Source organism: Giraffa tippelskirchi, chromosome 1 (genome assembly GCF_054371585.1).
Source record: "Giraffa tippelskirchi isolate mGirTip1 chromosome 1, T2T-mGirTip1v1.2.pri, whole genome shotgun sequence".
Classification (NCBI taxonomy): Eukaryota; Metazoa; Chordata; class Mammalia; order Artiodactyla; family Giraffidae; genus Giraffa; species Giraffa tippelskirchi.
Window position 1 is genome coordinate 11,604,106 of NC_137275.1, and position 70,003 is coordinate 11,674,108.

Sequence of the window (70,003 nt, forward strand, 5' to 3'; positions counted from 1 at the left end):
GTACCTCAGGGTAAGACCTTATTTGAAAACAGGACCATCGCAGGGGTAGTCAAGACAAGTTCACACTAGAACTAAGTGAGCCTTGATCTAGTGACTCTAGTATCCTTAGGAGGGGGAAGGAGGTACGGACACTCAGGGAAATTGCCATGTGACCGTAAAGACAGAGGTTGGGCAATGCTTCCACAAGGCAGCAATTAATTGCCAGCAGGCCCCAGAAGGGAGACAGGCACACAAGATTCTTCCTCATGCCCTTCAGGAGGAACCAACTCTGTCAATGCCTTGATCTCAGACATCTAGCCTCAAGATTGGACAAATGTTTAAGCCACTTATGTTGAGACATCTTGCAAAGCCCAAGTCTCTGAAATCAGGCAGGGTCATCATCTGGACCTTAGAAGGATCAGATAATGCAGGCTGCTGTCCATGAAGTGATGACAGAAAAATATGAGGATAGGTCAGTGACAAGTGAAGAGGATGTAATCTTCCCTGAGCTATGTTTATTAGATCTAGAAACTTATGCAGTGATAAAGTTCTTAAGAGGTACATCCATCGGGCGTAACCTGAAAAGGGAAGTCTTTTAGTATGCAAAGTTCCACAGTATGCAGGAACAGCAAACCCCTACAGCATTAGTTGAGCTTCCCCGGTGACTCAGCAGTAAAGAATCTGCATGCAATGCAGAAACTTTTCAGGAGACTTGAGTTTCGATCCCAGGGTTGGGAAGATCCCCTGGAGGAGTGTATGGGAACCCTCACCAGTATTCTTCCCTGGAGAATTCCATGGACAGAGGAGCCTGGCAGACTACAGTCCATACGGTTGCAAAGAGTTGGACACAACTGAAGCCACTCTAGCACACACGCACAGCACTAGTTAAGAGTTATGATTCACCCGGCTGCAGAGCCCAGCGCTCTGACACAGCCTGGGAAACATGTGTCTTCATCTGAGCAGCGCGGGGAGGGACCCAATAACAAGCTTGCACTCGGGTCAGGTTAAGGACTCACTTCTTGTTCTTGCCTTGGAAGAACTTATATTCCAGAGATTAATAATCATATAAGGTTTATATAGGTAGGTCAGGGTTTTGAGTTATTAAGCCTCTTTGACAAAGGCCTGGGGACAAAAAGCAGAGATCTTGCTGTGATGGCCCTGCCCTCCTCAAGTTCTCCCTACTAGGAGAGCAGCCCAAGGGTACAGCCCCAGTTTTCCAGGAAAAGAAGGGATAACCTGTAGCTAAGTTTGCCCTGTGTGACTTTAGCATCCCCCCTTCCCATTCATAGTTAAAATTTATTGTAGCCTTAATGCACAGAATATAATGACTTCAAGCAACTTCTGTTAATCAGTAGCTAGAGAATAGGTAACTGACCATTCTGGTGAATGTAGGGTTAACCCCATCCCGGCAAAAATCCACCTCGTGAGAAATCCAGTAAAAAGAACCGGCAGCTAGAGGAAATACCCCACAGGACTAAAAATACCGCCAGAAAATAGTCTTCTCTTCCAAGGGAATGCAGTGACCATGGTGTATTTGTAATAGATGGTCTGTTCCTCAGCACAGAGGTGCCTGTGATCCTGCCTACCACACTAATGAAGTATTAGAATGTTTTAGTAAGATGTGCAAAGTTTCAAATACATAAAGGGCAAAAATGTTGCTGATATTTACGCAAACACTGGTGTTTCAACATTTACTGACATCAATTGTTCACAGGCACTGGTTTCTACAAACACCACCCCCCCACCCACCCCCCACCCCCCGGCAGTGTAATTGGACTATAGATGGATGGGAGACTGAGAACAAGATCCATTAAAATGCTAACTTTCTTGTCCAAGTTGTAACTTGCCTTTATTGATTAAGCTTCCTGTAATTGTTCTTGCAAATTGCATCCCCTCCAGGGGTCACTGGAGTCTAGACTTATCACAAGATTCCTTTAACCACCCCCTATAGGTAACACCTGACATGGGTCAGTGAAGAGTTGCCCAAGTTGTTTTTTTCAGGAACTTGTCCATATCACTTGAGACCACTGACTATTCAACTGGACCTGCCTGAGTGTGTGACCTTTTGGCATCACAAGAACGCTCTCAGATCACGTAAATGTTGCCAATTTCTGAACATGCGTCCCATGAACCTTGTCAGCTTGGATACAGATTTTCTTTTCTACCTCCGCTTACCTTTCTCCTGCACCTCCTACCACCATCTACTCTTCACCGGGAAGTATCCCAAGCCCCTCATCCTTCAGGGAGCCAGATTTGAAGTTTGTTCACACCCTTCACTTAGGGGCCTCCTGAATAAAGCCTTGTCTCTTCTGCAAAGCTCAGCATCTGGCTTGCTGCATTCACCAGGAGAATGAAACTCGTTGGAAAACAGAGGCAGACTTGACCCAGCCTAAACTCGATTATCTGGCGATTTGGAAGTGAGGGTCTGCTCGTGGAGCAGATTAACAGGTGATGGCAGTAAAACTGGCTTAAGGTAGGAGACAGGTGCTTCTTGAGTGTGGCTTACCTGAGCTTGTTTACAGGCTACAAAGGACCCAGGAAACTAAGACTCCTAAGAGGGCAGGGCTAGTCATGGGGCAGGGGGCAGTTACTCTACTGCATGGGACATTCCAACCTCTCCTTCCAAGAGGTGGGCTAGTCCAAACCTGAGCTCTTGGAGGGGGTTAAGTGCCCACCCTGCCCCCTGTTCTTCATTTCTGCACCTTCACAGAGCCCTGTTGCAGGTGCCCAGGGTAGAATAGGAAGCCGATCCCCTCCTTTGGAGCCTGGACATGAGAACACTAGGGTTGAAAGTGGGCAAGCAGGAGTTTGGAACGCCCGTCCAATTGCTGTCTCTCCCCCAAAGCTGAAAACAGCCTCCCATCTCCTGTACAGATCCCTGATTTAAGGAAGAGGTAACAAGGGCTAGGGGCTTCCCAGGTGGCTCAGTGGTAAGGAATCTGCCTGCCAATGCAGGAGATGCAAGAGATGTGGGTTCTATCCCTCGGTTGGGAAGAACACCTGGAAGAGGAAATTGTAACCCACTCCAGTATTCTTGCCTGGGAAACCTCACAAGAGCCTGGGGGGGGGCTATGGTCCATGCGGCTGCAAATACCGACATGACTCAAGCACACACGCACGTAGAATTTAACAATTCAATTGAGTGCGTGTACTACCCTATCTCTGCCTTGTCAGATGCCGTGGAGTTGGGCTAGCGAGAGGGAGGAAGTGGCCACAGCCTTTCAGGTTATTTTTTTTTAATCAGGGCTCTTCTAGACCTGACTACCACTTGCACGCCCATGTGCAACAAGGGCTGAGGCCAAGCATGCTCAGGGTGAGGTGGAACCTTGTAGGGCTGTTGGGGCCACTATGAAGAAAAGCAGAAGCGACTCCATCTTGAAGCCTGTCATCCATCTTAAGGACAGGATGTGAACTGGGCCTGAACTCTGCCCAACAATGAGGAAACCGTTGCTAACGAAAACTAGGTCTCCTGGAGACTTCCCCTCCCTACAGATTGCAAATGGAGATTGTAGTTGAGGTCAGGCTGCCCTGAGATTTAACCATGGAGACATCCCCCCGTGATGTATAATCATTGCTCCCCTCTTTTACCTTAATTGTTCTCTTAGCACCTGCTTGTTGTAAAACTCAGTCATATACATCAGAGAGGTTGCTAACATGTAACCAACAGTCACAAAGCAAGGGGTATAAAGCTATGTCTCAGAAACATCAGGGTCCTTGTTGAGAACTGATTCCCCTCGGACCAGCTGGCGAAATAAACGGTACTCCAATGTTGAGTGTCCTCCAAGGTGTTTCACGACTCTGGATTCCACAAACAGGGCCACAGGTTCTGAGCCCCCCCTTTTTTTGCTACAAAGTAGCTGGCAGAACTGAAGGGGAGAGGTAAGGCCTCCTCATACACACACCTGGAGCCAAATGAACGGTTTCCCTCCAAGTTACCCAACTCAGGTAACTGCAACCAGTTTCCCCCAAAGCCAGGCTAGGGGTTTTCCTGGAGAAAAGTTTGAAGGAGTTGCCCCCAAAGGGTGTGTTTTATAAGAGATGCTATTTTACACACTTGGGAATTCAATGCGGATTCAGGTGAGGCTCTGGTGACTCTCCCGAGTGCAGATCAGCAGCTTCATTTAGCTTATCTGGTGGGCTCTTTGTTAAGTATTGCGAAAATGTGGTCCCTGATGTGATGTTTACAATGTCGGCAGAGCAGGCAAACTGGATCTACCTAGCAGGCACAGCAACTTGTTAAGTGCTGCTTACGTATAGAGTTCGGGCTTCCCAGGTGGTTCAGTGGTTAAGAGTCAGCTTGCTAATGCAGGAGGCACAGGTCGGGAAGATCCCCTGGAGGGGGAAATGGCAACCTCTTGCCTGGAGAATCCCATGGACAGAGGAGCCTGGCGGGGCTACAGTCCAGGGGGTCACGAAGAGTTGGACACCGTATCTCCATTAGAGGCGCAGAGCTGGGCTGGCGAGAGAGAGTGAGGGGCCATAGTCTGGCAGGTTGCCCAGTCTGAACAAGGCTCTTCAGAGCTGACTGCCGCTTGCTAAGGAAGGGGTTGTCTCCCCAGGCAGAGGTGTGGGTGTTCCTAAGAAAGCACTTCTGACTACTGTCCCCATATCACAGGGCTTTGCTCCCAAGTGGTAAAAATTCAGTTGAATGAACTCTGGCCTTAAAATTGTGAGGTTATCAGGAAAGGCCTGGAAACAGGTGCAGAAGCCCCAAGGCAGGCTCTGAGCCAGCAGCCAGAGCTGGGAGAACCTGGGTGAGAGCAGTTTGAGAGCCAGGCTGGGTCTGGGTGCCCTAGGGCCGGGAGGGGCTGTTGCTCTCTACGGAGAGAAAAAGACCGAAGGGGGAGGTGGCAGGATATTAACCAGCGATTCGGGCGGGCACCCAAAGAGTCCAGGTGAGGGATTGAATGTGGCGGCTGTGGGTGGGTAGATGAGTTTTCTGGCCAGTACAGCCAGAGATGGGGTCTCTGATCACTGCAGGAAGGGACAGCCCGGAGGAGCCGTCTCGTGCAGTGGGAGAAGGCGAGATTGTCTGGTCTCAGCTGGCATTAGGTTTAGTCCTAGTAGGTATCTCCAGCACACTCCCGAAGTGCCAGGGAAGTGGTTTCAGAAATGAGGGGCTCACGTGGCTGGGCGACACAGCAGTTAGACTGGGGTACAGTCATTTCAGGGTCCCCACAGGAGACAGTGCATTGACTTGTATTAAGAGGAGTGGGTGAGGAGTGGGTGAACCCAGCTAGTCACAGCTGATACCAACTCAAGGATCGCTGAGCCCTTACAGCAGAGATGAACCAAACTGGGATCACCCCAAGGAATAGAGCACCCCGTGTCCCTCTTCCTTCCAACCCCTGCAACTCCCCTGCCAAGTCATGATTTCTGTGACACGATTTTTATAGCAAAGGCCAGCACCCCTAACCCCCATCCAAATTCAACCTCCAGACCAACCTAACTTCCTCCTAAGCTATAGAAGCCTAGCCCCCTGCCAGGGGTTTGGAACTTAGCTCTAAGTTTGCTGTATAGTCTCATTTATCAAGTCTAAGAAGGTTTTACCCCCATGCATAAGGGTTATCTGCTTTCAAGGGCTTGAGGTTAATGCTTTAGTTTTAGAGTCAGTCCTTCCGTTACATAGATGCCTGAGGGGTGAAAAGTTAGCACACCTGATCTTAATCTCAGTCCCAATTCTCAGATGACTACAGCCCCCACCCTGTAGACCACTTGTTTTCCCTTTGTTCTGGCAACATTTCCAGGGTGGTTCAGTTCACAAGAGTCCCTTCACAGCCACTGTTTCTCAATTGAGGACTGCACAGGGGGTCTGGGGTCAGCATCTACCCTGTGCCAGGGACACACCCCAGATAACAGGGACCAGAGTATCAAGAAGGTTATTTGTAGGGTTGGAAGGTTTCGATTCAAAGTCAGGTGGTCAGGGTAGGGGGTTTTCCCTGAATAAAGGACACATGCAGTTAAGTACTTTTGAGTAATTCCAGGTAGTTAACAGAGGTTACAGAAGCCCTGGAGGCAAGAGCAAGGCTGGGGCATTCGTGCAACACCCAGGAAGCCTGGGTGCTGCAGAAAACAAAGAGGGAGCAGAGCTGAAAGTGGAGAGTAAGATAGTCTCATGGAAACCAGAGACCTAGCACATAGGGCTCAGGAGGCCATTTTCATGACTTTAGCTTGAACTTTCAGAGACCAAGCGCCTACAGGTTTGAGAGTGAGGAGCAGATTTCACTTTCAGTTTTAAAACAGGCTGCAGCCTGAAGAGCAGACAGAGGTGAAGGTGGGGCAGGGTAGGAGCAAATGCCTAGAGACCCGATAGGACACACCTGTGTTCACGCAGGTGCGCCTTCAGAGCTCTGCAGGACTATTCAGGGAAGACACAAAGAATGAACCTGGATGCAATTCAAAAATAGAGCCAACCCAGGTACAATGTCCCCTGCAACTCCGGAAGATTCCCCAAGAGAGCCAGAGGTAAGGATAGCATGGCCCCCGGGAGGTCACACAGGCCTGGCGGAGAAAGACACACTGACCACCTCGCCCAGGAAGCTTCCAACGCGAGCAATTCCTTAAAATCAGTACATCGCTTCTTATGTCTGACGCTATGATCTTTAATGTTTTTTCTATTTTTATATGTTGAAAACTTTTAAAAGCTTCAAATGAATAAAGGTTAAGCATAAAAATTTTTTTCCCAGTGGGTTCGAGAAAAGTCAAGGATCACCTTGAGGTTCTTGAGTTTACGTTTACCCTCCTCTCCCCTGCCGCCCCCCCCTCCGTCCCCACAAATCCCGAGAGAGACAGTACCCGGCACTGCAACGTAAGTTTCCAATATAACATTTCAACTTGCTTTTCCCCTGGCAACGAGCCGCTGCTTCAGCCTTACAGGTGGAAGTTCCCCCTTTTCTTCTGCTTTCGTTAGGAAATAAGCACTAGTTTTTTTTTTTTTTTTTAGAGCCTACATTCCCCACCCCCGCCTTCTGCTCTTGGGTTCATAGTTTTCTAACAAGTTTTTAAGAGACCTCGGGCCCCGCAAAGCACATCCCTAAAACTCCTCCTGCAGCTGCTTTTATGCGAGGAAGGGCGACTGCCAGTTAGGCATGCTTTAAAGGAGAAAGCAAGAAAAAGTACTCCTCTGTGTTTGCAAAACCCAAGCAGGACGCCCACGGCGGAAAGGCTGGCAGCTCGGTAAACGCCCGCTACGCAAACACAAGCCTTATCCCGGCGCTCTGGTGACTTCAGCGCCCGCAAAACTCCAGCAAAAAAAAAAAAAAAATCAACTTCCTTAGCCCACCCTTTCTCCTGCCCACACGAACCACCCAACCTTCTCCCGCCAGCTCCCAGGAACGCTCTGACGGGCGGCGCTGACCACGCCGCCTTTTCACGCGGTCGCGGTTATACGTCACTTCCGGAGGCGGGGCGCGTTGGGCGGGGCCGCGTGGAGGGGGAGGGGCCCGCGCGGAGGAGGAGGGGCGCGGCGGCTGCCAGGTCCGCGCAGGCTCGCCGGAGCCGCAGCCGCCGAGCTGAGCGCTTGACTATATATGGTCAAAGCTGGGGGGCGAGCCGCGCGCGCGGGGCCGCGCTTCCGGGTTCGGCGCGTCCGCAGCGGCAGCGCGCAGGGCAGGGCGCGAGCCGGCCTCGGAGACCGGGCCTCGGACCGCCCCCCCGTCCCACTCCGCGCCCTGCACACCGGGCGCCGCCTTTCGGCCCCTGTCCTCGGGCTCGGCCTTGGTCAGGTCTGATTCGCGGCGCGCGCGGCTCCTGGAGGCTCTCTGGCGAGCGCGGCGCGGTAACAAGTGGGCAAGGATGCCGTACGAGATCAGTAAGTGCCGCGGCCCGGTGCGCCCCCCGCCCCGGGGGTGGGCGCCCGCCCTGCCTGCCTGCCTGCCTGGCCCGGGCGCGGGCGGTCCGGCGAGGTCTGCGAGACGCGGGGGAGGGGTGTGGGAGCCTGCTGGTGAGCGCCCCGCCGCCCCCCGGGGGCGCCGGGCGGCAATCTCTGGCCGGGGGAGAAGGCGAGGAGGGCGCCCCAAAGTTGGCGATGCCGTCGGGGCCCCGCGGAAACCCCCGCATCTCCTTGCAGGGCCTGTTTAAGGGCTCGCGCCGACCAGGAAGTCGCGGCCGTCCCCTGCGCTCTTTCAAAGTGGCGGCCGCCCCTCCGGGTTGGAGGCAACAGGTGACCGGCCGAGACCGGTCCAGGGCCGCCGCCCCCCCCCTTCTCCTTTTTTCTCTCCCCTTTTCCCTCCCCTCCGCCCTCCGCCCGGCGCGGGGCTGGCCCTCAGGTGCCCGGCTGCGTTTGTGTCTCTGCAGAGAAGGTGTTCGCCAGCCTCCCCCAGGTGGAAAGGGGTGTCTCCAAAATCGTCGGCGGCGACCCCAAGGGCAACAATTTTCTTTACACCAATGGCAAGTGCGTCATCCTAAGGAACATAGACGTGAGTACCTCGCCTCCCCGCCTCCACCGGCCGCCGCCCGGATGCCGGTTCTTTCCCTGACCACCCGCCCAGCTCTGGGGTGTATCTTTCCCCTTGCACCCCCTCCCCTCCGCCCCAGCGGCCTGGGGCGAGGACGCCACGCCCCCCTCAGCCTCGGGAACCGCACCTCGGAAGCCCGGGGAGATAGCTGCAGATTTATCCAGACCCAATTCTCTTTCTTCGTGGGGGAAGCCGAGGCTCAGATTTAGTTCCCTTCAAGAGAAGGGCTCTGGGTTTGAGGGGTCGGACCTTGACCCTTGGGGTGCTTGGTGACTCGGCCTCTCTGAACCTCGGTTTACTCATCTGTAAATGGAGATGAGTTGAGGCTCCCCGACTTGCCCTGCTGGCCTGGGCCCCCCTGAGGGAGACCCTGCATGCCCTGCGGACACCCAGTACTCACGGCACACCCAGTGTGGCAGAGGCGGGGCTCACACCCCGGTCTCTACCCTTCAGCCTGGTCTTCCCCTTCAGGGTCTGAGCCCCACTGCAAAATAAGGAACCAGTTTATTCCCATGAATCATCTGCACAGGCCTCCTGTACCCAGGCTGAGAAGGCTTCCACAGCCCATTCCTTGGGAAATCCTCGAAAAGATTCCGTTACTTCTCTGTAATTATCGAAATGACCCGGCGTGCTTGTCAGTCTCCCCACTGCTGAGATTACACACTGAAATCTTTCCTGCCTGCCCGGACTGAATGGGGGGTGGGGGATGGAAGCCAGGTGTAGCAACATGACCATTCCCTAGTGTCTGTGTGTGGGAGGAGGGTTCTCCCAAGCTTCCTGGGTGGGGCTTGTACACAGTCTGTAGGTGGGTGACTTTGATTGGCGATGCCCCTCCAAGGTGTGTCAGCTTAAATTCAGGGTATGTGGGTGGTTACCCCTGGGGCGCTGGAACTGTCCCTTTGGAGACAGCCTTGCTCTCTGAACCTCAGAGCTGGCTGAAGCAGTGCAGGGGCTCTGTGGCTCTTGGCCTTGTCTGTGTGAGGTCTGAGATGCTGCTGGCTCTGCCTCCACACCCTGCTCCCCTCAAAGCAGTCTGCTGGGAGACAAAGCTCCATTTGGCAGTTTCTGCCCTGCCCAGGATGGCTTGGCCCTTCACTTGAAGGGGTGGGTGGGTGTGAATGTGCTTTGAAGGTGCTAACAGTTCCTCTGCTAGACACAGATTCCTCGAAAGCTGATCCCAACTCACTCAGAACTGGGGAAAACATGGCCAAGGACTTAGATCGTAAAAATCCGGAGGCCTCCAGAGAGCTTCTGAGATACTGAGAAAAGAAAAGTTGAGATGGCCCTAAGTAGATAGATACTGTAGTTTGTCAAGTAAAATGAGTGAAGGCATTCTCAGGGATACGGCGCGGCGGAATGAATGCTTGGGTTTGCCCCTAACAAGGCCTACACGCGTCATGGTGGGCTATACTACTCACTTCCAGATGGGAGCCCACCCATGAAGACCTACTGTGTGTCTGGTGCCATGAAAGGTTCTTAACCTGCAGCTTCTCCTTTAAACCTCATCTTCCCCCACTCCAACCTGCCCAGGGGACCCACTGCTCAGAACAGGGGTCCAGCTCAGTGAGATGAAGGCAGCCAGTAAATGGAGCTGCTTCCAATGGAGACACTGTTTACAGTCACGGACAAGCATCCTCTTTGCAGGAGGCATTCCCTAACTTACGGAACCTATTCTGTTTTCTGCTTGCTTGTTCTTCTGAGCTTTTTTTTTTTAAAAGAATATGTATTTATTTTTGGCTGCGACACGTCTTAGTTGCAGCACGCGGGCTTCTCTCTAGTTGAGGCATCTGGCTTAGTCGTTGCACCTTGAGGGCTTAGTTGTCCCGTGGCTGGTGGGAATCCCAGCTCCCCAACCAGGGGTCGAACCCGCATCCCCCACGCTGCAAGATGGATTCCCAACGACTAGACCACCAGGGAAGTCCCTCTTCTGAGCTTTTCGGTCTTAGCGGTACCCTCTTGAGTTTACCTTTCTCTTTGGAGTGTGCATCTGCTTACCTTTCCCATCTGTTTGTAAGTGTCTGCAGGGCCAGGACAGCACTGGGGTGCAGATGTGTTCTACCACCCTATTCTGGAAGTCCCATCAGGCGTTTAGGCTTTTGTTTGATGGGAGTGGACCATTGCTGCTCAAGTCAAGGTGGGAACAATTTTTGTTAGGGTGGAGTATTCCTGGGGAAAACAAGACATGACTGTCATGAATATTGAGGAAATAGAGAGGAATGTGGTCTGGTTGGAATACAGGCTCAGAGTCCAGAAGAGACACAAAAGGGAGGAAGGGACCAGATCGGGGGATGTCCAACAGAACGTCCAATGGGCAGCTCATACTTAACACGCCCTCACCATAGTTGGGTTTCCCACGTGTCCATCCCCAGAATGACGACCGCCACTTTACCAGCTGTTCTGGCCCCAGCCTTGGACTTCCCCTTTCCACACCATATTTAGTTCTCCAGTGAGTCCTGTTGCCTCTACATTTAAAGACTTCTGAATCTGACAGATTTTTCACTGCTTCCACCCTCCTCATGCTATCTCGCCTGGACTGCAAAAACAAAAGGCCAAACTGGCCTTTCTCCCTGGCCCTCCTCCAGCCTGCACCGAGCACTGCTGCTGGACCGGTTATCAAAATACAGGGCCTCCTCCAGCCTGCACCGAGCACTGCTGCTGGACCGGTTATCAAAATACGGGGTCGAGCTGTTCCTTTGCTCTCCCATCTGAGACCGATGGTGCCCTGTCGTCCAGCCTTGCATCCCTGACCTCTCCTCACTGCCGCCTTCTCCCTCTGGGGCTCCAGGCCCCCGGCTTCCACACCCTCCCTAGAGCTTGCTGCATGTGGGTCTCCAGGCTTGGGCCTTGCTGTGTCCCTTGTCTGTGCATTCTTTCCTCAAATAGCAGCATGACTCGCTGCCCATTTGCTGTGGCAGCTTCACCTCCTAAGTGGCCCTCCCATCCTGGCCTTCCAGCGAGCAGCCACTCTCACTTGCCGTGTCCCAGCCTAGCACAGTGCCCAGCACGTAGTTGGTGCTCAGGAAGTCTCTTGTTGATTGAAAGGCGGGCTCTGTGGCGGAGATGATAGGCAGCCATGGAAGGTTTTATGTGTGGACGTAAGAAAGGCTCTCCTGATGGCTCAAATGGTAAAGAATCTGCCTGCCATGCAGGAGACACAGGTTCGATCCCTGGGTCGGGAAGATCCCCTGGAGAAGGAAATGGCAAACCACTCCGGTACTCTTGCCAGAACTCCATGGACAGAGGAGCCCTGAGGGCTACAGAGAGTTGGACACGACTGAGTGGCAGATACCGCCTTTATTCCCACCAAGCAGGCATCAGGCCCTTGCTAACCTTCCACTTGGAGCCAGAGCTGTCATTCACTTTGCTGCCTTCAAAGTTGCTTTGTGAACCCAGCATCACGGCACTTCTCAGGCTGGCGGCAAAGAGCGTTTCTCACCTGTTTTCTCTCAACACGTTTGATTGCTACACCTCGGAAAGGAAATTCTCTGCCAGGTTAAAAGCAGGCGGTGAGGTGGACATCCAGAAAGGAACATTCCAGAAGGAGGGAGCCTGATACACTCCTCCCTCAAGGCCCTGTTGCCCCCCAACCTGCAGTGTAGTTGGAAGGTTTCCCCCACCTCACTGGCTGTGGAGGAGCCTCTTCACATTCTAAACCGCCTGGGATCACTTCCCTGTAAACTGGCTCTGGCAAGTGAGTGCCCGCTGCCAGTAGCAGCCAGCAGATCTGCTACACAGGCAGGTTTGGGGCTTGCTTTTAAAGCTCTGCAGTCCCTACATTCCAGATCTAGAATGTACTATATGTGAGTGTGGTAGTCGCTCAGTCGTGTCCGACTCTGCAGCCCCATGGACTGTAGCCCGCCAGGCTCCTCTGTCCATGGGGATTCTCCAGGCAAGAATACTGAAGTGGGTTGCCATTTCCTTCTCTAGGGGATCTTCCCACTATATATATACACACATGCACATATGTGGGAAAAAATGACTTATGTGAAGTTAAATTCCAGGGGGTGTAGTGTTCGTACCAGTTTGGTGTTTCTGTGCTTCCAAGCACAGGATCTGTGGACTCAGCTTGAACAGGGCAGAGGCCAGCGTGCATGCATGCTGTGTGCTCAGTCGTGTCCAACTCCTTTGTGACCCCATGGATTGTAGCTCACCAGGCTCCTCTGTCCATGGGGATTCTCCGGGCAAGAAGCCTGGAGTGGGTTGCTGTGCCCTCCTCCAGGGGATCTTCCCGACCCAGGGATCAAACCTGCATCTCCAGGTCTCCTGCATCGACAGGAGGATTCTTTACCACTTGGGCCACCTGGGAAGCCCTGGAGGCCAGCTTAGGGGATGTTGAACTCGAGCACTGAGTTTCCCACGGGGTGACCTATTGCCAGTCAGCATGCAGAAGGACCACCTGGGCATCCCTTTCAGATGGGGGTGGGGTGTGTATGCGAAGGGACAGATGGCCAGAGCAGGACCGACCTCGTCCCTTCTGTCCCTTGACTCCCTGCCCAGGACGACGGAGTGCTCTGTAGGCAGCGTGGAGACAGTGCCCCTGCCTGTGTGGAGCTCCCTGCCTCAGGTGGGACTGAAACAGGCCGCCCGATGACAAAAGGAGGTGGTTTGATCGCCACCTTGACAGAAGGCCGGCAGGCAGCACAGGCATGGGGTCGGGCCAGGAGAGCTCTGGGGTCCTGTGGTCTGACCTTTTAACAAACAGAAATGCTGGGCTCAGAGAAGGCTCCAGAGCTGTTGGGGGTCCCTAGGGGTGGGGACGTGCTCCACTGGCTTTCTGGAGGTTTCTTCAGGTGCCTGGACTGTGATGTCAGTGTCCACCTATTGCCAGTCATCTTGGGAACCCCCCCCCAAGTGTTAGCTGGCTCGGGGTCACTTCCACTTCTCTCCCACCCTCCTTGCCCCCTCCACTTCCTGTGCTTGGGCCCAACTTGATCCTGTCACAAGTATATGTAAGCAGCTGCTTTGTAGTGGAGCCCAGGCCTGGCTCTGGACACTCCCCGGCAAAGGCCTGTCCTCACGGAGCTCACGGTCTCCGGGGAAACCAACACTCAGGACTGATCCCAAGAGGAAGAAACATGCCAGGCGGTGTCATCCCAGGGGATCTTGAGCAGCTGGGGGCTGGGAACGGACCAGTCAGGTGGAGTGGGGTTGGCGAGAGAGCCCCGCGCAGGTTGTGGACCCTTGTGGCCAGAGCCCTGCGGTGGGGGGAGTTACAGGCAGGCAGGAGAGGGTGCTGGACTCTGGTGCTGGGGGTCAGGCCGCCCCACCAAAGCCCAGTCCCGAGGTTCAACAGCTGAGCCGTGTAGTCAAGTCCGTGGAGAGATTGTTCTGTAGCTAAGATGTGAGGCAGATGCGTGCATGCTTGGGGTGTCTGACTCTTTGTGACCCCACCGACTGTAACTCCGCAGGCTCCCCTGTGCATGACATTTTCCAGGCAGGAATACTGGAGCAGGTTGCCATGCTGCTTCCCCGGTGGGATCTTCCCCACCCACGAATTGGACCCGCGTCTCCCTCATCTCCTGCATTGGCAGGCAGATTCTTTACCACTTCACCACCTGGGAAATCCATGTGAGGCAGGAGGGGGGCCGATTAGGAAGCTGCTCAAAGACGAAGGCATCGTCAGCAGCTGCATCCAGTCCTCAGTCCTGACGTTTCCCACACACATTCCCCGTCTTGCCAAGCCCTGCCCGTAGCCATGGTGCCCAAGGTTAAATCAGTGGATCTCAGTGAGAGCCAGTTTTGCCCCCACCCCCACCCTGTTGAAGGGTATTTGGCAATATCTGAAGACATTTTTGTGCTACTGGTATCTAGTGGGCAGAGGCCAGGGGTGTTGCCAAACATCCCACAATGCACAGGACTGTCTTGCAACAAAGAGTTCCCCAGCCCAAAATGTCAGCAGGGGCGAGCAAAGAACCCCAGTAGGTAACATTCTAACTCACCAGGTTAGCACTTGAAAAGAAGTGTGTCCTCAGTGCTTTGGGAACAAGAGGGAAGGGCCAGCTGTGTCACAGAGCCTCAGGGAAGGTTTCTGGAACAGGGGCACTTTTGAGTTGGGTTTTGGAGGGTGACTAAGAGCTTTCCAGGAAGGGCAGTTGAGACAGCAGAGATGGGGGGAGTCTGGACAGGGAATGCAAGTACATGGAGGTTGGAAGAAGTTGAGCTTGTGTCCTCTCAACACTGTTACGGACTCACTGGGGCCTTGGGTATCTTTCTTATCCTCTGTTGTCGTTTACTTGCTCAGTCGTCTCTGACTCTTTGCAACCCCATGGACTGGAGCCCACCAGGCTCCTCTCTCCATGGGTTGCCATTCCCTTCTCCAGGGAATCTTCCCGATCCTGGGATCAAACCCATGTGTCCTGCATTGGCAGGCGGGTTCTTTACCATCTGAGCTACCATTTCTTACCCTTGGCGGGGAGGCAAAGAAAAGGTTGCACCAGCGCGGTGGCCCTGTCCCTGGTTACACTGTGGAGGCTGACCCTAACCCCCCAAGTCTCCCCTCCTGACTCCTCTGAAGGCCCTGGGCAGGCAGAGGGAAAGCGGGGACAGGAAGGGAGGTGGCGTCATGCTGGGCCCAGCGGGGAGTGGTATGCCCACTCTCACATTGGGGGACCCCCTTGGGCCCCTGTTCTAGGGCCTGGTTTGCTTCAGGGTGGGGGCTGGGCAGGGAGCCAGAAGGAAGGTTCTGGGCGTGGCCACTCCTGCCCGTTTCCAGGCTCTACACTTACAGATGGGTAGCTGGGTAGCTTGTCACCATCGGTGCAAACCTCTGTTCTCTGAATTAAGGAGTCAGGCTGACAGTGACTCCAGACATAGGTAATGGAGTAGAACCAAGAGAGGAGCAAGGGCGCTCAGCTGAGTTCAGGTCCCAGCCCCCCCACTTACCAGCCAAGCGGCCTTGGGCACATCCCTCCAAGTCTCTCTGCCCCACTTCTTTGCCTGTAAAATGGGGTAACCTTAGGATAAGGTTACCCGGAAGGGTACTGTGAGGTTTCAAAGAGAATCAACTGAAGGGTCACCCCGGCTGTCTTGAGAGAGGTCATCAGCATATGATGGTTGTGTTTTCATAAATGGCTGCCAGGGACTGGCACGCCCCGGTCTTTTTGAGGGGGCTTAGAAGCCGCAGTGGTGAATCAGACCTGGGCTCTGTCCTGTATGGGGGTCTACTTAGTGAGAAGCTTTGCAGGTGTAAGAATGACATGTGTCCAAGGTAGCAAATAATAAGGGTGAGAGGCTGGGGAAGGTAGTGTGGGCTTTCTGGGCTGGGAGAGATCATTTCTACCTTGGAGCATCAGGGAAGGCTTCCTGGAGGAGGCAAGGAGCCTTTGCCCGAGCGTTAGAAGATAATTCAGAGAAGGTCGTCTGGGAAGTAGGGAAGGTATTCCAGCCTGCTGTGAATAAAGGGAAGAGTATCAGTGTGAGTGACCTGCTGGAGGAGGGCAGGGGGCAGAATGGGAAATGGACTTTGGACTGTGGCTTAGAGCTACTTCCTCTGGGTGAGAGAGGGAGCCTCCAAGGTCGAGCAGGGTGGGCTGGCTGGACCCTGGACTGAGCCTCTGGGTTCAGTTCTGCAGGTCTGGAAGCAGAGAGGTTTGTGGAACCACTTGGCAGACATTGAGTTGGGTCCCCCGCGAGCAGAAGGCCCCGCAGGTCACGTTCGCCGTGCAGGTCAGCTTCCAGGGCCTGCTTTTAGGAACTGAGTGTGTCTAGAAAGCCAGCGCTCTGGAAACTTAATCCTCCCAAAGGTCACTTTGCCTGGAGGAGGCCGCCAGGGACCATCAGCAGCTCCAGAGGAGCAGGGCTGTGTCCCACGGCTTCACTGATGTGGCTACGTCCACGGGGTTCCCAAGGGGGCCAGGCCTGCCGTGGCAAAGGAACCATGCCCTGCGGCTGGGGGCCACTCCTTAACCTTACCTGTAAAGTGCCATGGTGACCTCTGGCCTCAGAGGACACAGGAATGTGAAAGCTCCTTGGGGGGCGCAGGTGGGGGGGCTTTAGGGATTCTCCCTTCCACGTGTGGAAAGATGTGGGGGGAGAATGCTTCATTTGCTGGGCTGGGGAGGGGCCTCCATGCACAGGTGGGAGGTGAGAACGGTCCAGGATCCTCTGAGTGTGTGATCAGAGTCAGGACATAGAGCCTGGTGGGTTGGTGGAAGGCAGAGGGGTCAGTTCAGATGTTGTCACGGTATTGTCCTGGTCCCAGGAAGGGCAGGAAAAACTGGAATCTGGCTGGGGTGGGAAGATGAGGTGGATGGACTTGGGACAGGCCTGGGATGGCAGGGCAGGGCAGGGCTGAACAGCGGGTCAGGGTCAGGGCCAGGGCCGGGACAGGCCTGGGGTCAGGTGGGTTGCGGAGGGACACACCCAGGGTTGAGAGTGGGGGGCAGGGCTGGGATGCGCCTGGGGACCCAGTGAGACGACAGGAGGTTTTCACAGGCTCTGCCCACATCCGCTAGGCACCCACGGGCCTCAAATGCCAAGGCTTCCTTCTGGTTTCTGCCTGAAGCCCGTGTCCCCTGATGGTGGGGTGGGGTGGGAGGGGCGCCCCAGCCCCACACGGCCAGGTCTGCCATGAGCCTGGGTGGTCGCAGACACTTTGGGGACAAGGAGGCGTCCCCCTTTGGCTGGGGAGCAGAGGGCGGAGTTTTGCTGCTGGAGTGTTCTGTTTGTTGTGTTCAGCCTAGAGAGCTCGCCCCCAGTTGTGTTTGGAATGTGGACGGGGCCCCCAGTTGTGTTTGGAACGTGGACGGGGGCGCTGGAAGAGCCTGCTAGGACTAACCCGAGGTTTCACTCGCCCCAGCTGCTTTAGGGGAAGGGTCTATAGGGGCAGGACTGCCTCCCAGGGCCGCTGCTTAACTCACCTTCCACTTCTCCATGCGCCCCTCCCCCCGGCTCCCTTTTAAGGGCAGGGCCAGGCTGGGCATCGCCGTGGGCATGAGTCCCCCCCCCCGGGTGATGGTCTCACCTGTCATGCCCACGTGCGGGGCTGAGAGCACTCAGTCAGCCTCGGAACAAGGGCCTCAGAGCCGCCCGGCCACAGACCACTTTTGCCAGCTTCTCTATGAGGGAAGTTGTCGGTAGAACATTCCAGTCCAGAAGACTAACCTGAGCAGGAGTAGATTGGGTTCAGACGGACGTTTACTGGATCCTACACACCATTGTTTTATTGCAGGGTTGTTTAGGGACAATAAAATCCTTCCATTTTAAACACACAACTAGAGTTTGACAAGTTAAATACCATCCCATCACCCCAGCCACCAGCTTTCCAGTCACCCCAGGGGCCTCTCTGCCTCCCCCTCCCCCAGGCCCTGGCAGCCCCAGCGATGACCGCTTTCTGTGGCCCGTGGGCTGGCCTTTCCTGGACTTCGATCATCGATCAGAGCGGACCCCTGCAGTGTGTTCTCCTTTGTGTCCAGCTTTGTCGTTCAGCGTGAGGCTTTTGAGGCTCCTTCTGTGGTTGAGGGTCCACAGCAGTTTGTAGCCCTTTGTTCCCGAGTCGTGTTCCTCTGGGTGGACAGCGCAGTTTGCTTCTCCAGGCACCTGGGGGTGGACCTTTGGGTTGGTTGTTTTCCACTTAGGGGCTGTCATGAACTTTTATCTGTGTCTTCCTGTGGGCATGCACTTTTATTTCTCTTGGGTAAATACCTAGGAGTGAGGTTTTTTGCATAAGTGTTATGTTTAACTTTATAAATAACCAGCCCAACTCTTTTCCAGCTGTATTATTTTACATTCCCCCCAGCAGTATATAAGCATTCCAGACTGCAGTGTCCTTACCAACATTTGGTGACGTCAGTCTTAAGTCTCTTGACTCTCCTGGGTATAGAGTGGTTTCTCACTATAGTTCTGATTTGCGTTTCCCAAAAGGCTAATGACCTTGAGCGCCTTTGCATGGGCTTATTTGCCATTCAGAGTATCTTCAGACGCTTGATGTCTCTCTGATTTCATTTTTTGCAAATGATTATTCTGCATCGGTTTAATGTATGAACACATATATTAAGTAACTATTCTATCATATGATGCTAAGTCCTAGGGGTAAAAGGACTGTGTAAACTTCCTCCCCCGCCCCCCCCAAAAAATAATTGAGCATCTGTTTGCTAACTGCTGTGATGGCTAAAGGAGATAAATGCACTTTGGAGCAGGTCAAAGAGGAGTTGGAGGAGAGGGATAAAGGGGCCAGGGACCGTGGTGTGTGTCGTGTTAAATGCTTTGCAAGCACAGGAGAGAGAGTGGCTGTCACCTCAGGCTTCACGCAGATGGCTCTTCAGGCCTGATAAGTGGGTGTTAGCAGCCAGGGAGAGGTGTTGCTGGCGAGGGCACAGCATTTATGGAGACCGGGGGGCTTGCAGGGATGGTAGGAGGGTGGTTGCCAGAGCTGGGACTTAGGGGGGCGCTTCTCTGGACTGTGTCGGGTGCGGGGTGGGTGATCCTGTGGCTAGGAAGCTGATAAGAGTCTGGGCCTCTGGCCTTGTTGAGGGGTGTTAAGGAAATGGGGGTGGGGAGACTGCGAGGTGGCCGGAAGAGATGGGGGTGGTTTGGGGGGCAGGTCAGATGCTCCCGCAGCAGCCTCCCTGGGACCCGACGCGTCCACAGCCCATAGCTGTTCCTTTCATAAGGCTCTTGGCTCTGGAGTGCATGTCGGCGGGTGTCAGGGATTAGATGCCTGGCTCTCTCTGCCCTCCTGGGAGGATGCTGGGCTCTGATGACAGAGCATCTCAGCACGGGGCCGCAGGTTTGCTGAGGCCCCTGGGCCATGTGTGTCGGGGAGTGCCGTGATCAACTTTGATAAATAGGATGTTTAAGCCTAATGACTAAGTCCAGAGCTGCTCCTGGTCTCCGACGCTGCTCAGTTCTCGCTGCAGAGTCCAGCCAGCCTTGGATTTGAGCCACGAAAGGGAGTTTCCCAAATCCAGGGATTTGGACAAGGAGAGGGCCCCCAGCTGCCTGCCTGCCTCTCTGTTCCTGCTCTTCCAGGCCAGAGGCTCTGGTTTGGGTCAGACGCCACCTGACAGCCTGGGGAGAGCTGGTTCTGAACCAGGGAGACCCGCTCCGGGGAGCTGGACTCAGAGAATGCGGCAGCCTCCTACTAATGGGAGAAAATTAGAGTTGTAGTTTTTTTTTTTTCCTAAGGAAACTTTTATGTCCCACATGTATTTCAAAAATGCGTATTTGTTTGGCAAGTACCAAAAGAAAGCAGATCACCTCACATCTTAGAAAAGAGTTAAATTACCTAGAATTCTTGTCACCCAGGCAGGTAAGTATACTTCTGGGATTTTTCTTATGGAGGTTTTGACGTCCGTATTTGTGTGTGCATGTGTCCACGTGTCATTTTCCCACCCAACTCCATTAATCCGGAGAGGTTGCCTGTGTTCATTCTGGTCTCCTCCCTGCAGAACCCGGCCATTGCGGACATCTACACGGAGCACGCCCACCAGGTGGTGGTGGCCAAGTACGCGCCCAGCGGCTTCTACGTCGCCTCCGGAGGTACCTGTCCGTCCGCGCGCGTGACTCCTGGGTGCATGTGGTGTGGCACGACCTTCCCCTCTCCGCCCCCTGAGTCCTGGGTGCCTGGCTTGGGAAGGTTTGGGGGGTGGGTGAAGGAGGCAGGGAGGAAGAAGGTCCAGGAGGGTGGGGTGGTAGGTGGGGCTGACGTGGGAAGTGTAAGCCACCGAGAAGCCCCTTTTCCAGAACTGAAGCTGGCAGTGTTCCAGCTGGTTCCAACTCGGAGGTCAGCGGGGATGCTCACGTGCTGTTAGCGCAGCTGTGCTGTGATGTATCAAAGCCCATTGAGTGTGTCTGTGTGTTTCTGACTTGTAGCTTTGCCTCGTGTCGCTTTTCTCTGCCGCCCCTTTCCCTGTACTGAACACAACTCTGGCCTCAGGCAGGCACTCATTCTGTTTGGCGGTTGGGGTCTTGGCTCCCTGCAGCTGGACTTTTGTGTGGCTCAGTGGGAGGCTGGGCAAGAGGAGGGACACGAGATGGTCATGCCGTAGGAGGCTCTGTTCACCCCGATGCTGTCTTGTCTACCGCTGAGGAAGGGGGGGGCACACAAATTAGACTGGCTCCCCCTGCATCTCCCATTCATTCACCGGTTTGTACACAGCAGGCATTGACGGGCAGCCTTGCCTGCGTCCAGCCAGGTCTCAGGCCCCGGGAAGGGCCCAGTGGATGAGCTGATGTGGGCCTTGTCAGCTCCCACCCAGAGGGGGATGGAAATGAGCAAATTGCTGAATGGACTAGTGGCCAGTGGAGAGGGGCAGGGATCATACGTACCTGTAGCCGTTCGTCTACACTGTCCTTTCTCCGTGTCTGGCAGGCAGCGTATAGTTGTCCCTGTAGGGGTTGCCCCTTCATAGCTGTGTTGTTGTTGTTTAGTCTCTGCCGTGTCTGTCTCTGTAACCCTATGGACTGTAGCCCGCCAGGCTTCTCTGTCCATGTGATTTGCCAGGCAAGAATACTGGAGTGGGTTGTCTTTTCCTTCTCCAGGGGATCTTCCCAACCCAGGGATCGAACCCGAGTCTCCTCTACCGCTGAGCCACCAGGGAAGTCCTCCTACCTGTGCAAGCCTTCCTTAAAATAACTCCCCTTCCTGGGCCTTAATTTAACTGTCTTGTCTGTAAACCGGAGCTTTAGTTCCTACCAGGTTGGTTTGGGGAGGACCCAGGGCAGCAATGCATGTGCGATGCCTGGGGTGGCCTTGCCTGGGTGGGCACCACAGGGGACCAGGTGTCTGTCCCTGAAACGCCTGGACACTCCGGGGTGAGAGGGGCGCTTGCTGATGGCTGATGCCAGCCACCCAGGGTTGTGTGTGTGGGGCTCGGCCAGGAGCTGGCACAAAGTGGGCCCTTAATGATTTTTATGTTTAGACCTGCTCGTGATTCCATCTGTAAAACTTGCTCTGATTTATATCCTATGATTTACTCTAGCCCTGTGATTCCCACCACCGCCCCCCTAGCCCCAGCCCCCACCCGCCCTGCTTGCCAGCAAAATGCCTCTTCATTCAAAGCCCAGGATTTGGCCCTGGTGCCTTTTAAAATGTGTCTTCTCGGGAGAGGAGTATGGTTGGCGCAGCTCAGCAGCCTGGTACTGGGAGCCATGGCCCAGCTGCTGAATCACTCTCGAGCCCAGGCCTGCCCTCTGGTTCCTGGGCAGGTCATTTAACCAACCAGCAGGAAGCATGGTCCTCACATGCTGGTGCAGAGACCGTTGCAAAGGACAGTCCGCAGAAGTAGAGGCTCCATCTCACGTTTTCCCTCTCGTGCAAGCTCCCGGGTTTGGTGGGGAAGTGAGCAGGGTGGGGCTGCGAGGCCGCTGGTTGTGGGTGGTGTGTTTTATGTTTCTAGCAAGCTGGTCCTTTGAATGGAGCAAAGACCAGGAAACATTTACTGCACAGAGATTAGTGCTCTGGGCTAAAGATAGTGTTGTGTGTAGAGTATGGAGCTGGAAACATGCCATGCTCTCTGACTAAAGTGGGTTACCCAGCACCTGGTATGTCCAGGGTGGAGGCAGGGGTCCCGGGACCTCGGGAAGCCTGCGGTCACTGCCAGATGGGGCTCCAGCCTCAGATCTGCGAGTCTTTAGATCCCCCTAAGTTTGGCTGGTCTATATTCAGGTAAAGGATCAAACCTTCCAGAAGGCCTGGGTGAGGAGCCCAGGCTGGAGGCCAGGCCCCCGGCCCTAAACCAGACAGCAGTGTATGCCTTTGGGGACCCTCGCTCCTCTGGTGGGCCTCAGGGTGGAGCCATTCTGGGGCCTGATTTACCTTTCTAGGGGATCTTCCCAGGCTGCTGGGGGAGGGTGGTGGTTTCCTGGATAGGTTTCTCCATCCCTGACACCCCAGTGATGCTGGTGTGAGCCCCACAGCAAAGTGGGGGATACAGGCTCACCATGAACAGATCCTGTTGTGTTCCTGGATGCAGCTTACTGTCTGGGGAGAGCCCCACTCCGGGTGGGTGGAAGGAGGCCTTGTGGAGGGAGGCGGGGAGCCCTTCCCCCTGGCCCTGTCTGCCCCCGTGCCCTGGGGTGCTCTGCTCTGTGGCCCTGTGAGTGCAGTGCGTGGACGCATGTGTGTGTGTTCACCAGCAGGTGCCTGGTCTGTGCTGCACCCCCGTGGCCTGGTGCAGGGGCCTGGTCCCCAGGGATACCCAGTTAGGGCTGCCCTCAGGCAATGGGGCCACGCCTGCTCTCTAAGCCCCTCTGTCTGTTTCCAGCCCAAGTGCTTCTGAAAAGAATTAAGTGCAGTTGCAGGGCCCATCAGAGGAGGCTGATGGTCCAGGTTGGGATTGGGGGGTGGGTGGTGGAGAAGAACTGTGATGCCAGGCCTGTTAAGGGGGGAGTGAGCGCAGGGCAGGGCAGGCGGGCCCCCCCTGAGCCCGGGGAGGGGGAGAGCGGCTCTGCTGTCTTGGCGGCCGGGGGTGGGGCTGTCTCTGACCTGTGCGGCAGACGCTGCTGTGTTCATGACTCCGTGTAGAGCCCTGGGCTGGCCTGAGCGCAGGGACTGCGCTCCCTGGTGCGTGTGAGAACGTGAGCACATGCACACGTGAGCACAGGCATTGGCGCGTGTGCCCTTCCTGCACACGCGGTACACCTTTCCCTTCTCCGGACTCTGCCCCTTTCTTGCCTCTTCCTGCCGGCCCGTTGGTTCAGCCAAGGGGCTTAACTCACTCAGGTCAGCTTCTGAGCTCACCTCGGGCAGCACGCCAGGCCGTCTGGCTGGACCTGGTCCAGACACTAGGGCCCCCTCACCAGTGCCATTCACAGGGAGGCCCATGTGCCCTCCCAGCTGTCCCATAGGTGGGCGGGAGTCCAGAGTGTGTGCCCGCAGAAGCAGGGTCCTCAGTGGCCTTTGCAGAACCTTAGTCAATCCACTGACCAGTTAAAAGAGTAACTTGTCTAGACTGCAGCGGACTGGGGGCTGGTCTAAGACTTCGCACGTGTCGACTCACTTTGTCGGCGCAACAGCCCTCTGGTGGCAGGTTATCCCCCCTCAGGTGCAGTCATAGGGGGTGTTTCAGACCCGCAGAGCTGCAAGGGGCAAGGGTCGCGTCTGCAGCCAACGCCCACGCTCAAGTGGACCCGAACAGCAGACGCTGGCTGTTCCCTTGGACCTCACTTTCAGTGAAGCCGCCAGGGATCCTGGAAGAAGGACGAACAGAACTGCTAAGGGGATGGGACTTCCCTCACCACCCCACCCCCGGTCCCCACCCCCGACCCACACAGGGCTGAGCTTCTAGCCTCGAGTTTGAGAAAGTGCATGTAAAACACTCCGCCTTTCCTGCTTCTTTGGGAGGGAGCGTGTCGGAGTTGGTGCTGGGAATTGGGTGTCAGGGTGGTGGCGGGCAGGGAAGGGGGTGATGCTTGATCACTGATCAGCCACAAGTGCTGCAGTGAGAAACCGGCCTGGCGTCAAGTTCTGCCTGGAGTGTCATCCCTCCCAGCCTCGACCTGTTTGTCTCCGGGAGGCTTTCAGCCACGGCTCAGCCACCGGTGCTGGCGGGGTGCCTGGCTCTATGAGTGGGGCCTGCAGGGCACAGGGGCACCCCTCGTTTCCACTGGTCACTGCAGTGCCCACACAGGAGAGACAGCGTCACTGGTTCTCAGGGAGGCAGCAGGCTCTGAGTGATGGCGTCTAAGTGCTGCTTACTGATGGATGCCTGCGCCTCCGGCCAGCCCACCAGCCTGGGGACTGCAGGCAGCACCACGTGGCGTGCCTGGAGCCCACGTGGCCCTGGCCCCGGGGTGAGCGTGGCCCTCACCGCCCCGTTGTCCCCACAGACGTTTCTGGGAAGCTGAGGATCTGGGACACCACGCAGAAGGAGCACCTGCTGAAGTATGAGTACCAGCCCTTCGCTGGGAGGATCAAGGACATTGCTTGGACGGAAGACAGTAAGAGGATCGCCGTGGTCGGGGAAGGAAGGGAGAAGTGAGTCTGGCTTCTGCCCCCGTCCCCCCTCTCCCCGTCCATGTCCCTTGCTTGGCTTTCTCTCCTGGGTGCCCCAGTGGGAGGGCTGCAGTGACATCGGTGTGGCTCGTACTGGGGGTGGCGGGGTGTGTGTTGAGTCCTGTGGGTGCTGGGCCTTCAATACAGGGCTGGCTCTAGCAGTACACGTCTTAAAACCTCGTGTCACCACGGGAAGCCCCCACCCCCACCCTGGGTTTATCTCTGGGCCCAGGCACCTCCTTTGATCTGACATCCTCGGCTCTTCGCCTCCTGGAACTGGTGCTGTTCTGCACACGTTCTAGATTCAGGGAGATGAAGCAGGTCAACCCATGGGGCTCCTTAGAGTGTTACTGGGGTCCCTCCCAGAAGCTTCCCCACCACCACACCTGCCGAGGAGGGAGGCTGGGTGTGATCACCAGGTGGGCACACCCCACACGGCCTTACTAGGGAGGAGGGACACTGGGCAGGTGGCCCTGGGCGGCTGCTTGCCCTCACGGAGCCGGTGACCAGCAGGGTCAGGACCTCGCTCCAGGCATCTGGCTCCAGGCGCAGGCAGGGTTCCGTCCTCAGCCCCCCTGCTGCTGTCCAGCACTGTGAGTTTGCGTATGTTTCCCTTACTCAGGCTTTCTCTTAGTGGGTGTCCCGATAAGCGTTCATCCTTCCACCGCTTCTCACGTCATCCCTGTTGGTTTTAATTCCTTCTTCACTCAGTCCCAGCTTGCAGTGCAAACAGCACATTTTTATTGACTGCCGACTGCTCGCTGACTGCAAGGCGGCATCTCCTTTCTAGCAGGAGCCAGTACCTGGGGTGTTTTCCTGGTCCCCATCTCCAACCACCACCCCCCATCACTCCCCCAAACCCCTCATTAAAACGGCCGTAAAACTGGTGAACCCTGAGCCGTTCACCTGGCCGGTGCTTCTGAGGCACCTTCACGTGGGAGGCTCCTTGGGTCTGGGGCTGTAAGACGGTCACCCGGACCCTACCCGGGGGCCCTCGGGGCCCCTCCCGCTAGCTCTCCCGCATTTCAGACAAAGCCGGGGTGCCAGTGTGTTGGTTCTTTCGGGGAGCACGTGTGAAGCACGGTTGTGAGCAGGGCTGCCCCCACGGGCATCCCTGCCCCCGGTCGCTAGCAACACGGCTGCCCGTCCCAGGGACCTGGCCAGGACTGACCTTTCTCTCCCGTGACTCCTCTCGTTGGGTGAAGGTTCGGAGCCGTCTTCCTGTGGGACAGCGGCTCCTCCGTGGGCGAGATCACGGGGCACAACAAAGTCATCAACAGCGTGGACATCAAGCAGAGCCGGCCGTACCGCCTGGTGACGGGCAGCGACGACAACTGCGCCGCGTTCTTTGAGGGGCCACCGTTCAAGTTCAAGTTCACGATCGGCGTAAGTGGGCATCTTTGGAGGGTGGTTTTAGGGGGAGCTTTGTGGCTCGTGCGTGAAGCCAGCGGAACCTAGACCTGTTAGATGCTGGTGGCAGATGGTCACGCGTGCACAGCATTCATGCCAGGTTGTCTGGGTGATGGTTCCAGCACTTGGAGGTGGGTGGGGAGCGGGTTCACCCTGGAACTGTGTGTATTTGCAGGGGGGCACATCTCTGACCAGGTGAGTGTCCCGGCCCAGAGGTGCCTTGTTAGGGGAGCCCAGGCCCGAGGCAGCCTGCCGTCTGGTTGTGCCAGTGTGAGGTCCACTGAGCCACCAGCGTGGCAGAGGAGGTGAGCTTCAGGGATGTCAGGGTCCGTTCCCTCCGGCGCCTCATGCGAGATAGATGAGGGCAGGGTCACACCGGTAAGGTGACACGTGGTGAGCAGAGTTGGGTGCTCTGCCTGTGCGGGCATGCTGTAAATGCTGAGTGGAACCACACAGCCTTCTGGTATGAATGACTGCAGGGCCTCGGTTCCCGCTGCTTTGCATGTGGGCCTGACCCTCTCTCAGGCTCATGTTATCCATCTGCAAGACGGGCGTGGGACATGGGCGTGAGAGCATTTTAGCCATGGAGTTGAGCTGTGCACAGCGCCCCCTGGGTCCAGAGTGGCCCACAAGGCTCATTTCCTGCCCCGGGGGTCTGAGGCTGGAGTATAGAAGGAAGGGCACCAAGCTGCAGACAGCCCACCAGTGAGTTTCACATACCAACCATGGGTGGTCGTGGTTCCAAACCTACCCTACCAGCGTCTCTTGTGAAAACACTGCAAAGCCATCAGCCCTGGTAGTAGAGGTGGACGTGGCTCGCTGAGCTGCAGAGTGGAGGACACTCTGCCCTTTATAGCCAGCCGTGTCCCCTGGAGGCAGCTGAGCTGGGCTTGGCCAAGGTCTGGAGACGTGTCCAGAATGTTAGTGGCTCACTGAAGAGTCCTGTGAACTCTGATGACGACTCAGTGAATCATGAAGAGCGGGCAGGGCATGGCCCGACAGTGGTGAGGGCTCTTGGTGGGGCCCTGGGGTGTCCCGGGGACAGGACCCGGGCCATGGGCAGCATTTCCGGACACGGGTCTCAGCCTGGCTTGCAGAGGGGCTTCTCCAGGTTCCCTGTTGGTGGTGAAGCGGGGTCAGTGTTATCCCAGGGCCCCCGAGCAGGGTCTCTGGCTGGCTGCCTGGGAGGCACAGAGGGTGCAGCTCCTCTGCCCTTCAGGGTGGGCAACCTGGAGTCCCTCCCGACCTCCCCAGCACCTCCCTGAGGCTGGCCCCGGGGCTGCTGGTTGTGGTGGGGTGGTGGCACAGCGCTGAAGGCCAGGGTTTAAGGTCATGTTTCCTGAGCGGGATAAGGTGCTCTGGAGCACGGATGAGTCATGCTGAGTCAAGTAGCTGGGCTTCCTGCGCAGTGACCAGTGGAGGAAGGAGGGGAGGTTTCCGTGGCAACCAGAGGCTTTCCCAGCTCATCTCTGTGAAGCTAGCCCGCCCAGCTCCCCACGCCCTGCACACACGCTGTGTTTGTTTTTACTTGGCTGAGCTATGGGTGGGCGGGGCTCCTTTCCACGAACCCCCCCACCCGTCCCCCTCAACCCACCCAAGGATTTAGTTCCTCTTTGCAGATGTGGGTTAGACCCAGCAGCTCAGTGGGGAGATAAGTGGAGCCAGGACTCTTTCCAGACTTGACCCGAGCCTGTGCTCCTCACCCCTGCCAGTCTTCTCTCTGTAGTATGTGTCCGTTCCACAGTACGTGTGCCTGATGATCTCACCTGGGGATCTGGCCAAAGGTTCTTCCCCTTTCCACGCTCCTTTCTCATCAGGGAATACCATCCTCGCCCCACAGCCCCGGCCGACGTCCATCTCCAGGGTGGGCACACAGCTTGTCCCCAGGTCTTCCTGTGTAAGGACCTAGCAGAGATCAGAAGGGGCTGTGGACCAAGAATGGGGTCCCTGAGTGGCAGCCCAGCACTGCAGCTGGCCAGCTCTGTGGCCATCGGGCTGGCCCTGCCTCTGAGCCCCCCCAGAAACAGGATGAGGACAGCCCTCCTCCACGGCCCCCAGAGCTGTGGGGACGAAAGGAGAGGTGCTGGTGGACATGTGAGTGTCCGCGAGGAGCTGTTGGGCTTCTGTTGGAAAAGATTCTGACAGCCTCAGTTGGCCTCGAACAGAAAGGATAGGAGGACATTCGGGGTCCCCCACACTCTCCTAAAATGCCTCCTAAGGGGCTGACGGCACGATCAGCTGTGACTGCTCCGTGTGTACCTGGCCTTGGCCCTCACGGCCCCAGAGTAAATCTGTAACGTGAGGGCTGCCCATTGGTCCACGTTCCAGCTCCTACCATCTTCCTCTTGACGATGTTTAGGTCTGTGGGGTAAGGGGTGGGGGTGAGGAGCCCAAAGGGGTCAAGTTCAAGTGGCTGCCTCAAAAAGGAGTAACTGGTGTTCCAGATCAACTCCCACTAGGCTCGGACCCGGGTGGAAGGAAAGCATTGTTACAGAATACGTGGGGTGGCCACCCGTTCACCTGCCGGCCTGAGCACAGGGGTCCTGTTGTTTTTCCTTCTTGTTCAGAGTTTGTTTAAACCACGTTCTCCTGTTGGCAGAGCAAGAGTGGAGACAAAGCTGAGTCATTCCCAACTGTAGCCAGAAGGTCCCGGTTCCCACCCGGCCCACTGTCCTTGTTTGTCTGAACCTGGAATGGGCTGAGAAGGCTGCAGGGGCACCGGGTGGAGGCCCTCCAGTTCCAGTTCCCCCTGGAATTGACCCCAGCCCCCCCGGAGAAGTGACTCCAGGGTCCAGGGGACCAGCTGTGGGACAGAGGCCGTGGGCAGCAGTGTCCTGTGCCCAGGGCTTTAGGTTCCTCTTCGAGGCCCTCAGGCTGGCCTGAAAGGAGGGCAGGTGGACCCTGCCCATCCCTGCCTCTCCCACGGGGCCTTCTTCCTGCTGAGGGCATCCCTGGCATAGGTGTGTCTGGATGTGTGGTCACAGGTCCGGTAAGCATCTCTAGCTCACCCATCTGTGCACCTGGCCACTTGTGGCCTTGGTGAGTTTCCACGCTTCTCCAGCCTCTACTTCCTCCTCTGTTGGGTGGGCAGGTGGGCGCTTCTGGAGCAAACACCTCTATGACTATCCACGGTCCATTCCATTGTATGCATGCCTGATGAAATGATGGCTCAGAACAGGAAGCGTTGGGGGCCTTCTTTGCCGCAGGCCTGCCCGTCAGACAGTGGCCGTGTGATCTGAGACTGGAAACTGCCCACCGCGTCTCCCCAGGCCTCTGAGAGCAGAGCACACCCTGGCTGAGGCAGGGACGCCCGGCCTCCCCCTCGCCCAGGTGGGCTGCACAATCTGGCATCTGGGTGTCTCACACATCACCCAACAGGAGGAGCTGCACTTCCTTCTAGAACCCCGGTCTACTGTGATTGCAAGTGTCACCTTCCTAGACACAAACTTTGAGCTCGAATGTGTGAGGTTTCCAGGCTGTTTTGGTTTCCCGTGTCCTTACGACAGGCCAAGAAACACAGCTTTGCGTTCAGGTGTGTCTCAGGTGCCCGCCCTGCCCTGGCCCGGGCACACAGCTGACCTGAGCTGTCCTTAGCCACCACACTCTCATGCCAGCTTTTCAGAAAGCTGTGTGCGTGTCCATGGGGGTCATGCCGGAAGGTCAGTGGGGCAGGGGGTGACCCAGCCAAGCTCTGAGGATGGTCAGTGGCCCAAGGAGGATTTGAAGGAGCCTTTTCATTCTCCATCAGGTCCTCTTTCTCCAGTGGTCACTCTGGGCAGATGTGTGAAGGGCAACAGGAGAGGCGGGGGAGGAAAGTGGTGCTGTCCCTCCAGGCACTTGGCAGAGGGACCCGACCTTGCAGAGGAAGAGGGAGCCGGGTTTGGGAGGGAGGGGTGGGCTGAAGGGGGCAAGGCAGACTTCCAGGTCAGGATGGACACCCACTCCCGGGGTGCTGACCATGGAGGCACCTGCTCCCCTCAGGGAACGTGGGGGTGGTGGGCCTGGGCATCAGAGCTCTCTGGTCCCTCTGCAAGCCTGTGATGCGGGATTAGGGGCATGTGACCCAGGGTTTCAACATACAGGTAGGAGTCCCGCTGCAGGACCCCACCGAGACCGGTGAAGCCAGGACGGGCTCTGGGGACACCCGTGCTGATGGGCTGGTCAGCTCAGTGGAGCCCCGTGGCTCTGTGTCCCTGTCAGTGACTGGACTCGGTGCATTACCTAATTACTGCTGGTGGCTCCCATCTCGGGTTTCTCAGTTGTGGGGGGAGGGATGATGGGGGAACAGTAATGATGAGGGGGATAATGATGGGTATAATGACAGTGGGGGAGGTAATGATGGGGCACAGGTTATAACAGGGTGGGTGGGGGGTAATTACGGTGGGGAGGTTCTTGGGAGAGTCCACTGACACTGCCCCAAGCAGAGCTCTGGCTTGGCTGCGCCTGAGGCTGGGCGGCCCCCACCCCAGAGGCCTGCAGGATGATGCCGCCCCTCCAGGACCTTAGGGGCTTCGGGGCCCTCGAGCCCAGCTCTGTCTTCTGAACCCTTCGTGATGTTTCCCCAGCCCGGTCCTCCTTTGTCCTCTGGCCTCCCCTCCCCGTGGAACTGGCTATTTTTAGCCGCATCTTTCTTTTTTTTGGTTAATGGGCTGCTCACTGTTCCTCCCTTTAAATTGGCTATTTTTAGGAGCAGACATCAGTCTCCCGCTCATCTGGGCTCTTGGCTCCAGTGGCAGGAAAAGCTGACGGGGAGACTTTCTAAAGCCACAGCGCCTGGTCCCCGGGGAACTGGGGGGACGTCGGCCCCGTCCAGTCTGCCTGGCGGCCTGCCTGGTTCAGGGGTGGAGAGATGGACGACAGACAGGTCCACACGTGTGACATCCCTGTAGGGCCAGGGGTTGTTGAGGGTGGCAGGCGGGCAGGGGTAGGCCTGGTGTCCCTGCTGACCTCTGAGCTGGGTGTGTAGGGGGGCTAGTCCTGTTGTCTCAAGGAACCACGGTACCCAGAGTTGGACGAGCCGGCATTGCAGGGTGACCCAGGGTCCCACTGGATCATAGCGTGTTCCTCACGCCCCCCAGCGTAGCCCCCCCTTTGGCCCCGTGGTCTGCTCCACCGCGGGACGCCTTGGCATGCCGGGTCAGTCACGGGGACCGGGGGGGGGTCGGCCCAGCCCCCTCCCTCGCCCACCTCACCACCCAGGAACCCAGAACAGCAGGGCGGGGTCAGCCAGTAGAGGTGTGGACGAGAGGACCAGACGTTTGGGCAGGTGTGTGGAGCAGTGGTCAGGTAGCTTTTCCTTTGGCCTCATGCAGGAGGAGCTGCCACGTCTGCATGTCTGTCCCCCCATCCCCACGGGGTGGTTCTGGGAGGACTGAGAGACGCCCTCCCACCACTCGTCCTGAACCACCCCGGGAACAGAGTCTGGGAGCCCTCGCCTCCCAGCAGGCTCCCTCGCAGCCCTGGGGACGGCAGGCCGCTGGCCGTGGGCCTGAGGAGTTAACGATCTGACCCCTGGGCTCCCCGCCTGGCTGGCCTGCCTGGCTGCCTCCTGTCCAGGGCCGAGAGCCAGAGCTTGCACAGGAAACCGGAGACCTGGGTTCCCAGAACCCCAGGCCGCTCGGGGCCTGGTTGTCCCCTGGGGAAAGAAGGGTACCCGAGGCTCCCCAGGGGGTCTGGAGGTGGTGGGGTGACTGTGAGCCGAGGTCGTGGGGCAGGGCAGTCAGAGGGCCCAGTTTGGAAAGTTCATTCATCTTGATGGATCACGAGCCCGCTGGGAGACGACCGTCCTCCAGCTAACTCAGAACGCAAACCTGAGAGCGGGAAAGGTTGGCCTGAGAAGCAGGATAAGGGGACGTGATAAACGAAAAAGGCAACACAGGCCATCCTGGGGCGGGGGGTGCGTAACCCAGTCTCTGCCTCCATCTTCACGTTGAGAGAGTCAATTCCTCGGCAGGTTGATAAGGAGTCTGGGGGTCCTCAAGGAGAGAGGGGTCTGGAATTGTTGAGGAGGAAAGGACAAACTTTTCCTTCTACATTCTTTAGAATTATATAACAATAACTATCCTGCTTGAGGACAGTTTCTGGAAAAAACCTGGCTAATCCCATTATCTTAAAATGTAAATTATGGGAGTGGATCTAATAAGATCTTTATAACCTCCAGACATTCTTTTGATTCACTGTAGTAACTAATTAAAAGTATATAACTCCATTGCTAACACTAGCGAGGGGGTACTCTTTCTGCCCCCTTCTGATGTCTATGTCAGAAGCTTTCTCTCTTTTATACTTTAATAAAACTCTATTACACAAAAGCTCTTGAGCGATCAGGCCTCGTCTCTGGCCCCAGGTTGAATTCTTCTCCTCCAGAGGCCAAGAATCCCGGCGTGATCTGTGGTTCAGCAACAACCTTTCAACGTGGTCCCCTCCAGTGTCTGTGCTGAGTCCAGATTTCCCTCCCCCAACGAGGACCCCCGTGGTGTTAGGTCAGGGCCCACCCACCCTCAGGAGCCGTCATCTCACCTTGACTACACGCGTAAAGACCCTGTTACCAGTGAGGTCACGTTCACAGGTCCTGGGGTTTCAAGCCATCTCTTCTGGATAAGTGAACCCATACACTTGATATACAAGCACATGCAATTCCTTCCAACCCAGCAGCTGAGGCTTTAACACTGTCGGTGGTTTACCTCGGCGGGGGCCAGTGATTTGCGTTAAGTCGAATTGCTCTTCCTGCAGGTGGGGCGTCTGTGGCCACGGGGGCAGGTGACCCTGTGCACCTTTAGGAGAACTGACACCAGTCGCTTCATGCGTGCTTGCAGGGGGCAGGGGGCGGGCTTTGGATTGATGGCCTGTAGGGTTTTCAGAGGATCACTCTCTGATGCAGACCCTTCTTGACCCGGGAAAGAACGACTTCATTTACTCTTTTCAGGTAATGGAATCACCCCTGGAGGTCACATCTCAGACTCTTATTGTCAGGAAGGTCATCACCACTGTTTAATTTCTTTGAAACCTCAGTTCGTTCAGCAAATGCCTAGTTGAGTGCCTGCTGTGTGCTGGGCCCCGGGCCAGGCTCCGGGAACTCAGGAACAAGGCCTCACTGTTCCAGCCTCACTAAGCATAGGGGTTCTGAGCCTGAGTGGACTTCAGAGCCGGAGGGAGGGCAGCGTTGCTGTCTGCAGAGGTCAGGGAGCATGTATGTCACGACAGAGGGAGGCCTCGAGCTCAGAGGGCTCCCACGGACTGGCCTTCACATGCACGGTGGTCGTGGGCCTCAGAGCTCGTGGAGAGCTTTCCAAAGCTGCCTGTCCCTGGTTAACCGTCCCGTTTCCTGCAGGACCACGGCCGCTTCGTCAACTGCGTGCGATTCTCTCCCGACGGGAACAGATTTGCCACGGCCAGCGCTGATGGCCAGGTGAGGTCTGGGACCCGGGAGGTGGGGGAGTGCGGTTCATTCATCTCTTGGGCCTCTGGTTGTTCAGAAGAGACAGACTCAGTGAAGCTGGTCTCAGTGGGCACCTCCCTCCCTCCCTCCTCCCAGGATGTAGGTCAATTTGAGGCTGTGTCTTCAAAGCGTGATAGCCCCATCTCTCTGTTGGTCTCCTTTTAAAGGAGCTCGAAATTCATCTAGTTTTGATGAATTCATGTAAAGTCACAGTCGCCAACCCTCTTGATAGTGGAGCGGGGATGAGTGGGAGGAGCTCAGTCAGTGTGCTGACAGCCGGGTATACCCACACATATACGTGATCCACATGTTTGTATTTCCTGAAAGATCTTCATCTATGACGGGAAGACAGGAGAGAAAGTGTGTGCGCTGGGAGGAAGCAAGGCTCACGACGGCGGCATTTATGCTGTGAGTATGGGCCTCTGATCACGGCTTGCTCTGTGCTTGTGGGCGGGCCTGTCTGCGTTTGTCATCATCCATACGCAGGTTGAAGTTGGAGGCTTGAGATGAGGGGTCAGGAGTGGGGGCGCTGGCAGAGACCTTCAAGGTCACGCAGGACAGGGTGCCGTGGCCTGGAGAGGCCCCTGGCTGGGATGCCCATCCTGTCCTTGCCCTGTGTGTCTCACCACCTCCCAGGCTGTCGTCCCTGCTCAGACATAGGGGTCTGTGGATACAGCTCCGGTGTCTGAGTCTCTTTCTTCCCCACCGTGGAATGCTCTGACCTGTGACCACCGTTTGTTTGAATAGATCAGCTGGAGTCCTGATAGCACCCACTTGCTCTCTGCTTCCGGAGACAAAACCTCGAAAATCTGGGACGTCAACGTGAACTCAGTCGTCAACACGTTTACCATGGGCTCCAACGTCCTGGACCAGCAGCTGGGCTGCCTGTGGCAGAAGGACCACCTCCTTAGCATCTCCCTGTCTGGCTACATCAACTACCTGGACAAAAACAACCCCAGCAAACCCCTGCGGGTCATCAAGGTAAGGCGGGGCCGCAGAGCAGCTCGGCTTTCGAGGCTGGGGGCAGAGGCGGGTGTCCAGCCGGAGAAGATGCAGCTGAGGCGAGGTGGAGGCCGGGTGGAACGGCAGGATGTGGGTTGCTTTGGGGATGTGAGTTTAGCAGAGACGAGAGACCAGGCGCCGAGTTACCCTTGAGCTGCTGTGAAAGCTGGACATTCAGGGCAGCAGCTCTCGCCCTTGCTCTCGGGGTCGTTTGTCCCGAGGGGCTCGGCCTCCCTCAGGAGCCCACCAGCTGTGTCCCCCGAATCAGGCAGGACCAGGAAGATGCTGAGCCCAGAGACGAGGCATGTGGTGGGGTGTGGCCGCAGTTGTGGGGGGCCCAGCTGGCCTTGGAGCTGGGTCGGGACGATGTGCAGGGTGTGAACGTGAGAATGAGTGGGGAGGCACTCGTCCTGTGTGGTTAGGGCAGGGCGGGCACCAGGGAGTGGTGGGGAGTGGGGACTTGGAAGCAGACGTGGACTTGGAAAAGCCTGTGGAGCCCTGAGGGGCAGAGGCTGGAGGTGTGGGCAGCAGGGAGCGATACTGGGGGGCAGTGGGGAGGACCCCCCTTCCCTGCCTCCCATCCTCATCTCATTGGGACGGCTCACCCAGGCCAGCCGGCCACCAGCATCTGCCCCGAGTGTCCCATCCATGTGAGGCCGTGCCTTCTCCCTCCTTCAGCCCTGGAGACAGTGGCATCTCAGGAAATCGCAGCCAGACTGGGAGCTCCTGTGACCTGGGGCGCTGCTCTGACCCCCTGCCGCCCGCGGGCCTGCTTCTGCTGCGGGGTGGGGTGCTCAGGGTTGGCCTCACCTGCCCTGGCGGCCCTGGGTGAGCCGTGCTCTCAAGGGAGGGGACTCCACGGCTTCAGGTGACTCCCCGTCCTGGGGCTGAGTCCCTGGGGCTGAACGCCAGCACCTCCTCACACCCTGCTCACTCAGCTGCTTTTGGGTCTTGCAGACAGGCTCTGGGAGGCACCTGAGCCCTGCAGCCTGGGTGGAGACCAGGCTGGGATTATTCCCCGGGGACCCAGTCCCTCCCACAGTCCGTGGGTTGCCAGCTGCCTGGCCCTGCAGCGTGTGTGCACCCCACAGTCTGTGAGCTGGTGGCTTTCGTAGACTCGGGGTCCTGATGACCGTGCCCATAAGGCAGGGGTCAGGCCAGACCGTCTGCCTTCTCAGGCCTCGTGTGGCTAGCTTGTGAATCCCGAGGGGCATTTGGTGCCAACGTCGGGCTGCGGGTGAGCCCAGGAACAGGCTGGAGTTAAATCAGCTCTTCTCAGCACGTTCAGATCACCTGGAAGTTTCCATAAAGGGCTTGATGCCTGGCCAGCCCCGTCAGGATGCAGTCAGAGACCATAGGAAGCTCTGAGGGGCCAGTACTTTTAAGATGCACCCAGGTGATCCTGTGGCTCAAGCTGGAAGCTACATCAGAATCGAAGCACCTGAGTGGGCCCGCTTGTTAGAACACAGCAGCTGGGCGGCATCCAGTGCTCACAGCGTTCATCTGTGGGGCGTGGGAGGTTCCCAGCAAAGCTGCTGCTCCAGACGAGGTGGGCCAAGTCGCCAAGCATCCCGTTGCTCACAGGTTCTGTCTGGGTCCCCAGGCTGCGTGGGGTGAGACTCCCGGTGACGCCAAGGGTGGTCTGAGGGCCACACTTTAAGTAGAAGGCCTGGTGGGTCGCTGCCCTGTGGAAAGGACTCAGGGTCCCTGAGAACTGTGTGTACCTTATCTCTGATGACACACGTCACGTCATGGCAACAGTCAGCAGTGCTCAGAGGGCCCTGGCTACATCAGAGGAGGGGAAAAAGCTGTGATTAAACCCCATCTCTTAGGTTCTTGCCATCCCAGGAGCAGTTAGTTCAATTCAGTTCAGTTGCTCAGCTGTGTCTGACTCTTTGTGACCCCATGGACTGCAGCACACCAGGCCTCCCTGCCCATTACCAACTCCTGGAATCCACCCAAATTCATGTCCATAGAGTGGGTGGTGCCATCCAACCATCTCATCCTCTGTCATCCCCTTCTCCTCCTGCCTTCAATCATTCCCAGCATCAGGGTCTTGTCCGATGAGTCAGTTCTTCGCATCAGGTGGCCAAAGTATTGGAGCTTCAGCTTCAGCATCAGCCCTTCCAATGAATATTCAGGACTGATTTCCTTTAGGATGGACTAGTTGGATATCTCCTTGTAGTCCAAGGGACTCTCAAGAGTCTTCTCCAACACCACAGTTCAAAAGCATCAATTCTTCGGTGCTCAGCTTTCTTATAGTCCAACTCTCACATCCATACCTGACTACAGGAAAAACCGAAGCTTTGACTTAGATGGACCTTTGTTGGCAAAGTAATGTCTCTGCTTTTTAATATACACATCACATCGTGGCAACATTCCGCAATGCTCAGAGGGCCCTGTCTGCATCTGAGAAGGGGAAAGAGCTGTGATTAAACCCCATCTCTTAGGTTCTTTCCATCCCAGGAACAGTTAAAAGGGAGGGTAAATGCACCACCCGCCAGCTCCCGAAGCGGGCGTTTGGTTGTAGACAAGTGTTCTGGGCCCCCTTTGTTGCCAATCGGAGGTGGAGGGATCATGGCCCTGGGACAGCCCTGGTTGTAGGGGTCACAGCCCTGGTGGGGGGAAGGGACTCAGGAGAGAAGAATCCTCACAAGCCAGGGGCCAGAGCTGGAGCTGTGAGCTGTGTCTCTGGGTGGAGACTCTCTGAGCCTTCCAGTGGCCTTGGGGTTCTGCTTCTGCAAGGGTTGGGCCCCCAGTACTGCTCCTTCACCTTCGTGGACACCCAGCCCCGGGTAGGGGCTTGTCCTCCATGGCTGGGGAGGGGAGGCGGCTGCCTGGATCAGTCTGTACAGACCCAGGCTCTCTGCTGGGGCTCCCATCCTCCACGCAGGTTGGGGTTAAGTGCCTGGGTGGGGAGGGACCCAGATGTCAAGGGGGTGGGTCAGCAGAGGGTGGCTGACCCAGGCCGGCGGGCGGTGTTTCAGACGCATGAGGGTGGTGGCCTCTCCCTGGGGCTTAGCCGGCGGCCAGCGTTTGACAGTCACCAGTGTGTCCTCAGCTCACCCCGCCCATCTGTCTCCTTTGCAGGGTCACAGCAAATCCATCCAGTGCCTGACGGTGCATAAAAATGGCGGCAAGTCTTACATCTACTCTGGGAGCCACGACGGACACATTAATATCCTTTGACTCACAGTGCTGGCTCCGTGGGCCCTGGCAGGAGGGGCGGGAGCTTCCTGTTCCCATGGGGCCAGGGTGGCCAGGTGGCGGCCACGGAGCTCCTCAGCCCGGTCCTGGCCGCCGAGAGGTGGCCCGGTCCACACTTGGGCCCTCCAGCTCCAGGTCACGGCCTTGACCTGATGGGTCACTTGCTGTGCGGCCTTGAGGGCTTGGTTGCTGAACTTCCCTGAACTTCAGTTGCTTCTGCACATTCATGACCTGATCCCGGCCTCTCCCCTCACGAGCAGCAGAGTCTGCGTGCGTTAGGATCTGGAAGGACTTAGAGCCTTTTAGGGGGAGTCCCCTTGTCTTGAAAACGGGAAAAGCGAAGCTCAGACACCTTGAGTGGCTTCCACTTGGCAACAGCGGGGCTGGGTGGACCCTACGCCCTGTCCCCCGGTGCAGGGCTTTGGGGTCCCCCCAAAGCGTTCCCGGCAGCTCTTCCAGCCCCTTCCTCCCAGGATGGCCAGTGTTGGAGGGGTGGTCCGCAGGGTCTGGCTTGGCAAGGCATCGTGGCTGCCCTGTCCCTGGAAGGGCTTCCCAGGCCCTGCACTTCGCCCCACCTCTGTGGTGCTGCCTTGTCTGCAGGACTCCCTCCTGGGAATGGTCCCCCACATCCCCAAGGGAGGAGGGCAGAGGTCCTCCTCCACCCCATCAAAACAGAAGGAAAAGAGGGTACGACCAGGGTCCTGCCCCGTGTCCCCAGACTCCGGGCACCATGCCCTCCTTGCTCGTCCCTGGCCAGCCCTGGTGTCCACGCACCACGATGTTGACCTCCTGCGGGACCCATGGCTGGTGGGGGGAGCTCCTGTCCCGAGACCCTGTGAGCTGCAGAAGACACCCACAGCATTCCAGAGAAACCGCCCTCAGTGCAAACAAAGACACTTCTTTGTTGATGTAAATGGAGAGCCTCATAACTTAAAAACACCTCATACCCAGGCGGACGGTCTGCACCCCGGCGCCCAGGTGGGTCAGCCGGGGACCGGTTGCCAGTTGGCACCTGGACAGCCATCAGCCAGTCCTTGGGGCACAGCCCACCTCCCACTGAAGGTGCTGGGCTGGCCAGCAGGCAAGAGAGAGCGAGGGGGTCGGGGGGCATTGGTCCAGGTACGCGGGGTCCCCACAGGGCTTCCTTCTGAGCCTCCTCAGACAGAGGCGCTGCTCCATTGTGGCAGGGCAGCACCATCCTGCGACCTGCCCGGTTCTTGTTTTAGAGACAAGTGGAATCTCCCACTGGGTGCCCCTTGCTGGTTGATCCCAACGTCCGCTCCCTGAAATTTGGAGCTGAATGTGCATGAAGAGGTTCACTTGGCCCGGTGTCCACCGTCCCATCCCTAATGTGCTGCCCAGGACGGGGGATGGGCCGTGGCCTCCCCAGGGTGGGCACACACCACATCCTGAAGCCAGGCTCTTCCTTAACCCCCCCTGCCCCACATTACTGGGATTCCGAGACGGGGGAGAACGACTCCTTTGCCGGGAAGGGTCACACAAACCAGGTGTCCAGGATGACTGTGGACGAGCATGGGCAGCTGGTGAGCTGCAGCATGGACGACACGGTGCGGTTCACCAACCTCACACTGCGGGACTACAGGTGAGAGCTGCCCGGGGCTGAATGTGCCCCCCCTGCCCCTCAGCTCGTCGGTGGTGGAATCGCCCTCGGGGAGCCCATGCTGCTGCTGCTGCCCCGAGCCTGGGCCGACCAGCACACCCAGGGCAGGGCCACGGGCTGGTCACCCTGCTGCAGGGGCCCTTTCACCCAGCCTGGGAGGCACCACGCTTGGCTCAGTTCCATGGCTTTTTCCTCAGTTTACCGTTCGTTAACGAAGTGGTTTGTGTGTAGATTTTTCTAGGTTGTGTCTTTGTAGTTTTAACCAAAAGTGCTAAGTCCCTCAGTCATGTCCGACTCTTTGCAACCCCATGGACTGTAGCCCGCCAGACTCCTGTGTCCATGGGATTCTCCAGGCAAGAATGCTGGAGTGGATTGCCATGTCCTTCTCCATTAACCAAAAGTAAAGGTGACAGTTTTCACCCATCCCATTAAAAATACCAGTTATATATATATATATTTTTTAAATTACATTGTGGAGGGGACTGGTTATGGCCGTGGAATGGTGGGAAAGTGAAAGTGTTGGTCGCTCAGTTGTGTCCGACTCTTTGTGACCCTGTAGACTGTAGCCTGCCAGGCTCCTCTGTCCATGGGGATTCTGCAGGCAAGAATACTGGAATAGGTTGCCATGCCCTACTCCAGGGGAATCTTCCTGACCCAGGGATTGAACCTGGGTCTCCCACGTTGCAGGCGGATTCTTCACCATCTGAGCCAGATTCTTTGGGAGGTTAGGGCCAGAACTGAATTCTTTCTGAACCCAGGGAGTGCCAGCCAGGGTCTCTGGCCGGCACACGTGGGGCCTGACCCAGGACAGGGCAGCAGTGGGGGGTGGCCTTCGGCGCAGATGTGAGAAGTGCTGCTTTCACCTCCTCTTGCCACCCCCACCCCTCGTCCCAGCCCTCCATCTCGACTCTTCCTCTCTCCTAGAGTCGGGGAGTCTTTCCTTCTTCCCTCCCGTGTCTTGTTCGGCAAAGGCTCCTTCGGCTGCAATCGGGTGGAATTCCCATCCGTCACTGAGTGGCTGTGGTCCTGCACTGAGTGTGTGTCTATGCCTGCCCTGCACCCCTGGAGACTAACGCTTCCTTCTCTCCACAGCGGACAGGGAGTCGTGAAACTGGATGTCCAGCCGAAGTGCTTGGCCGTCGGCCCCGGGGGCTACACTGTGGTCGTGTGCATTGGCCAGGTACGGCTCCCACCCGGGTCTGACCAGAAGGTCCGGGCTGACACTGCCCAGTGTCTGGTCCCCACGTCCCTCCACAGCCGTCCGCCCCCTTTACTGAGAGCTCTCCTGCGTGTGCTGAGGGCCTCTCACGTGTTCACTGAATCCTCACCAGTGCCATCAGTTAGGCCGGCATCATCCCCACCTCACAGGTGGGGAAACCGAGGCACAGAGGCTAAGCTGCCCCAGGGCTGAGTCTGGCAAAGGGCAAAGCTGGGATTTGAACCTGGGCGGCCTGGTCAGAGCCCACACTCGAGGGTCAGATGCCCTGCATGGGGTGGTCCCTCACCCCTGCAGCCCACAAGAGGCGCAGCCAGTGTGGCTCTGTCCACTCACTGCAAATCCCAGTCCTGCAGTGCTTGGAGCTGTGTGGCTCTGGGCGTTTTTCTCACCCTCTCTGAGCTTTAGTTTTCTCATCCCCTGCAGTCACAGGGAGGGTTACGAGGAAGTACACAGCAGGCCATCGGTACCACCTCTGCCAGCGAGGAGGCTGAGAGTGACCGTGCCTCCGGGGGGTCTGCTCTTCCAGCCCCGGCAGCCTGGGTTCTCATTCAGGGCGGTGAAGTTCTGTCTCTACCTGCCATTTCTTGAAATTTCCAGAACTCACCACCCTTGACTGAGACCCAGGCCTGACCTACTTCATCCAGGACGCTGCTCTGCAGCAGACACGGTCTGTCGGTGGGGCTGGGCGTCCCAGCGTGCAGGTTGGAGGAGGCAGGTGTGATGGAGCCCCTGTTGGCACGAGTGACGAACCCGCTCCAGAGAGCTGTCTTTTGGATCCACCGCCCTTCCTCCATCCTGGGAGCCTAATTGCTTCGGGGAGCGTGGATTCCTGTGTGTCCTAGATAAGACGGCCCTCCCGCCAAGCAATTACAGCAGACAGCCGGGTGGCCAGTGGGGGTGCACGAGGAATCAAGGGCTGGGAGTGCCGTAGCGAGTGTGGGAAAGACTGGACGTGGCCCTTCTAGAAGGTCACATTGGGAAGAGCTCACGGGTTTGGGGAAGAGCTGCCTGAGGCTCGGCTTAGAAGGGGCTTATGGGTACAAGAGTCTAGTCCTGGGTTCCCAGGAGTCCACGGCCCATAGGATCAGATGTGATGACTGCCCTGTTGCATTCTGTTGTTCCCCTGCTTCTCTCGGGCATCCTGACTGGTACTCCCCACAGCCAGTTGTAGGGTCCGCAGACTGCTGGAGGGGTGCACAATTCTTGGTCAGGGAGCAGCCACATTCAGGTCTCACCTCTGAGACTTGAACCAGAGTCTGGACAAAGGCCCTCCATCTCTCCCTGTCAGGCGCAGGGCAGTAAGTGAGTTTCCTGAGTCGGCCTGATGACTCGGGTAAATGTTTGTCTGGGTGTGTTTTCAGTAGCAGATTTTAGGGAGGGTGCTGCCGCCCATCGCCTGGGCTTCTTCATCTCCTCCACCCCACAGCAGAGCCCACAACACACCCTGAGGGTGGCGGAGGGGAGCGGCCTGCCCCTAGGACCACTGGTGGCTTGAGCCGGGATCAGATGGGGTCAAGCCAGAGCTGTCACAGGTGGAGGCCACTCTGTTGGGACAGTCCAGTGAATTAGAACCAGGAGGGGTAGCAAGGGGTGGGTGGGGGTTGGGACAGAGGAGGGTCACCGTATCAGGGGGCCCTGGGCTGTGTGCAGAGGGTGGGAGACGCAGCGTGGTGGCCAGGGCAAGGCTTTGAGGTCTCGCGGCCCATGTGTGAGCCCCTGCTCGGCTCTGAGAGCTGCAGGGCTTGCGCCTCATTTGCTCCTATATTGACAGAGGTGACCCTGCCACCCCCAGGGACCTGCAGGGCACGTGGCTCACACAAGGTGGGCTCCAGTGGCTGGTTTTGTTTGCTTTTCATGAGGTGCTTCATTTACTCTGAGCCCTGAAGTCCATCCTCAGGCTCTCGAGGCACCGCTGGGTGTTTAACCCTGGGAGCCTGAGGCTCAGGACGATTCACAAGCCGCGTGTGTCCATCCCCTGCCCCGCACCCCCCCCATCCTGGGCAGCAGGTGGCTGAGCCAGGATCAAGTCCTGTCTGCGTCGGCAGAGCCCTCCTGTAGGGCCTGGACCCCTGGGCCCTGAGCCCTGCACACCGACTCTGTCCTGCCGGGGCAAACAGGAGGGAACTGAGGCAGGGGCTGGCTGGGGTGGGATGAGGGGGTGGGGTGTACCGTGGGCGCCTCCAGGCCGTTTAGCCATGAGCCATCTGTTCTGTCCTCCCCCTCCCTGCTGGGGCTGGGGACAGACAGACAGCCTCCACTGGAGTCAGGGCTCGGTCTCCTCTGTCGGGGAGGGGGGGGCCACCAGCACTGCCCCCGGGCTCTGGGGACTCACCAGTGACATTGCTAGCTGTCTCACACACCATGGGTCGAGGTTGCGAAGGATGTTTCTTTGGACAGACCTGAAAGGCCAGAACGTAGAAGTCTGGCCGGTCCCGTTCGTTTCTGGTGTCCGATTAGAGCCTCGTCGCTTCCACGTGCTGTGTCTTCTTGAACCTGGGACAGCTCTGCTGAGCAGAGCTCGGTCATTACACCCAATGGTGTGTAGTTGGAGGCAGTCAAGTTCAGAAGCAGCAGATGGCTTACAAAGACGTCAGTGCGGGTGGTGGGGACAGCACCATTGACACTGATGAGGGAGTACACTGGGGCCACGGGGCGGTCCACTTAGTGTGGCTGAAGCCCTGTCCTGGCCCCCCGCGCTGTCCCGCCCACCCCCAGACGGGGCCTGTGCCGTCTGTCCTGGACCTCTGCTCTAACCGCTGGCTGTGTGTTTCCCAGATCGTTCTGCTGAAGGACCAGAGGAAGTGCTTCAGCATCGACAACCCTGGCTATGAGCCCGAAGTAGTGGCCGTGCACCCGGGCGGTGAGACAGTGGCCGTCGGGGGCGCGGTAAGACCCTGTCCCCACACCTTCTGCCCTGGGGTCTTTGAGTGATTTGGGGGAGGGCGGTCAGGGCTGTGTGGGTGCCAGGCTTCTGCCACCCAAGTGAGAGTCTCCCTGGGCTGCCCCCGTTCCCCCGGGAGACCAGGGTCCCAGCAGTGAGTGGGCTGTGCTGGGGGCACAGGGCAGGGAAGCCCTCAGCCTGGGCGTCAGTCCTGGGGGCAGTTGGGGGAGCCTTGTGGGCGCAAGGAGGGGGCAGGGGAGCCTTCACACCCATACAGTGCAGTGCCCGCCAGAGAGCTTTGGTTTCCCCGAGTCTGACTTCCTGTCATCCGCTCTTTCCCTTCACCTCCTGGCCCCAGAAGAGAAGTGCCTGGACCCCACAAGGATGGGGCATTTGCTAGGAGAGGGGCTGGACAGAACAGGGAGAGGAGCCTGGTGCCCGAGGGGACCTGCTGGGCTGGGGAGGGGCACAGCGCAGATGGTGAGGCTGGGCGCACCATCAGGTCGGATGAGGGGCCCTTGCTGGAGACCTGACGCCTGTATAGGTGCTTCTCAGAGCTTGGCCTGCGGACACCTGACTAGAACTTACTGGAAGTTTTGTAAAAAAGGCAGTCTCGTGAGCGCCCAAACACCCAGATCACAGTTGGGGGTGAGGAGGCTGGGATCCGCAGTTTAATGTGATTTTAAGATAATTAAACCTCTTCTCATGTAATTCTGCCTACTGTGCTAAGCCAGCCACCAGAGCTGCTGCTGGGTTGTAGCACGTGTCCTCTGGTGCCTGGGGACAAAGGGGTAGCACTCCTGGCACCTGAACTGGCATGTGGCCAAGCCGGGCAGCAGTCGGTGGGGAGGAAAAGCACTGCTTCTTACGGATACTCAGGCCCCTCCCTCCAAGAAGATGGGCTTCGGGAGAGTGGGGAGGTGGGGTGGGACGGAGAGGGCACACGTGTTGTCTGTGGGCACAGGTGCCCATGTCAGGGGAGTGACCCGCCGCCCCTCTGTCCTTCCGCAGGATGGGAACGTCCGCCTCTACTCCATCCTGGGCACCACGCTGAAGGACGAGGGCAAGCTCCTGGAGGCCAAGGGCCCCGTGACTGACCTGGCGTTTTCCCACGACGGCGCCTTCCTCGCCGTGTGCGACGCCAGCAAAGTGGTCACAGTCTTCAGCGTTGCTGACGGCTACTCGGTGAGTGGGTGGGCTCCCCGCCCCGGCACTGGGCAGCACAGATGGCAGGAGGGTCCACAGCCTCTCTCCCTGGTCATCACTGACGGGATGGATGCACAGGACACACGGGTTTGTTGCTCCTGGAGCATGAATGATGTGGGCCAAGGAGACTTCCCCTGCCATCCAGCAGTTGGTGGGCTCGTAGCAAAGTTGCCAAAAAGTTAAGGGACCTAAGTGGGAACGAGGCTGCTGTGAAATCAGGCTGGTAGGTTCACCTCGGCGGTATTGCCCAATGACTTCTAGGACCTTCTCTGTCAAAGGGCTTAGGCTAGATTTTTTTTTTTTTTTCTTGAATCTCATTGCCGCTTAAAGTCCTGCCAGGTGTGACTGCTGGTCGTCCTGACATGGCCTTGCACTCAGGGTAGGGGGGTCCCTGGGCAGTGAGTGGATGGGTGAAAGAGGACCCCGTTGCCAGGACCCCGGAAGCTCATCTGGCCCTGAGTAGGACAACCGATGGCACTGGCCTGGGAGGCGTGAGATAGCCTTAGACCCCTTAGATAGTCTAGTTTCACAAGAGACTGCGCTCTGGACGGCTCCGGTCACCCTGTGGGTGTGAGGGAGCTGGCATGATTGGACCGCAGGGCAGATGGGTTGAGGGAGTCCCTCTAGTCCTCCCCACCAAGCCAACCTCCCCCTACCCCCACCTCCAACCCTTAGGACAGCTTTGAAATTTATAGCTGAGTCCAAAGAATTTGCCACCTAGATTCTTCCATTACCATTTTACTGTGTCACGTTACCCATCTAGTAACCTGATTTTTTAGTGCATTCAAGTGTACATTTTGCTATTAAGTATATCAGCCCACATATTAACTAGAGTTTAGTGGTTTCTTAGTTTTATTTTTGGCTGTAAAATGTACATACGATGAAGGATGAATGAGAACATAGTATACACTCATGCTTTGTGGATGCCTGAGGCCCACACCTCCGTCGACGTAAAGAACGTTTCATCTCCCAGGAGGTTCCTTCCACCTGAAGAGCACGTTTGTCAAATCCTGCGTTTATCACATCTTAAGTGATTTCATTTGCATATACCAAGTGTACAGCATGCTGAGTAATCAGCAGAGTAGACTCAACAAAAAATGGAAGAGGCCCACTTGAAAATCACGGTTAATCTAGGAATTAAGAATAAGGTGGAATACTCGGAGTAAAAGCGTTCCTTTAGTTAGCGTTAACTTCCTGTCCACATTGACCCTTTTGGTAAGACAGCGGCTCAAGACTGGGACACGCTGTAGACACGTGCTCCTGTGGACAGACATCTGCCTGCAGACCACACTACCCAACTCTGGCTCCACAGCAGTGGTGCGTGTCTGGGAGGCAGCCACTTCCTCCATCCATACACACACAGGCCCCGGTCCATGCCAAGCAAGACTTGCTCACACTTTCCATTCCTGCTTTTCTGACTGTCCCCTCCCTAGGGCAGAGAGTTCTGCAGGCAAGTGGGCACATGTGGCCCATTGATACATGCTAAGAGGACAGCCTCAGGGTCCTGGGGTCCTGGGAGGGGCGTGGTGGCTGCTGCTTGATCTTGGGCTGCCCCTTTCTGTGCCTTTGAGCAGAGGGCACCCTGGGGGTGTTACGAGGGGTCAGTGAGTTGGTGAGAAGCCTGACCCTCGTGATGGTTAGGTGAGATGATGCCCACTCACTCTGGCCCAGACCGTGACCTGCCACCTATTTGCAATCCGCCTCCAGGAGAACAACGTTTTCTATGGACACCATGCGAAAATCGTCTGCCTGGCCTGGTCTCCAGACAACGAGCACTTTGCCTCGGGTGGCATGGACATGATGGTGTACGTGTGGACCCTGAGTGACCCTGAGACCAGGGTGAAGATCCAAGGTGATGCTCCCACCCATCTCGGCTCCCGGAGCAGCTCTGGAGAGGCGTCCCCAGGGCCCAAGGGTCCCTTCTGTGCTTTTGGGGAGGTGGCCCCCTTGGGAGGCCTGGCCATCCAGCAAACATCTCTGCTGGTCCAGGCGGACATGCAGAGGACACCCGTGTGCCCAGTGTCCATCCAGCAGTGGATCTCAGATCTCCTGTCCATCCAGGGTGCATCTCAGATCTCCTGTCCCCTTGTCCCCACCTCCCCCCACCTCATGTGGGCTATGGTCCCTTTCCACCCAGGCTCTACCCCACAGGGAGCCTTTTATGTTGAATATAACTGGGATCTTCTACTATTCAAAAAAGTTCTGTGTCAGCCCGCCCTCTCCAAGAGCTCTTTCTCAGACGGTGGTGGTGGAGGGGCACCAGTGGGCTGTTCCCAGGTGGGTGGGCAGGCGCGCTCCTTGGTTCAGGATGGGGGTGGGGAGCAGAGCAGACTTAGATGGGCCATCCTGGTCTCCACAGGAAGCAGTGCTGGTTTTGTAGGAAGACTCAAGTTCAAGATGCAGCAAGGAGCTCTCAGAGTAGAGGGTGGGAAGTCCAGTCCTTGCATCTGGGCTGTGGTGGGGGGCAGGTCACAGGTCACTGGATGTGCACTGGCCTGAGGTCAGGCTGTTGTGTTCGGGGATTCCCTAGCCTTGTGTCCTCAGCCTTTTATTCATTGTGGACTTGATCATACCAGAATTAACACTGTGTACTGTCTGTGTGTTGTCTGTATATTGTTGCCTTAGGCACAGAAAGACAGACTTGCACCCCTGGGGAGGGCGGGGCAGTTCTGCACCTCCATGGGAGGTTCGTGGTTGTCAGGACTCTGCTGGCACAGGGAAGCTGCAGCCAAGGGTGGCTGGCTGCTAATCGCCGAGTGTCAGGGGTCTCAGGGACAGATGGGGGCGCTAAGGAGCCTGGCCACTGGCCTTCCCATCACCCAGACTCACCTCTGCTGAGAAGAGGGCAAGGGGGTCTGGTTGAGCAAGAGGATCGTGTTGGGTTTCTCTGGGGGCCCCTGTGGGTCATCTTGGCCCAGGGTGTCCCCGTGGCCGCAGAACTCAAAAGCCGCCTTCTCCCCAGATGCGCACCGGCTCCACCATGTGAGCAGCCTGGCCTGGCTGGACGAGTACACGCTGGTCACAACCTCGCACGACGCCTCTGTCAAAGAGTGGACAATCGCCTACTGAGGAGCCCTCCTCGCACGGACCCGAGATGGAATCAGGGACGCGGGGTGAACGCAGCTCCACCTCTGTCACTCCTCTCTCTGCCCCGCCCTGCCCCGCCCCTTGGGGAGGGCTTTGCCTCTTGCCCGCCCTCAGCCCCGCCCCCGGGAGGGAGTCGGGGCCCGCCGCCCGCCAGCTAGCCCGCCAGCTTCCCGGGCCATCCTGTCTGTCCCAAGTTCTGAAAGCTTTAGACCCTGACCGTTTGCACATGGGAAATCAAGCGGGCACCTTCAACCACGTGTGGCGCCTGACTCAGACCCACCGCTTGTCGCGCAGAACATTCCAGAGGCAGAGCCTCCAAAGCACACAGACCCTCCCGTGGCTCCCGTGGCTCCCGTGGCTCCCGTGGGGGTTGCGGCCTTTTGCGCTCCCCATCTGCGGGTCCTTCCCGGTTTCTGTACCTGCAAGGAGAGGGGCCGGCAGGGCCGATGCTGTAGAGCCGGTGGCGCTGGCTTCAGGCCGACGGGCACACACGGAGCTCTGCGTTTCACTGTCAGTTTCTGTGCTTGATTTTGAGAATGGAATCGTGGGGTTTTGTTTTGTTTTGTTTTCCAGTGTATCTTAATCCGTGCCTGTCAGTGTTTACTGCGCTGCCTCCAGGCCTTCGGGTCCTTTGTCAGCGGGACGGGAGGCATCCTGCTCACCACATCACTCTTGTGCTTTGATGTTTTTTCCTGTCGTTCTATCCTCCTCTGCCCTCGAGAGAACAGATTAATTTAAAAGGCAAAGATGGAGTCACTGTAAACTAACTCGTCCTCATTTACACCTTTTCTTTTCCAGTGCGGAAATTAAAATAAGTATACAAAGCAGCGTGATTTGGAGTCTCTTTGCGTTTGTCGGAATCACTGGTGAAATGCTGGCTGAGAGCGGGCCCTCCCCTTGCACTTGTGAAAATACTTTGAGCGCTTTAAGAGATTAGACAGAGAAATAATTAAATATCTTTTCTCTTCACTGTGGGTCACTGACTTTGTGTGATGGGGGCACGTGAAGGGGGGCTGGAAAGCTATATGGGACCCCATGGCCTGGGTATCTCACTGGCCTGCAGCCTCGGGGGATGGTTCGGGAAGGCATGGAACCTCAGGATCCCCTCCTGCCCCAGCTCCCCAATACTGTGTGTCCTGGACCACCTCACTTCTCTGCGCCTGAATTTGTGAACTGAAAGCATTGGACAGGTTGAGCTCAGTCCTGCCTGACGCTCAAGTTCTGTGGCAGTTCGTGACCTTTCTGGTACTGCCTTGAGAAGTAAAAAATAGTATGCATTCCAATGTTTAAAAAAACTAAATTCCCAAGCATTTAAATTAGTAATGGAAAGACCATCTTATTCTTGGCTAGAAAGACAACATCATAAAGATGTCTATAAATTTTCAAGCCCAATAAAAAATTTCCCCTTCTGTTCTCATTGCTTCTCCATTTCCTGTACAAAAGGAGCTAAAAGTGGAAGAGAAATGTTAGTCTATAATAACTGAAGTGAGGGTTACCTGAGGGCACAAGTACAGGACTGCTTTGTTCCGGTATGAGTTTGGACTGGGGCCAGGTACCTTCACATCAGTGGGGAAGTGACTATTAAGTAAGCTGGGTAAAACTGGCTAACAATCTGAAAAAAATTTCTTCCCTTGTCACCAGATCCAGACCCAAGGTCTAAAAGTAGATCCAGTTTTGAATTTTAAACAACGGTTAAGAGTGATGGAAGAAAACATGCAATCTCATATAGTATACACAAGCCTGAGTGTTCCTTAGAATGACAAAAATAATGGTCAAAATTATATGTCCACACGGGAAAGTTTTCCAAATATATGATCAAAAATTAAAAAGAATGCATATAGACTACAGACATTAAGAAACCAGGCTCAGAATTTAAAACGAGGCTTTCAGGTGTAGAAGGCCAAGAAGAGGGAGGGAGGGAGGAAGGTGTTTACCAGCCCGCCCTGGGACTACCTCCCTCCCTCAGTCCCTTCGCTCATAAGAACTAGAACATTGTACAGCAGAACCTGAGTACACCCAATATCCCGCTCGTTTCAAGGAAAGAGGTGTTTGTACTCAGAGACCGTCACAAGAAAACGGAAGGTGAACATTCAGCCACTTCTGTTATCTTTGGAGAGAGAAGGTGGGTGCAGGTAGCCTTTGTGAGCTTAGAGTTAGCATATGATCTGTGCTCACAGCCTAAGCTCCAGATCTCATTCCTTGTTTGGGGTCTGGCCTCGGGGCTCCACACAGGGCAGGGGTGATAGCTTTGTGCACCAGTGTCATTTCCTCTCACAGACCAGCTCTGGTTATCCGGGAGGGTTAAAAGGATCCCAGGACCTTGCTGGGCTGCCTGGAACCGTGTAGCTCTTGTTCAGTCACTAAGTCATGCCCAACTCTTTGTGACCCCAGGGACTGCAGCACGTCAGTCTCCTCTGCCCTTCATTGTCTCCCAGAGTTTGCTCAAACTGATGTCCATCGAGTCAGTGGTGCCATCCAACCATCCCATCCTCTATTGTCCCTTTCTCTTCTTGCCTTCAATCTTTCCCAGCATCAAAGTCTTTTCCAATGAATCAGCTCTTCACATCAGAGGGCCAAAGTATTGGAACTTCAGCTTCAGTCCTTCCAATGAATATTCAGGACTGATTTCCTTTAGGATTGACTGGTTTGATCTCCTTGTAGTCAAGAGACTCAAGAGTTCTCCAGCACCACAATTCAAAAGCATCAGTTCTTTGGCACTCAGCCTTCATTATGGTCCAACTCTCACATCTGGACATGACTGCTGGAAAAACCATAGCTTTGACTATATGGACATAATGTTGGTAAAGTGATGTCTCTACTTTTTAATTCGCTGTCTAGGTTTGTCATAGCTTTTCTTCCAAGGCACAAGTGTCTTTTAATTTCACAGCTGCAGTCACCATCTGCAGTGTATTTGGAGCCCAAGAAAATAAAATCTAGAACTTTGACTTGATCCAAATTTGATCAGCAATGTCTGGCAAGGACCCACACCTGTATGGAGCAGCACACACCCTACTTCTCAGCCTGCCAGCTCAGGGCTGAGCACAGACTTGTACTGGCCCTAGAGAGGCGATGTGGGGAGAAAGCTGGACTAAGTCAGAGACCTGGGATTCTGTCTCAGTTCTGCAGGACTTTGCAGTGTGATCTTGGGACAAGTCAGCATCCTCTCCAAGCCTTCCTCTCAGTCGGTAGAATGAAGTTCAACTAGAAGAATGGTGGCTTCTATGGGACTCTTTGGGAGCATTGCCCCTCTTAAACGACTATGTAGATAACATGCATCTGAACAGTTTGATCAATTTTTGAAGAGTGCATCTGTGTGCATATGAGAATGTCCTGCACATATGAGAATGTGCTGGAATGGAGTTCCTTGCTACAAAAGATTGTTTCCATGTTTACTGCTGACCACTGATCACTGCAGTGACATTGTATTGATCACCAAACCAGCCCACAGTTGGGTATGAAAATACTTCTCCCAGTGGTTCCTGTACTGGAATCAAGAATCACTGGGAAGAAGTGTTAGGTTTTGGGTCCCATCCTATATGAATGTGCCCAGTGTGGATGCAGCCCTGAGCCTGTTAAAGCTTCACATCGCCTGCCTGGACTTCTGAGCCCCAGCTGTCCCCTTGGAATATAAACCAGAGCACTGACTTGTGGTCTCTTGACACTCTTGAAAATTACTAGAGACTCCCAAAGAGCTTTTGATTGTATGAGTTTTATCTATCAATAAAACTATCTATCTAATTTTATCTATCAATACTGGATTAGAAATGCAAAACCAGGGGGAAAATGGTTACTGATGCATGTATCTAATATTAACAATTATAAACCCATTCCATGTTAGCACATCTTTAAGAAAAATAATTATATTTTCCAAAACCTACAAATAAAAATAGTAGAAGAATGACATTGCTTTGTATCAATACTTTGGAAAATTTCTTTAATGCCTGGCTTCTCCAATCTACAAAATACATCTTTTAGTTGAAATTTATAAAGAAAATGTGGCCATCCACTGATACACACTTGGAAAAACGACAATTATTTGAATATTGTTTTTAGAGAATAGCAGATATTCACCATTGACACTATCCCAAAACTCAAGAAGTGGAAATTTCTTCAAGGTTAACTACAAGATGGAATCAAAACCATTATAAACTTTATGTACTCTGTTATATTAAAATTCACTCTGAATGCATCTTTGATCTATGCATAATTTTATAACATTCTTTGACTATTTGAAAAATATTGGTCCATTGATTTATGCAGATCTTTCCAATGTTAACATACGTCATACAATATCAAAAAAGAATCACATTTGTTCAGATCTTCACCAGCCTCATCATAAACATCATTAACTATTAAGAAGGAAGCTCTTAGGCACACGGAACTGTTGAAATTATATATAAGATTTTATTTATAGAAGTAATTTTACTGAAAACAGTGTGACAACCACTGAATCAGATCGTCTTTAAAAGCAATAATTTCACATTTTATTATAGAATAAAAACAAGCTTCAAATTTCCCCCTGATTATTTAGGTACTCAAAAAAGCTTCTAATTTTTAACTTCTAATGATTTCTTTTTTCAAGGGGGAAAAAAATTGCCAGGAAGAAAAGCAATCTCTTTTCTGCTCTAATCCACAGCACTGAAGAAGCAGTTTAGTAAAATTAATATTAATTATTCCTTCGTTTGAAAGTAAGAATATAATTACTGTGTGAGGTGAAAAATAAAGACTGTCTCCAGGGATCTGGGGGATCCACTCAGTGCCATCCCTGGATCACGTCCTGCTGGGCAGTTTCCTCCACTTTGTCCCACTGCCTGATGTGGAGAGAGGAAAGCTGGGCCAGAAGTAAGGATGCCCAAGTTCCAGGCTCTTTTCTGTCACTTAGCAGCTGGGTAACTTTCACTTCAGTCAGATCACCTCCCTGGTTCTCAGTTTATCCATATGTTCATTCATTTCTTTGTTCAAAGACAGCTGTTTTCCTGAGCATTGTGTCTAGTACTGCATTAGATGCTGGGAGAAAAAAGGATTAAGAAAAAGAAGAATATCAGCTACTACTGTTCACTGGGGACCACATAAAAGGCAGCCAACGTGCTCTTCACCAGATAAAACAGAAGCCCCAGTTACATTTGAACCTCAGATAAGCAACAGATCATTTTTTAATACAAGTATAGCCAAAAGCAGAAGCTCCAATACTTTGTCAACCTGATGAGAAGAGTCGACTCATCGGAACAGACCCTGATGCTGGGAAAGACTGAGGGCAGGGGCAGAAGGGGACGACAGAGGATGGGACAGTTGGATGGCATCACAATGGACATGTGTGCTAAGTCGCTTCAGTTGTGTCCAACTCTTTGCAACCCTATAGACTGTAGCCCACCAGGCTCCTCTGTCCACGGGATTCTCCAGGCAAGAATACCAGAATACTAGAGTGGGTTGACATTCCCTGCTCCAGGGGATCTTCCTGACCCAGGGATCAAACCCAAGTGGCAGACGGGTTCTTTACCATTAGTGCCACCTGAACATATTTTTGAGCAACCTCTGGGAGATAGTAAAGGATAGGGAAGCCTGGCATGCTGCAATCCATGGGATCTCACACACAACAGCAACTGAACAACAAATATCCCAAATATTGTGCAAACATACACAAAATAGTATTCATTGTCAATCTGAAGTTTAAATGTACCTGGACATCCTATATTATTTATTCTTTTTTTTTTTTTGCTAAACCTGGCAATCCTACATATATTGTTGTTTTGTGTAATTCTCACAACAGTCCTATGTGGATATGGGTGTTATCCTCACATAATAAACGTTGAAACCAAGAATTATCAGCTGGGTAATTTGGGGCCAATGCTTGAATTCCTTCAGAGAGGAGAATATAGACTTGAAATCAGATTATACTGGATTATATATATATAAAATATATTATAGGCTATATATATTATATGTTATATATATTCTTAATATTTATTATATATTATATATTATAATATATAAATATATATTCTATTCTTATATTCTTATATTCTTACATATATTCTTATAGATAATTTATTATGTATTATATATAATTATAATTTTATAATAATATATTAATATAATAATGATATAATTATAATACTATATAATGTAATTATATATAAATATATATAATAAATATAAACATATTATTATAATATATAATATATAAATATTATATATATTATAAATATTATGATATATAATATACATACAATATATATTATTATAATATATAATATATAAATATTATATATATTATAAATATTATGATATATTATATATATACAATATATATTATATACAATTTATATTTATAAATATAAATAAATTTCTAGATTTATATTTAGATAAATATAGTATATATAATATATAAATATAAATTGTAAATATAATATTAATATATTAATATTATTATATGTTATTATATATTATATATAATTGATATTATAATTATAATATTATATATAATATCTATGATATATTATATATAATATATTATACATTAAATTATATATTATATATTAATTATATATTTTATATATTATATTATATATATAATATATATTATATTATATTATATATTATATATATTCTTTGTTATGTCAGAGTGTAGAATCAAGACCAAGGAGTAGGGACTTCCCTGGTGGTCTAGTGATTAAGAATCCACCTTCCAATGTAGGGGATGGAGGTTCAATCCCTGGTTGAGAAACTAAGATCCCACATGCTGAGGGGCAACCGAGCTCACAAGTAGCAACCTCTGAGCCTCATACTCCACAATGGGAAGCCCTTGAGCTGCAGCAAAGACTCAGCACAGTCAAAAACAAATGACCAAAGAGCAGAAGATACAGAGAGACAAATAGTGGTTCTACAGTGGGATGTGCCACCTTCGAAGCAGTAAGCTGCCCGTCCATGTTTGTGTGCCTGAGATTTATGGCAACTCAAACGGCTGATTGAAGATGCTTGAATGAAGGGCTACTTGGAGAGATGTCAATGAGGTTAAGGAGACCAGGAGGAGATAGCGATGGTGAAGCCCCCGGGAACTCACTCAGCAGGACTCTGGGCCTGAGGGCACGCAAGGAGGCACTAGTACCAGTACCCAAGGAGCATAGTTCAGTTCAGTCGCTCAGTCCTGTCTGACTCTGAAACCCCATGGACGAGAGGATTGATGGATTGATGTTGTTGTTGTTCAGTTGCTCAGTCGTGTCCGACTCTTTGCGACCCCATGGACTGCAGCATGCCAGGATTCCCTGTCCATCACCAACTCCCAGGGCTTGCTCAAACTCATGTCCATCGAGTCGGTGATGCCATCCAACCATCTCATCCCCCATCATCCCCTTCTTCTCCTGCCTTCACCACCCAAGGAGAGTGGTGGTCAAGAATAGGACTTGGCACCTCTCACATGCCAAACTCAACAGGAGCCAGAGAGCATGGTTCTCCCCTTCCCAGATCTCTGACTGTCCCCCTTGGCAACTGCTTTCAGACAGGTCAGAGCAACCGAGGGCTAACCAGGAGCCAATCCTGTGTACGCCTCCATGAAATCATCATTGTCCCGGCTCCTGCCCATTGACTCCACCATCTTTAAATGGTATCTTTCATTCTTAGGCTGCTGCCTCATCTTCTTTTTGGTGGCTCTCCCTCCAGTGTCATATCTGCATTCCAGGAAGGACTAAAGAAGGAAGATAGAGGAGGAAGAAGTGATCCTTGTATAAAGACTTCTTCCTGAAATTACTCCTGGCTTCCAATTGGATTTCATTCACCGGAATTGGGCCAGTGCTCATGTAAGAAGCACTGGGAAACATGTATCTTAATGGGACCCTTGGCCACTCTGAACAAAATTGGCAGAGCCGGTTTGTGCTTCATCAAATATGGGTTGGGCCCTATGTTTCCAGCCTCCTTGCAGTTCATATGGAGCCTGGGAGAGCAGAGGAGACCACAGTTGGACAAGTTAAGCTTGAAGCAAGTAGATATGCGCTGAGATGCTCAGTCCAATGTCATTTGTGGTTCATGAAGTCAGGTCAAGAAATGTGCTCCCAAATAACTCAGCTTTTTGACAATTATGCCTTCTTTAATTCCTCCTTCCCCTTCTCCCTTTTGTCCTTTCTGTTATAGCATCTATCATTGGATATGGAAACAACATCAATAATGTTAGAAAGATGCAAAGTAGTTCATCAAAATGATTCCAGTGCTCAGGCTTGGCCAAATTAAATGGCCACAACCACTGTTTGGCCTGGGAGAAAGCTACCTTTATCCCCATCTCAGCCACAAACACATTTCTGACTTTAGTTGACGCAGTGTAGAAAAGCACCACCCATTTCTTCACTTTCTGACGGACAGCCTTATCAATTCTTTGGCTTTTTGGACATAATTTGTAAAATCTTCTCTAAGTGGTCCCTGTCCATTTCAATTTTTCAATCTCCCTTTTAAAAATCATGTATTTATTTATTTGGCTGCACCAAATCTTAGTCGTGGCACCCTGGATCACCAGGCAAGTCCCTCAGTCTGCTTTTAACTGGAACAAATTTGTAGCAAGCAATGTCATCACCAGCCCTCAGGGAACAGGCAAAGTCTTTATGGCCATGAACTATTCTGTGCATCAGAGTTGGCCTGGAAGTGTCTCTAGCCTCTACACCCCACAGTAGTGTGTAGCACCCCCAGGAGCACTCCTGCCCCAGTTGTGACAACTGAAAATATCTCCATACATGGCCAATTCAGACAAGAGGATCTATTGTTTCAGTGAAAAGCAGACTGAGGGACTTCCCTGGTGATTCAGTGCCTAAGACTCCACACTCCCAATGCAGGGAGCCCAAGTTCAATCCCTGGTCAAAGAACTAAATCCCACATGCCGCAACTAAAAAAAAAAATAAAGATCTCGCATGCCACAAAGAGAATTGAAGATCCCAGGTGCCACAACTAAGACTCAGCCCAGCCAAAAAAAATATATATATATATATATAACTGCTTTTGCTGCATCCCATAGGTTTTGGACCATTGTGCTTTCATTTTCATTTGTCTCTAGGTATTTTTTTTATCTCCTCTTCGATTTCTTCAGTGGTACACTGGTTGTTTAGTAGCATATTGTTTAGCTACTACGTGTTGTGATTTTTTTTTCTTGTAGTGTAGTTCTAATCTCTTAGTATTGTAATTGGAAAAGATGCTTGATATGATTTAAATTATCTTAAATTTACCAAGGCTCACCTTGTGGCCCAGGATGTGGTCAGTCCTGGAGAATGTTCCATGTGCACTTGAGAAGAATGTGTAATTTGTTGCTTTTGGATGGAATTCTCTATACATAATAATTAAGTCCATATGGTCTGTTGTGTCGGTTAAGGCCTGTCCTTCATTATTTTCTGGATGATCTATCCATTGATGAAAGTGTCAAAGTCCCCCACTATAATTGTGTTATAGTTAATTTCTCCCTTATGGTTGTTAGTATTTGACTTACATGTTGAGGTACTCCTATATTGGGTGTATATAGATTTCCAATTGTTATATCTTCTTCTTGGATTGATCTATTGATCATTATGTAGTGTCCATCTTTGTCTATTATAACAGTCTTTGTTTTAAAGTCTATTTTATCTGATATGAGTATTGCTACTCCATTTTTCTTTTAATTTTCATTTGCATGGAATACATTCTCCCATCCCCTAACTTTCAGTCTATACGTGTCCCTAGGTCTGCGGTATCTTTTTTAGACAGCATATATAGGGTTCTCGTTTTTGTATCCACCCAGCCAGCCTGTGTTTCCCTGGTATCTCAGTGGTAAAGAATCCACCTGCCAATGCAGGAGACAGGGAAGATCCCCTGGAGAAGGAAGTGGCAGCCCACTCCAGTATTCTTGCCTGGGAAATCCCATGGACAGAGAAACCTGACAGGCTATGGTCCATGGGGTTGCAAAAGAATTGGACACAGTCTACTTAGCAACTAAACAACAACAACAAGTCAGTCTATGTCTTTTGGTTGGTGCACTGAATTCATTTACATTTAAGGTAATTATCAATATATATGATTCTGTTATCATTTTCTTAACTGTTTTGTATTTGTTTTTGTAGTTCTTTACCTTTTCCTGTGTTTCCTGCCTAGAGAAGCTCCTTAAGCTTTCGTTGTAAAGCTGGTTTGGTGGTGCTGAATTCTCTTAACATTTGCTTGTCTGTAAAGCCTTTGATTTTTCTGTCAAATCTGAATGAGAGCCTTGCTAGGGAAAGTATTCTTGGTTATAGTTCTACATTACTTTAAATATATCATGCCACTCCCTCCTGGCTTGCAAAGTTTCCGCTGGGAAATCAGCCGAGTGAGTTCCTTTGTATATTATTTGTTATTTTTCCCTTGTTGCTTTTACTCTTTTATCATTGTCTTTAATTTTTGTCAGTTTGATTACTGTGTGTCTTGATGTGTTCCTCCTTGAATTTATCCTTCCTGGGACTCTCTGTGCTTCCTAAACTTGGTTGACTATTTCCTTTCCCATATTAGGGAATTTTTCAGCTATTATCTCTTCAAATATTTTCTCTGGTCCTTTCTGTCTCTCTTCTCCTTCTGGAACCCCCTTTAATATGAATGTTGGTGCATTTAATGTTGTCCCAGAGGTCTCTTTAGGCTGTCTTTATTTCTTTTCACTGTTATTTCTATATTATGTTCGGTGGCAGTGATTTCCACCATTCTGTCTTCCAGGTCACTTATCTGTTCTACCTCTATTATTCTGTGATTGAGTCCTTCTAGTGTATTATTCATCATTGTTTGCTCTTTAGTTCTTCCAGGTATTTGTTAATTATTTCTTGCATTTTCTCCACTCTTTTTCAAGATTCTGGATCATCATCACTATCATTATGAAAACATTCACTTATATTGGGATGTGAACCCCTGTGCTGGGACTTGAACCCAGCCAAAACCCAGTTTGGGATGCTAACCTATGTGGCTGGGACTCAAAGCCAGCCAAACGCATGGTCTTCCACTGAGATCACACACCCGGTTTCAGGAACTAATGAAGCTCAGGTTCTTGATGTCTTGTTACAGAAAGAATTAGATGAGAGAAAAAGTGGTAGGTAAGAAGTGGATTTATTTAGAGAGAAACACTGCACAGAAAGAGTGTGGTCCATCAAGAGCGGCCTTGAAATGTGGTGTGGTTAGCTTTTATGGACTAGGTAATTTCATAGCCTAATGAATAGGAAGATTATTCCAACTATTTTGGGGTAAGGGCAAAGATTTCCAGGAATTGAGCCTTCACTCACTTTTTGGTCTTTGATGGTCAGCCTTGGAACTGTCTTGGCGCCTGTGGGTGTGTCATTTAGCTTGCTGATGTAACAACAATGAGTGTTTAAAGGTCTAGCGGAAGTCAACTCACCCACCATCTTGAACCTATTTGGTTCTAATTAGTTTATGCTGTGTTCTCAGGCTATGTCCTTCTTTTAAAAGTTGTGCCCTGCCCACTTCCCTCCTGCTTCAATCATTCCTAATTCTTTTTCTGTAAGATTGCCTATTGGTACTTCAGTCATATAGTTGTTTTCCTGAGGTTTTTTTGTTGTTGTTCCTTTGAGAAAAAAGTCCTCTTTTCATTTTGTTTAACTTTCTGGGATTGTGGTTTTTGCTCTGGAGGCTGCAGGATTGTAGTTCTTCTTGCTCCTTCTGTCTGCCCTCTGGTGGAGTGTAGTAGAGTTAGTTGTTCAGTCGTGTATGACTCTTTGCAACCCCATGGACTGCAGCCCACCAGGGTCCTCTGTCCATGGAATTCTCCAGGCAAGAATCCTGGAGTGGGTTGCTATTCCCTTCTGCAGAGGATTTTCCCAACCCAGGGATCTAACCCAGGCCTCCTGCATTGTAGGTAGATTCTTTACCAACTGAGCCACTGGGTATCTAAGAGGATTGTGCAAGCTGATGAGAGGGACTGGGGTGGAAAAAACTGGACCTTGCTCTGGTGGGCAGGCCTATGCTCAGTTAAACTTTAATCCACTAATCTGTTGATAGGTGGGGCTATGCTCCCTCCCTGTTGATTGTTTGACCTGAGACAACTCAGCCCTGGAGTATACAGGCTCTGTGGTGGGGCTAGTGGTGACCTCCAAGAGGGCTTATCACAACCAGTGGGTATTTCCTGGGACTGCTGCCGCCAATACCTAGTTCCTGAGGTGAGCCACTGCTGCCCCTCCCCTCTGCAGGAGACCCTCCAATACAGGTAGGTCAGGTTCAGTCTTCTGTGGGGTCACTGCTCCTTTCCCCTGGGTCCTGGTGCACACAAGATTTTATGCGCGCTCTCCAAGAGTGGAGTCTCTGTTTCCCCCAGTCCTGTGGAATTCCTATAATCAAATCCTGCTAGCCTTCAAAGTCAGATTCCCTGGGGATTCCTAGTCCCTTTGCCAGATCCCCATGCTGGGATGCCTGATGAGGGGTGCTCAGAACCTTTACAACAGTGGGAGAAATTCTTTGGTATTATTGTTCTCCGGTTTGTGGATTGCCCATCCGGCGGGTATGGAATTTGTTTTTATTGTAATTGTGCCCCTCTTACCATCTCGTTGTGGCTTTTCCTTTGGATGTGGAGTATCTTTTTTCAGTGGGTCCCAGCGTCCTCCTGTTGATGGCTGTTCAACTAGTTGTGATTTTGGTGCTCTCTCAGGAGGACATGATCACACATCTTTCTACTCCACCATCGTGAACCAATCCCCAAAGAGTCTCTTTTTATTTTGAAAGAGCTAAGGTTTTGTTGTTATGTAGGAGAGCTTGCAACTCCATGATCCATATAGCTGAATTCCCTTAAAAAGGACATGAATCAGGTATTTGTCTTTTTCATTCATTCATTCAAAGAAAGTGAAAGTGAAGTTGCTCAGTCGTGTCCGACTCTTTGCAACCCCATGGACTGTAGCCTGCAAGGCTCCTCCATCCATGGGATTTTCCAGGCAAGAATACTGGAGTGGGTTGCCATTTCCTTCTCCAGGAGATCTTCCCTACCCAGGGATTGAACCCGGGTCTCCTGCATTGAAGGCAGACGCTTTACCGTCTGAGCCACCAGGGAATGCTACTCAATTATTTATGTAAATAACTATTCATTGATCATCTATGGTGTACCAGTCAACAGCCTTGAGATAAGACAGAGGTCGTTTGTCTTGTTTTTCTGCATTTACAGAGTGTGTGGGGGAGAGTTTAGGCAAGTGAGTCCAGGGCAGGAGAACTGTGGTAGAGGATACTGTAAGGTAAGGGAACTAGAGAAGGTGAGGTTCGGAGAAAGAACAAGGCCGATACTCTACAGGAACAGATCACCTTTAATGAGGAGAGAAGGGGCAGCCGTCAGACCAGTGAGCTGCTCCACTAAGTCAAAAACAGAGTAGGCACGTATAGAAAACATATATATGCGGAAATACGTTGTTTTGAGGGGGTTTGTTTTTCCTCAAGATTATTTTGATTAGTTAGCTTTCAACAACTGGGGCAAGGCATACCTGAGACCGGCCAGAGATTGGGACCGACTGGGAGCTGAATGGAATCAGTCTTAATGTTCATTCCTTTTTTCAGGGGAGAAAATTCTTCGTCCTGTATAGAATGGTGGGACAGACCCGGAGGGGAGTTTTAACTCCAGGCTATTTTGAGCCGTGTAGCTTTCCTTCATTCCAGACCCTAAGGAATATTTAAAAAGAGAAAGAGAGATGGGCCTTGTCAATGTTCAGGGCTTCTTTGTGCTGATAAATGAGGGTCGGGGGTTTGTGGTCTGGGAGGAAGGAAGTGTAAGACCCATAGTGTTGATTTTCTATTCTAGCTGCCAGGGTCTGGAGCAGAAGAACAGTCTAGACTTGATCTTGAGAAATGGCTCGGATTCGGTCCTGGAGGAATCCCTGGAAAAGATTAAACAAACAAGGTCCAAATGTGAACAGGAGGATAATGAATATGAATGGTCCAAGAAGGGGCAAAACCCAAGGCATCTGGTTCCAATCCGTCAACCATGACTGCCAGGAGTTGCTTAATCTCTGGAAGATTCTAGAGGCTCGATCTCTAAGGCTTTTTGCAGCTTCCTGGACAACACTCAGCTGGTTGGCATAGAAGCAGCAGGATTTGTCCAGGAAAAGGCACAAACCTCCCTTTTCTGCAGTTAGCAGATCTAATCCCCTTCTATTTTGTAACACTAGGGCCACCAAGGAATCGAGTTGATTTTGGATAGTTATTAGAGCTTGGGCTATTTCCTGGAGGCTGTCTGATAGGTCTTTAGATAGGGCCTGGTAGTTTTGGATAGAGGTGGTTAGTTCCTGTTTCAATTCCAGCTGCTATTCCTAGTCCCACTAAGAGGGGAATGAGATGAATGGCTCATTTCATTCGCTTGTGAATGAGAGGAATAGGCAGGGGTTGATTATTGGGGGCTATAAAAATGTTTGGACTGGAGTATACCAGCATGCAGTTTCTGGTCCAATTAGTAGGTAAACAGAGGTATGTAGACGCCCCACACAAGAAAAACAGGCCAGGTGTCGCAATACAACAGCTGAAGTCAATGGCAAAGAGGAGTCAGGGGGCGGGGTTTGATTGTTTGTTCAAGAAAGGTCAGAGACCCCGCTAAGGTGGCTCCAACAATGGGAGAAGTGGAGGAGTATGCTGAGGGAAACTGTCCTGTAAAGGTTGAAGAGTGTCCTGTAGAGCCAGAAATATTATATATAGCCCTTCCAGTGGCAAAGAGTAAAGTGGAGGTGTGGTTACACACAGGTTTACGGATTATGCCCATGGGTTGGTCATATGAACTGTTTTGGGAATTTCTAGATATGCAAAAAGGAGCTGGTTGTAATAGTGTTACTTTCTGGGCGATAGGGCCTCCTACTGGAGATTTTCCGTTGTAGGAGGGAAGGTCAGTGTGTAAAGATTCTAACAGTTTGTCCAAATTCCGGATTTGATCACTAGTGTGAAGATATTTAAGATATGAGATGAATAAAGGCTCCCTACAGTATGAGTGGTGTAGGGATCTGTTACCAGTGGTCCAGTCAACGATGGATGTGGGGAGGGCTGAATCTCCCAGAGGAGTTATGGATAGACATATCCGGCAGTCTTTAGCCAATTGTGGGTTAGAAGCATTGAGGAGAGTAGGGGTTAAATTAAGGGTCCAGAATAGATAGTTGAGGTTAGGATTTTGAAAGAGTTCTTGGGTCAGAGGAAAGAGAGACGATAAGAAGATGTTAAGCAACATTTGGGGATGTGAATATAAGATAGACTACTATGGAGAAGAATTGGATTTCAAAAGGGTAAAAGTTATAAAAGGGTGAAGATGTAATCTTCAACATGTTCGAATGTCGATCCTTGAGGACTCGAGACCCAGATATCTGCCAGGAGTTGTTCCAGAAATAATTGTAGCCGTGAAACCCATAGGCTCATCCGTCGTCAGTTGGGGCTGGTGGAAGCCATGAGAACTTTAGAATTGTAGGGCCTGTGTGAGAAACTTGATAAGTATTAGTCTGGCAAACATTCTCATCATTGGGCTGCATAACCTTTTTTAGTCGAGTAATGTGCACCCAAGGGGTGATTTCTTTTAATTTTGCAGCAGTAGGGGTCAGCAGTATTACCGTGTAGGGTTCTTGCCATTTTGGGGTCAGATCCGAGTGGGACTGAGCTGTCATATAGACTTTGTCTCCTATTTGGAGGGATGGGTATGGGAGATTGGGTTGTGATTGAGGGAGTAGGTTATCCATATGTTGCCAAAGGGCATCTTGTATCTGGGCAAGTAAGGGAAAAGGAAGGTGGGATGGCAGTTTGGGACCATCATGCGGGGGGGGGGGGGTAGTCCTAAAGGTACTAAGAGCCTCCCATACATGGCCTTGAATGGACTGATATTTAGAGATTTTTTTGGTAAGGCCTGGACCTTTAAGAGGGCTAAAGGGAGGCTGCTGCTGCTGCTGCTAAGTCGCTTCAGTCGTGTCTGACTCTGTGCGACCCCATAGACGACAGCCCAGCAGGCTCTCCCGTTTAGTCCAATCTTGATGAAATTCGATTGTTAATCTGGTCAGAGTTTCTTTTAGAACTCAGTTGGCTCTCTCAACCTTACTGGAGGACCAGGGGTGATAAGGAATGTGAAACTTCCAAGGAATTTGAAGGGTTTGTGTAACATTTTGGGTGATTTGGGATGTGAACTCGGGCCCATTGTCAGACTGGAGGGAGGAAGGCATTCCAAACCTGGGGAGGATTTCAATGAGAATAAGGCAAGCCACAGTAGGGGCTATTTGTTAGTGTTCGGGAAAATTTCGATCCATCCAGAAAATGTATCTACGAAGACTAGGAGGAATTTAATCCTCTTTACGTGTGGCATGTGGGTGAAATCTACTTGCCAGTCTTGTGTGGGAAGATGCCTGCAAATTTGGGGGGTGGGGAAAGGAAGGGGAGCAAATGTTAGAATTAGGGTTTGTCTGCTGACAAGTGATACAAGCTTGGGTCAGATTATTTAAATAAGTCATATCGTCTTTAGTTAACTCAATAAAGTTCTGAAGGAAAGCCATAAGTACTCTTACAGAGGGGTGGAAAAGGGAATGTAAATATGAAAGTAATGTGCGGATGTTAGGCTTGTCAATTTGGGCTATAGTAAAGACAGGACTAACAGAGGCGAGCTGCCGCTTTGCATCATGATCTGCTATATTGTTATAAAAGGAGATAGGGCCATATCGCTGGTGTCCCCAGCAATGTATTGTAGCAGCTTGTTTTGGGAGCTAAGCCGCATGGAGGAGTTCAGAAATAAAAGAAGCGTTGAGAATAGGTGTGCCCTTCTGAGTCAGGAATCCCCTCTTCCTCCAGATTATAATATTAGAATGTAATATGTTATAGACATACTTAGAGTCTGTGTAATGTTTACCTTTTGGTCTTTGGCTAGGGTGAAGGCTTATGTAAGAGCTATCAGTTCAGCCTGCTGTGAGGATGTGTGAGCTGGGAGTGTGGCTGATTTGATGAAGCGAGGGGGGAATAACTTTGTCGGGCTGGCCCTGGACTATAGCATATCCAGCCCCAAATGGGGCTTGTTTCTGGGCCCTGCCGTCTATGAACCAGGATGGGACTGTGGGGTCAGTGATGGGCTGATCGGTTCTATGTTCGAAGGGATTAAGTGACATATCCAAGGCCTGAACACAGTCATGAGATAGGTGCTCTGCTTCTGCATCTGGTGTAGGGAGTAAACTAGCAGGATTAAGAGGTTTACAGGGTGTAAAAGAAAGGGATGGGTCGAGGAGGTATGCCTGGATGATCTGTAGTTGAGCAGTGGGCAGAGAAAGGAAAGCCCCACGAGAGAGCAAATCCTTAAAGGAATGAGGTGAACATACATTTAAAGGAGTGTTTGGGGTTAGTTTTTGGCTTCAGGTATTAAGAGGGTAGTTGCAGCTAAGGCCTGGAGACAAGGTGGCCATCTGAGCGTGATGAGATTGGGTTGTTTGGATAAGTAAGCTAGAGGTCCCCATATGTCCCCTCGTTTCTGGCACAGAATCCCTAAGGCATGTCTTTTTCGAGAATGTACAAAAAGGAAAAAAGACTTGGTGTTATCAGGCAAGTAAAGAGAAGGGGCATGTAGTAAATGTTTGATAAGAGTTTGTATGGGGGTGTGGAGAGAGGTAGGGGTCAATAAGGGTTCATCTAAGTTTCCTCGAGTAGCTCGGTAGAGGGATTTTGGGTGGAGAGCAAAATGTGGGACCTATATTCGGAAGAAATTTAAAAAGACCTAATAGAGAATGAAGTTCCCTCTTGGTTTGGGGCCTGGGGGTCTGTGTCAAGGCTTGAAGTCTTTGAGCTGGAATTATTTTGGGTGTGGGAGTGAGAGGCAATCCCATGTAATTGAGAGTGGTGGAAGCAATTTGTGCCTTGGAGAGTGAGACTGGGTAGCCTCAGTTGCCTAGGGCATTTAATACTGTCCCAGTGTGGACTAGGCAGTTATGGCGAGAGGAACTACATAACAATAAATTGTCTACATATTGAAGTAAGGTAGTAGAGCCTAGGTCTAAAGTTTGTGGGTCTCTATGAAGGGCTTGACCAGAAAAGTGAGGGCTATCTCTAAACCCTTGTGGCAAAACGGTCCAGGTTAACTGTTGAGATTGATATGTGTCTGGGTCCGTCCAGGTAAAGACAAATAGGGGCTATGAGGAGTGGTGTAGAGGTGTAGTAAAGAAAGCATCTTTGAGGTCCAATACCGTGAAATAGAGTGTGTCGGGGGGAATATGTGAGAGAAGGGTGTAGGGATTAGTGACCACGGGGTGTACGGGTATTGTGGTCTCATTGATCTTGTGAAGATCTTGGACTAGATGCCAGGAGTGGGGTCCCTTTTTGACTGCCGGTATAGGAGTATTATGAGGAGAACAGATAGGCCGCAAAAGGCAGGCTTTGAGCATGGGAGACTGTTGGTTTAAGTCCTTGTCAGGATACTGTGGTCAGGGTATATTGAGTTTGGGTTATGACCTGAGATGGATTCTTAAGAAAAACCTGTACGGGGGAATGGTGTTGAGCTGTTGATGGGGCTTCGGTGTCCCAGTCCTGGAATCTTCCCCGGGGAAGATCAGGGGGCAGGTTTCGGGAGTGAGGGCAGCCCAAGGCTTTGGGTGCCCTTTGTATGCAAAGAATTGATACGGGATCTAAGAATGGGAGGTTTATAGAAGTTTGTAGCTTAGCCAGAAGATCACATCCCATCAATGCCATTGGGCATTGAGGAACTACTATAAAAGAATGTGTTAATGTTGTTTTGCCAAAAGAACAAAGAGGGGGGATTATCTTGGGATAAAAAGGGACGCCTGAGACCGCTTCGATGGCCACTTCTGAAGGTTGGAGAGGGCCTTTAAAGAAGGTTAAAAGTGAAAAGGCCACTCCGTTGTTTATTAGGAATGAGACTTTGTGTCTGGCCACCATGCCAGTTACCCAAAGCTCCGAGTCTGTCTGTATGGGATGGACGTGGGGTCTGGAGCTTGGGCTCCATCACTGGAATAACTCAGGTAGAGTTGGGTCAATTCCTCTCTCATCTGAGGAGCCATGGTCTGGGGTGCCAGGGCCCCCCAGAGTCTGGCCCTTAACCCATTGTTTTTGGGTCTGAGGAGGACCCCGAGATTTGATGGGTAGTGTCCGAGAACAATCCATTTTCCAATGTCCCCATTGTTTGTAAGTGGGGCATGGTTTGGTGGGTGTCCAGGGGTTTGGGCAGGATTTGGCCCAGTGTCCCATTTGGTTCCATCTGAAGCAGGGGCCTGGAGGTCCCACACAGGTGGGTCGAGATTGGCAGGCCAAAGGGGTTGAATTTTTTTCTTGGAATAGCTGCAGTGAATAAAGCATATTTGGCCTTTCTTTCCTCTTCCTTTTATGCGTCTTCCTCCCTATTATTGAAAACTTTAAAGGCTATTTCTAGGAGATCTCACTGAGGGGTTTCGGAGCCCATTACTAACTGGCGTAGTTTTCGGCGAATATTGGGGGCTGACTGACTTATGAACTGAACGTGTAAGTATAGAAGTCCGGTGGGGGTGGAAATATCTAGGTTAGTGTATTTCTGGACTGCCTCAATAAGCCGTGAAAGAACAAGGGCAGGATTTTCATCCTTTTCTTGAGTCACTTCTCTAATCTTATCGTAGTTAACATGAATGTGAGAGCTTTTTAGCATTCTTTCTAGTAAACAAGTACCAGATGTAGGTACTAGATGCTGGCATCACCAGCTTGATGTGTCCACCGTGGCTCAGTTAAAGGGACTGCATCATCAGCTACTGGATTAGTCCTATCTTGGTTATGGGGGTGATCAGCATGAGCTCAGGTTACCTGTCATATCTATTCTTTTTCATCGGGGGTTAAAGTGGCATTTAGGATGTAATAAAGATCATTCCAGGTTAAATGATATGCTTATGTAAGACAGAGGAACTCCTCCCTATATCTAGTAGGATTTTCTGAAAAGGATCCCAATTTTCCTTCAATTTGGCTCATATCAAAAATTGAGAAAGGCACATGAATGCTTGTAGGGCCCTCTGGTCCTGCTACCTCTCTGCAAGGAAACATGTGTTTGCTTCGGATCCTGGTCAATGGAGAGGGGGTGGAAATCTCTTTTGGGGTTTTGGGGTCATCGTTTCACGATTTGGAGGAGGAAGGGCTAGAGGGTGGGGTCTCGTCCTCGGATGTCTCATCACCATGGTGGTAGGGAGGAGGCTCGTCTGCTAGGTCGAAATAGGGAGCTGAGGGTTTAGGGGGCCTTTTAGAGGCTTTAGATTTGGATTCTTTTGTAGTGGAGGGGGGGAGAGAGAACAGAGGAGGATTTGATAGGTAGAACAGTCCTTGCAGAGAGAAAGATGGCTTTCAAGGTCCCAGAAGGCTTGAATATAGGGGACCTCCGACCATTTGCCGCTCAGTTTGAGGAAGTTAGTGAGATCTGATAAAGCACTGAAATCGAAAGTTCCAAACTCAGGCCAGTGGTTTTGGTTGTCCAGTTTGTATTGAGGCCAAATTTGAGTACAAAGTGATTCGAGTTTATGAACCTTGAGATCAGTCAAGAGTAGAGGTTTGAGGTTTCGTTTTATGCAGGCCAAGGGAGAGTCCCACGGGATGGACTGGCTTGATCCCATAGCAAATGGCTAACGACTGTCTGGTGGAGAGAAAAGGTCGTCATCTAATCTTTTGACCGGGCAAAGGGAGAGAGACTCCGAAGGAGGGAAGGGTGTCCCCCAAGCACCTCCCCAGAGGGCCTTTTGGCCGGAGGGTTCCCCGGGAACCCAGGAAGGATGACAGTCTATGGCACCCTAGAATACCGTCCGAGCTTACCTGGGCTACTGGGTCAGGAGAGAATTCGTGGTGGATGGAGGGAGGTCGAATGGCAAAAGGCCTCTGTCCTGGAGTTGGTCGGTCTCATGAAAAAGAGAATGAAAGAGAGAGAGTGAGGCCAATATTTCTTGGGGTATGTGGAAAATCAATAAAGCTCTTACACAGGGCTTGTACCGCTCATGAAGGCACAGGGCATGCTCTCGAGGAGGTCTTGAAAGCCTGGACTGGAAAGTGAGCTCGGCAGTTTTCCACACTCCAAAGAGCTGGCCATGGAGAATGAGAAGGAACCTCAACCTCCCGGGTTTCGGCACCAAGAGTGTAAGGTAAGGGAACTAGAGAAGGCGAGGTTCGGAGAAAGAACTAGACTGATCCTCTACAGGAACAGATCACCTTTAATGAGGCGAGAAGGGGCAGCCGTCAGACCAGTGAGCTGCCGCGCTAAGTCAAAAAAAGAGTCAGTATATATAGAAAACATATGTATGCGGAAATACATTGTTTTGAGGGCGTCTGTTTTTCCTCAAGATTATTTTGATTAGTTAGCTTTCAACAACTGGGGCAAGGAATTCCTGAGACCAGCCGGAGATTGGGACCGACTGGGAGCTGAACATAATCAATCTTGATGTTCGTTCCTTTCTTCGAGGGAGAAAGTTCTTCGTTCTCTATGAAATGGTGGGAGACACCCAGAGGGGAGTTTTAACTCCGGGCTAGTTTGAGCTGTGTAGCTTTCCTTCAGACACCCAGAATGCTGTGAACTTCTCAACAAGGGACATAAGATCAGGCCTAGGGTGGGTGAAGTGGGCGGGAATTCTAGCTCATCCCTCTGGCTTTATGGGATCCTGGATGTACAGGGCCTGGTTTCATTCCCACCACTTTCCAGCCCCTTTACCTCTCAGGAGCCCTACTGTCTCTGGTCTCTGAGCCCAGGTTGTAGTGCTAGGCTAAGAACAGCAGAGAGCTTGGGATCAAGGCTGGTGGAGGCAGGGCCAGTCTGCAGGAGGCACTCAAACAAGACAGGAAAACTGGCTCCCGGCCAAGGGACTGAGGAAGGCGCACATGGCCAACACTCCTGGAGGTTCCTCTTTCCAGCTTCCGCCAGCAGGAAGCCACGGTTCCTGGCCTCCTGACCTCAGCGGAGCTGGCTGGGTCTGTGTTGTCTGAAAAGGAGGTTGGCGTTTGTTCTTGACTCGGTTCACTGGGCCCAGCAGGAGGAATGTCATCTCTTTCATCTCCTCTCCTACAAGCCATTCCTTGGTTAAGAGCATGGGCTGGCTGCCAGAGCAGAGAAAACCTCTTGTGATTATCTTGTGTGAGATGAGCAGAAGAGACAGCTGCTCGCCACAGGGATAACCCAAGGTCCCAAGCAGATCCTTTTTTATGAGCAAAGAAGCAGACGTGATTCTAGCTCACGGTTGGTGTGGGAGGGGGCTTGACTGACCTCACAGTCAGGCACAGTGACCTGGCTTCTCACCTTCCCAACCCCATCAAAGTGTCCCTGTTCTCAGCTTCTTTCTCTTGGGCAAAAGAGTGAACTGGAAGATTTGTCCCAGTGCGGTGCTATGGGATGGTATTAGTTTAATTTCTCCTTCTCTCCTCTTCCCCAAATCACCTTGCTGGTGTTTTGATGTGAGCAAGCTTGTCTCCTCTTTTACCCCAAGGAAGGGTGAGCCAAAGGGGATATGCTTGCTCACAAAATGGGACTCTCGGTGAAATAGTGTTTCTCAAAGTATGATCCACGACCAGCTGCATCAGAAAATTCCTTATAAAAATGTGGCTTTCACTGTGTGACACTGTCTACCAGATTTAAACACATACCCACCCCGTGGCCCATCAACCCCACTCCTAAATATATACAAGAAA

At 52.9% G+C, this 70,003-nt stretch overlaps 1 protein-coding gene across 7 annotated transcripts; it reads left to right on the forward strand.

Moving 5' to 3' along the window:
* The first annotated feature begins 7,554 nt into the window (after positions 1–7,554).
* WDR1 (WD repeat domain 1) lies at positions 7,555–48,264 on the forward strand. 7 transcript variants are annotated; one of them, XM_081488638.1, is made up of 15 exons: positions 7,555–7,789; positions 8,275–8,396; positions 19,823–19,933; positions 24,173–24,351; positions 25,575–25,755; positions 33,107–33,184; positions 33,542–33,622; positions 33,962–34,195; positions 37,307–37,394; positions 38,870–39,026; positions 40,137–40,224; positions 43,039–43,149; positions 44,156–44,333; positions 46,058–46,202; positions 47,313–48,264. In XM_081488638.1, exons 1-14 carry the CDS (start codon positions 7,774–7,776, stop codon positions 46,174–46,176), a joined length of 1,743 nt encoding a protein of 580 aa, XP_081344764.1. In that variant the 5' UTR covers positions 7,555–7,773; the 3' UTR covers positions 46,177–46,202; positions 47,313–48,264. The 7 variants fall into 7 exon arrangements, with proteins under 7 accessions (XP_081344764.1, XP_081344513.1, XP_081344954.1 ...); XM_081488387.1 differs by having other exon boundaries at positions 44,156–44,329; XM_081488828.1 differs by having other exon boundaries at positions 19,823–19,913; positions 24,204–24,355; positions 44,156–44,329.
* The last annotated feature ends 21,739 nt before the right edge of the window (positions 48,265–70,003 follow it).

Excerpts from the sequence above, each read along its gene's own strand:
- WDR1 (XM_081488387.1), top strand. Across the intron at positions 24,352-25,574 it reads GTCGGGGAAGGAAGGGAGAA|GTTCGGAGCCGTCTTCCTGT; the intron begins GTGAGTCTGGCT and ends CGTTGGGTGAAG. Across the intron at positions 33,623-33,961 it reads ACGACGGCGGCATTTATGCT|ATCAGCTGGAGTCCTGATAG; the intron begins GTGAGTATGGGC and ends TTGTTTGAATAG.